This window comes from Podarcis muralis, chromosome 2, assembly GCF_964188315.1.
Source record: "Podarcis muralis chromosome 2, rPodMur119.hap1.1, whole genome shotgun sequence".
NCBI classification, from domain to species: domain Eukaryota; kingdom Metazoa; phylum Chordata; class Lepidosauria; order Squamata; family Lacertidae; genus Podarcis; species Podarcis muralis.
This window is the reverse complement of record NC_135656.1, coordinates 69,069,869-69,130,816: the sequence shown is the minus strand read 5'-3', so window position 1 is coordinate 69,130,816 and position 60,948 is coordinate 69,069,869. Positions and strand designations below refer to the sequence as shown.

Sequence of the window (60,948 nt, the reverse complement as noted above, 5' to 3'; positions counted from 1 at the left end):
AACTTTTGGCAAAGTTTGACAGGTTGTAGCTGCAGAAGATCAACCGATAAAACCTATGAAACATGTTTTGTGCCCCGATTCATAAGCTGCAACACATATAGAGAAGAGAATGGCATATACTGAGAGAGTGACCAGCTGGAGGTGCATAATCAGAAAAGTAAAGGTCATGTTTTCGTAACCAAGCCACACTAAATGATAAATGAATAGGGACAGTCATATACTTAGGTCACAAGCAGGCATGTGTAACCTGTGGCTCATGAGATGCTGCTGGACTCCCAGCTCCAAGCAGCTTGGGCAATGGTCAGAGACGAACAATATATGAGGAGCCACAAGGTTTCCATCCCTACTCTACAGCTTTTCCCTGCTGTGGGGCAGGGGGGAAGCAGGTAGCGCTTCGTGGTGCACTTTCCCCCCATTTTAAACAGAAAGAGGCCAAGGTTTATGCATTTGATAGGACCCCCTCCAAAAAACAAAAAAACAAAAAAACAACCCTTAGTCCCTTACTAAGCTGGGGATGATGTTCTCACCTAAGCAACAGAAGGATCTTAACTGAGAACAAGTACAAAAGAGGCTTTCCTCACACCACTGTACTTGTGAGAGCCAGTGTGGTGTAATGGTTAAGAGCAGTAGTCTCATAATCTGGTGAACCGGGTTCGCGTCTCCGCTCCTCCACATGCAGCTGCTGGGTGACCTTGGGCCAGTCGCACTTCTTTGAAGTCTCTCAGCCTCACTCACCACACAGAGCGTTTGTTGTGGGGGAGGAAGGGAAAAGAGAATGTTAACCGCTTTGAGACTCCTTAAAGGGAGTGAAAGGCGGGATATCAAATCCAAACTCCTCCTCTTCTTGTGTCAAGTAGATCTAAACAAGCCAGGCCAGTGAGGAACTCACTGATAAGCTGATCCTGGGTGCTTACCTTCTAAAGTAATTCATGCTCAAACTTTTCATCTTTGGTTATCATCTCCCCCTTTTCCCCTCCAATGCAAGGTACTGTCACCAAGTATTCCACTTCTGGAACATACTTTACTGACTTTACATCCTCCACCCATGCTTCAACAATAGAAATGTCAATGATACAAACAGGGCTTCTTCAAAGTAAGTGGGTGAAGCAGAGGCAGTAACAAGTGCTCTCTGTGTGAAAACTGCATAGAGCAAATTACTCAAGAATGGAAATAGATTAATGTATTACAAAATATTGCAGCAATCTAGGGAAGCAAGAGTTGGCCACAGTGGAAAAAAGCTTGAAGATAGCTCAGGTTCCCACTCTCCACTTCTTATTTTATTTTAAAGATGCTGCCTCTTCTAGGGCACCAGGTGCTTTGGGCTTCCAGAAGATATGATTCACACCCAGAAGCAGTATGGATGATCTTCTGTATCTTCCATAAAGTTATCATCATGACGCAGCAAAGCAGAAGAATGGTCAGAAGATGTCAAACCAGCAAACTAAAACCAGAAGAGACAGTGTTAAATGAGTAGTCTAATAAAATGAGATTTCGTAATAACAAACCTTTCCCCCCCCTTTAAAGTTATTTCCCCCACCCCATCTGTCATTGAATCGCACATGAACATCTAGAACTGTACAGTTTATGTTTCTTTTTCTAAAAAAACAACAACCACCAAGTTTATTTGTATTTTATCAGTAAAACAGAACAGTTGCACTTATTGGATAGGAAGAAGAAATGTAAATTCCATCTTAACTATAACTTCATATAAGTGTATCAGTCCATAAATGGTTGTCTAATCCATCCTTCCTTGAGAGTGCATGACATAAAGCCAAACCGTTTTTTTCTTAAAAGTGTCTTTTTTTCTTGTTACTCCTGCGTTCTCTCATTCTGTTAGTTAACTTGTCCATTAGGGCTAATTCCCACAGCTGTGCCAGTCACATTTCATACAAGTCCATGTTCAATGTCCTCCAGTTTTTAGCTGCTGTCATAAGCTGTATAGTAAGTTCTTTAAAAGGTAAGCCAACAGTTATAAGGCTATCAGGTGCTATAGCTATTTGTTGTTTGGTTGTGAAAGACCAGTTCCCAAAAGGAGGACACTAAGGAGCCTATCTATCATATGTGGAAAAAGGAGGCTGGCCACAGGTGCTGGCAGCAGGTAGCTGGGCAAGTTGCATTTATTAGTAGTGAAGAATACATGCACCACCAGTAAGTTAATTTGAGGGCCTTTTAGTGAACTCTAGCGGAGGAAGAGCAATTGGAGAACATGTCCAATATTTTATTCCAAGAGATCTTGTCTACAGAGTCACCAATAATATCTCATTCCCAAGGGGTTTTCAACAGTTGTGAAGATTTTGTACAGAACAGTGATAGAGAACTTGTAGTTTAAGGAAATTATGCTTTCCCCCAAAGCCTATGAATGATTTTTGTAATACAAGTCAAAATATTTTGTTCTTTTAACCAGTGCTTTTTTCCAAAAAAATGTTTAGGGGCACTTCATTTTCCTACTCATATTGAAATACTGCCCCTCATTGAGGCCAAACTTAGATTCACAAAATGATTAGGGATATGCTTACCCCTACATCCCCCCAGGGGGGAAAAAGCACTGTTTTTAACTATGGCAAAATAAAGCTATAAGGAGCACAACTGAATAATGTTCAATACCTGCCCATGCAAGACTTCTTTACAAAGTTTTTCCAGGGTCCCTTGGGCAACAAGCCAGTCATTTGAAAGAGCAGGCAGAGGACCCACCAGCTCCTGCCTTGCAAGCAAACAGAATTTCATTCACACTGAACCAGGCAGCAGATAGCATTAGATGTCTTTAGATCCCAGACCAGGCATAAGGAACCTGTGTACAATTCTCGAACCATGGTTGATAAGAAGTAACATTTAAAGACCTAGAAGTCCCACGTTGCCCTGGACACCAAGGATGAAATCTCTCTCCCCCCCCCCCCCCCATGATAACCATACTGAAAGAGAAGTGTATGGCTTCTCTTTTCATCACTGATGGTAAGGTAAAGGTACCCCTGCCCGTACGGGCCAGTCTTGACAGACTCTAGGGTTGTGCGCCCATCTCACTCTAGAGGCCGGGGGCCAGCGCTGTCCGGAGACACTTCCGGGTCACGTGGCCAGCGTGACAAGCTGCATCTGGCGAGCCAGTGCAGCACACGGAAACGCCGTTTACCTTCCCGCCAGTAAGCGGTCCCTATTTATCTACTTGCACCCGGGGGTGCTTTTGAACTGCTAGGTTGGCAGGCGCTGGGACCGAACGACGGGAGCACACCCCGCCGTGGGGATTCGAACCGCCGACCTTTCGATCGGCAAGTCCTAGGCACTGAGGCACTGAGGCTTTTACCCACAGAGCCACCCGCATCACTGATGGTAACTGAACTCAAATGACTAAATTCTTCTTCACCACATACACTTCTGGGGAGATCACCAACTGCCAAAATATAGGCAATGATTGAAATCCACTAAAATATAAAGTTGGCTACATCTTTCTCACTTCTATACCACAGCAGTGTTTCTCCCTCTTATCAATGCACATGTGACCACCACCACATAGGCATTCACACAACAGTGTACAAAAATACTCCCAGACTTTGATAAGCCCCAGAGCCATTTGCTCTCAGCAAGGAGCACAAGAGCTGTGTTGACAATTAACCCTGTCTCCATGGTGATAAGGAATACCAGGGAGAGAGCCTACATAGACTAGGCCCGCAATTCCTGAAGAGTGTGTTAAGATTGCTTTATAAATGGGTCACGGGGCTGCTGGCAGTGAATGCTCCACAATGAAAAGGTAGTTACTTTCTAATATGGAACCAAGGTTCAACAGGAGTATGTCAAAGAATGAATTCCATTAGCAAGTTCTCTAGAGCAAAAGATTTGGGCAGGGAAAACTGGACATATATGTCCATATTTCATCTCCAAAAGCTTCTTTCCCCAGATTATCCAGGAATAGCTAAGAGAAACTAGCAAATACTTCCCTGTCCAGTTCCTGCGAACTCAAGTCCAGGAGGGTCCCAGCCATGCAGTGCCCGTCGCCACAGTTTGATCTGCATGTCCCAGGAGCGGCGACTGTACTTCTTATATTTATTTGGAGTTCTTGGGTGAACACCTGGCTGCCGAGCAGCCCTAGAACAAAGCATGAACACTTGTTAGGTTCTACGGTTTAAGACCACATTAAGCCCCCACCCCAAAAAAGTGGTAACCTTTCCCAATGGTTCATCAGGAGCAGATGCCAAAGTGAATGTCCCAAATGCCAGTCCCTTGAAGTAGGGTTAGAGAACTGCTGCCAGCCACCGTTTGGAAAGGAAAGCTGTGGACTCCAAGCCCCTGCTATGTGAAGATAAAGACTTGGTAGATAAACAACTAGCTTTGCTCACTTGGGCACCTGCTGGATAAAGCACTGGTAACCAATGGTGTTTTTCCCATAGTCTATCTGCTTCTGCCTCCTTTGCAAGACAGCCACGTCTGTCTCCACGCCAGACCTGCTGAGAGAAGAGATGTAATGCTAAATGCAAATTCTTCATCAGTAATAAACAATATTAGAACACATGAGGTGAATGAGTTGATGTAGTTAAGAATGCCGTGTTTTCAGCATATCCAAATAAACATTTTTTGAGGAATCAAAGCAAATTTTGTTTTTTATTTAAATTGAAAAATTAGCAGCAGCAAATAAGCAAAAGCTAACTATATGGGATGCTACTGATTAGTAAGAAAAGATAAAGAAAAGTGCCTATGAGAAAGTGGTGCAGAGATTGACAGAGAGGTCCCAGATGACATTTTGAAATTATTTATCACAAGAGGTTCGTGGGTCTTGTTTCTCAATGGCAGCTCAATATAGGGAAAATTGGTTTTAAATGAGTGCACATCGTAGGGAAAGTGGAAGCTTTATAAAGTAGAATTATTACAAAGAATATGAGATAAGGTAGAAATTATTAGATGGTTAGGGGAACAGAGATGTATATAGGTTAATATGAAATCAATATGAACTAGAAAATAAAATAATAATGATAATAAAATAATTAAAATAATAATTTATTATTTATACCCCACTCATCTGGCTGGGTTTCCCCAGTCACTCTGGGCAGCTCCCAACAGAACATTAAAACACAATAAAATATCAAAGATTAAAAACTTCCCTAAACATCTGCTTTCAGATGTCTTCTAAAAGACAGAAAGAAATCAGGATATAAACATGTGAACAAAATAGAATGTGAACAACATGTAAACTATATCAATGGAAGTACGTACATATAGGCATAAGTTTGTAGTAAGTGTGTTTATGACATAAAAGCTGCCCCACCCCCCAATTAAATGCAATTAAAACATCCTCAAAAACATATAACTGCACTCCTACTAAAACTTACCTGGATTCTGTTGTCCTTTCTGGACTCGTGCCTACACCCACGCTCACCATTCCAACAGGAAAGACTTGGGATGAAGGCCTGTTCCAGGAAAATGAGAGGCGATATCCAATGGTAGTCATACTCAGAGTAGGCCGACTTACTTAAATCTATTGACTTAAGTGTGTCTCCTTCAAATATGACTTCACTGTTTATAATAATAATAATTTATTATTTATACCCCGCCCATCTGGCTGGGTTTCCCCAGCCACTCTGGGCGGCTTCCAACTGAATATTAAAAACAGTACAGCATCAAACATTAAAAACTTCCCTAAAGAGGGCTGCCTTCAGATGACTTCTAAAAGTAAAATAGTTGTTTATTGCTTTGACATCTGCTGGGAGGGCGTTCCACAGGGCAGGAGCCACTACCGAGAAGGCCCTCTGCCTGGTTCCCTGTAACCTTACTTCTCGCAATGAGGGAACCGCCAGAAGGCCCTCGGCGCTGGATCTCAGTGTCCGGGCTGAACGATGGGGGTGGAGACGCTCCTTCAGATATACTGGACCGAGGCCGTTTAGGGCTTTAAAGGTCAGCACCAACACTTTGAATTGTGCTCGGAAACGTACTGGGAGCCAATGCAGATCTCTCAGAACTGGTGTTATGTGGTCCCGGCGGCCACTCCCAGTCACCAGTCTAGCGGCCGCATTCTGGATTAATTGCAGTTTCCGGGTCACCTTCAAAGGTAGCCCCACGTAGAGCGCGTTGCAGTAGTCCAAGCGGGAGATAACTAGAGCATGCACCACTCTGGCAAGACAGTCTGCGGGCAGGTAGGGTCTTAGCCTGCGTACCAGGTGGAGCTGGTAAACAGCTGCCCTGGACACAGAATTAACCTGTGCCTCCATGGACAGCTGTGAGTCCAAAATGACTCCCAGGCTGCGCACCTGGTCCTTCAGGGGCACAGTTACCCCATTCAGGACCAGGGAATCCCCCACACCTGCCCGCCCCCTGTCCCCCAAAAACAGTACTTCTGTCTTGTCAGGATTCAGCCTCAATCTGTTAGCCGCCATCCATCCTCCAACCGCCTCCAGGCACTCACACAGGACCTTCACCGCCTTCACTGGTTCTGATTTAAAGGAGAGGTAGAGCTGGGTGTCATCTGCATACTGATGAACACCCAGCCCAAACCCCCTGATGATCTCTCCCAGCGGCTTCATATAGATATTAAAAAGCATGGGGGAGAGGACGGAACCCTGAGGCACCCCACAAGTGAGAGCCCAGGGGTCTGAACACTCATCCCCCACCACCACTTTCTGGACACGGCCCAGGAGAAAGGAGCGAAACCACCGTATAACAGTGCCCCCAGCTCCCAGCCCCTCTAGACGGTCCAGAAGGATGTTATGGTTGATGGTGTCAAAGGCCGCTGAGAGATCCAGCAGAACTAGGAAACAGCTCTCACCTTTGTCCCTAGCCCGCCGGAGATCATCAACCAGCGCGACCAAGGCAGTTTCAGTCCCATGGTGAGGCCTGAATCCCGATTGGGATTCTGTTTTGATTACAAAGCATGAAAAATAGGCTAGAGCCAGCTATGGCAAGATCCCACAACCCCCAATCTACCATGGTCACTACTGAAAGGTATTCCTGGGTTAAAACATGCCTCTGAAAATCAGTAGGATCTTTTATTCAGTAAAGTGTACCTTTAAGTATTGTAGTTACTGCCATCTGAAGTGACAAAAGCAGCCTAAAGGGCACACTTTTCCAACTAAGAGCTGCATAACAGGATGTCTCAATGTACAAATAGCAGTTATTTCTTGGAAAATGGAGCCGGCGCATCAGGATCCCTTTAATAAATGGTTTCTGCAAAAGGTTTCTGTCTCCAGGAACTAATGGTTGAAACTCAATAGCAAGGCAACCATACAACTTTCATAGCCAGTTGAAGATCATTCAAGCAGTCTATAATTAGAGAAGGTACAAGTTGCTGCCAGCTTCATACCCCAATACATGTACTATATACAAGGTAGTCTCCTTACTGTGTTTATTTCCAACTCAGCAGTCATGAATTGCCCCCAGAAGGAACCTGTTCATTATTGTAATAAGTAAACCCATGACCATGAATGACAAAAGAAAATAAAAATAATAAGGCATAACACAAAAATCTTGGACAGTTTTCAATGCCTTGGAAAACATTAACTATTTTATTCTTTGTTAAGTATCTTATGCTTCTCATAGTAATACTCATTAAAGGGAATGTGGTCTCCAATGGTCCCTCACATTCCTTGCCAGAGACCAACACTTATCTTTTGGAGCACCAGGCAAAATTTTAAAAAATCGAGGCATTTTAACTGATTTAATTTAAACAAATCTTAAATGCTTAAGCAAATGCAGTATCTGCTGCTTTTATCTTTGTTTCATTTGTATTTAAATGCTTTAATATGACCACTAGAGGCTGAAAAAGGTTTCTGGTTCATTCCCTTCAATATTACATTCATCCTGCTCTCAAGCTCCATTCTAAAGCACCAGACATTGGGTGAGATCAAACAATTAACCCTCTTCAAAGACATTTGTTACTGATTTGTATCACAAACTGGTGCCTTCATTACACCAGAATTCCCAATTGATTTCCTTTGTGAATCATAATCCACGTAACTAATGAATTGACTCTTATTATTTGGAAAAAGTTTCTTCATTGCTGCTAATAAGGTATATCTTACTTCATCCCATCCCCCACTGAATTGTTACCTACCTGTTTCTTTGAAACACAGGCGACATCCCAGCAGCAAGTGCCCCATGATTGAAAACCAATGACCCATAGTGCAGAGAACTGAGGGCAGATTAAAAGACAGTAATTTGTTATAAATATTCTACAGACGAGACTATTACCAATCCCAAAGACCACCTAGAGGGGAGCAACAGATCTTAGCCTATACAGATATTCTAGCTAACGAGAGTGGACTGAAAACTGTTTCCAGGCTCTTACGCTCTTATCAGTTCTCATCTCATTCATAACACGCAAACAGCAAAACCCCTGCAGCATGAAACCACATTTCCAGAGCAAAGCAAAACATAACTAAAAACCTCTTATGAAACGTGTTACCCCCATTTAGCCTTTCCATACGAGTTCAGAAAATAGGAGGATCAGAGCTGTTACAGTTAATCCCAACATAAAATAAAACTGAGCCCGGGAAATGGGGGGCGGGAGACAAATTGACATGGTCCTGAGCATAGTTTTTTTTAGTGACTGGTCAGCTAAATTTAGAACAATATTTTTAAAAAGGTTGCGCTGCAAGAAAACCATTCATTTATTCCGTGGCTCTGCAGCACTCTTCCTACCAGCTTTAGAAACCAATACTCGGGTGGAAAGAAACAGAACACAACGAAGCAGCCAACAGCAGCTTCCTTCTCGTTACATTTCAGGAGGAAGAAAACTGAGCTTCGCTTTCCACCCACTCCAGAAATCCAGGAACAAGCACCTGTCGCTCACGGGAGCCCACCCATCACCCACAGCACTCCCAAGGTGCATGACTCAAATGGAACAGCAGCGTGTCTGTCAGGTGCAGAGCAGAATCTTCCCGGGATTTAAATCTCCCTCCAGTAGCTCAGAAGGGCGGGGCTTGCAGCACACTCCTGGCCTATCGCGTGGTAGTGGGGGCGGGCCCTCCTTAAGCGATTGGCTGCACGAAAAGCACAAAGGAAGGCGGAAAGCCGCTGCGGAACAATAACAAGCGTGGTAAGCAAAGCCCCGCCTACCACCACTACGCTCTCCCAATAGGTGCTGCGGGGCGCCTTTGACGCCCGTGGCTATGTTGACCAATTGAAAAGCTGTTCAAGCCGTAGCTAGGGCTCCTCTTCCTCCGCGCTTCGGTGGTTGGTTGACGAAGAAGACGGCGTTTGGGATTGGCTGGCTGCTCGGGCGGCAGGTTTAAGTTCCCAGACTGCTGTCCGCTTTCGAGCCTGTCCCTTCAGCCTGGCGAGGGAAGGGCTGGGCCAGCGGCGCGGCTGCGTCGATGGGCAGCAGGTGAGTTTGGGGGAATGGGAGCGGTGCGGTGGGATGAGCTCTGCTCGGAGTGGCGGAGTCTCGAGGGGACGGAGAGATTCCCTTGGTGGGGAGCAGTCGAGGCTGTCTCTGCCTGCGGCTGCAGGTTTTGGCTGCCCTTGTATGTTTGCAGTATGGGGTCAAGGGAGTCTGGAGGAGAGGAGAGCCAGATTTAGGTGTGATAAGGCCCTAAGCTACTGAAGGTACGTAATGGGGCCCTTTATATGTCCAGCTGTCCTTTGTCAACAGCAAATTGTCGCTGTTTTTTGTGTTGAATATATGCTATTATGGTAATTTATGGACCTAATAGGTATCTGAAGCCATTTGCACATAACAAAAGTATGTATTTTATCAACGTAATTGTTGAACTGAAATACAATTAAGAAGTATATTAATAGTGAAATAATTATTAAGCTCTAACTTAAAATGATTTTTTATTCATAACAAACTTAATAATGCAAACACATTAGCATTTGGCAATAACAAAAGTTCCTTTAAAAACACAATTTACAAAGACTCATTATCTAGTCTCCAGAAACATGCTATAACATGAAATAATAATAGCAAACCAGTGGTATTTTAGGGAGCAGGCTAGCAGGCAGGGTCCATTACTTACATCATAGGAGCCTACACAACACAAAACACTGTTGCTGTATGTAGGTTCTATTTTATTTATCTTATATTTTTGAAATGTACACCCAGTTTTTACCCCTTTAAATCTTTTGGGGGCCCCCAAAACAGTGGAGCCCTAAGCTATAGCTTGTTTAGTTTATACGTAAATCTGGCACTGGAGGAAAGAGTCTTCAGACAACCTGAAGAAATGCAGCTTTGTGAGGGATTAAACTTCCATGGACAGATGGGTGCAGGAAACTAGCAGATATTCCTACATGCGTGGGGCCGGGGAAGGGTGAGGTCGCTGGGTGACAAACTGCAACAGGAACACACGGCTGCGTTGGTGATAATTTACCAACAGCAGGATGCTTTCCTCCGCAAACCCATAAGCTTGATTCAAGCCACGTATGACAGAATTGGCTTTAATCATAAATTGCCAGAATTTGACCTTTGCTTAGCTTTGGAAATGGAAGATGCGTACAGTGGTACCCAGGGTTACATACGCTTCAGGTTACAGACTCTGCTAACCCAGAAATACTACCTCAGGTTAAGAACTTTGCTTCAGGATAAGAACAGAAATCGTGTTCCAGCGGCAGCAGGAGGCCCCATTAGCTAAAGTGGTGCTTCAGGTTAAGAACAGTTTCAGGTTAAGAATGGACCTCCGGAACAAATGAAGTACTTAATCCGAGGTACCACTGTATATTGATGGGTTTATAATCTTTTAATTTTATAACCCCTTAATTTGCATGAGGGTTATGTTCCAGGGTTCACTCCCAAAGCCAAAATTGTGTATTGTCAAAACACATTGAGTGAAATGGCAAGTGGGATTGCCAAAGGCTTTTCCTGGATGCCCACCTGCATTCTACTCCTTCCTTATTTTTTTTTTTAATTGCCAAATGCATAAAGCTGAATGCACACAAGTTAAATGTGCATAAATTGCAGGCTTACTATGTATTTTATTTTAATCCTATCACTACCAGTTTTGAGTGGTTCTTTTGAACCTCACTGCTGTCAAGTTTGTTTTATGTATGTATGTATTATGTATTATACATAAAAAAAAGTTTGTTTTATGTATGTATTATGTATTATGTATTATGTACTGTTTATATTGCAGTTTTTGTGTTTATGCTGAAAGATAGTCTGGTTATAATAAAAAGCAGGATGTAAATAGTAATTGTTGTTCTCCACAGGCAGCTGCTCAGTGGATTCTGTGTCAAACCATGTCTGAGAACTTTCCCCCCATAGAAGCTGATGCTTCTCATTTGTGTCTTGGGTTCCGATCCAGATGCAGGATGATTATGTTCCAGGATGCTGAGTTCTCACTACCCTTTACTCCAGAGGCACCTCTTACCCCAATCTCTAGCCTAACTCAGGGTTTCAGGACCTTTAGCACATTAACCGGGTAAGTTTCTCTTTTCAGAATAGTGAAATGAGGTAGAAAATTTCCTTAATTTAGCAGCATAATGAGTGGATACAATATGGTTCACGTTAGGTAGTTCCAAATGTGTAATTAATTTTTCAGATGACTATCTCTGCGAAGTATGCATGCACATATAACTTACACACTATCGCTATCCAAACACAATGCAGTCACAGGAAATCATTCTTTAGGTGAGTGTTTGCACAATGAGTCAACAATTTCCATTAATTCCTATGGGAAAATGTGTTCCCCACCACAGAATTTTGAATCCTAAAGGACAAAAAACTCTGAAACCTTGCAAAAGGCAAACAAGGAAGGAAAAACGCTTTGTTTGTCCAGTCTCTTCTCCCACTATTGTCTCTGGTAAAATGGCCAGTGGGGACCAGCAAAACACAAGGCTCGTTTAAGGCTTTATTTGTTTACAGTACTACACACTGTTCTGTTTGGAAATCTGAATCTGCAGTATGTATAGTAAGGTTTGAGTATTAACATGAACATAAGTGAATTTTTGTATAGCGGGACCTGCATTTATTATTGTAAGACTGGGGTTTGAAAAGGAGAGGGCTAAATCAGTTGAACTGCTGGAAATTTAATAGCCTTGGCAAGTATGTCGTTTGTTAGGGAAATAACAGGTAAATAGGCTACAGCCCAAACAACTATGATTATTTGAAAGCTGTGGTAAAGGCATAAAAACAAATGTCAATTTTCATCTCTTGTACTTTGGGTGACTGTCTTTTTCATGGATACTGGTGAAATAATTACAGTGGTACCTCGGGTTAAGTACTTAATTCGTTCCAGAGGTCCGTTCTTAACCTGAAACTGTTCTTAACCTGAAGCACCACTTTAGCTAATGGGGCCTCCCGCTGCTGCTGCCGCACCGCCAGGGCACGATTTCTGTTCTCATCCTGAAGCAAAGTTCTTAACCTGAGGTAGTATTTCTGGGTTAGCAGAGTCTGTAACCTGAAGCGTATGTAACCCGAGGTACCACTGTATTGAGAACTGACAGCATAACCATATTGCATTTGACCTAGTTTGTATTTAGTGCTGAGCAGCATACATTGTGATTTTCTCCCCCTTCCATAATTAAATCTGGCTTGTGCTAATTAGTCACAATTTTTCTTTCATTATTTATAAAATATTACTTGCATTGAAACATGTTATTTTGCTCTGTACATGAAAAGTACAAATGGTGACGATGACACACACTGGCAATGTGGAGAAAATTCATGCAACAGAACAATGCACTTGTTCTGTTAGCGCAACAGAACACACACACACACCTTCTTATTTGTGTGTGCCCCACACCATCCCCAAATTTGCCTTGGAGGTTTGGGTGGGGGACCTGGACCAGAATTAGGGGGCATATGAGGAAAGGAAGAGGGGAAGTTCCATTGAGTCCTTGTGTTGACAGAATGAGTGCATCGAATACCACCCAAAATATTCATAGCAAAGCAATAGTACATAAAATCACAGGTGATAGCCACTTAAATAAAGTGGTTGCAATTAATCAAAACACAGCAGCTAATTCTAAAGCAGATCATGATAAAAATTAGATCAAAAAGCAGATCATAATAAAAACAACTTAAGTGCTCTCTAAATGGTGTCCCTATGGCAGTGTTGTAGTGCTGGAGCCAGACTGCAGCTGCAAACTTAACCCAGTTACCTGGAATTAAGCCTCAATGAGTTCAATAGGACTTACTTTTGAGTAGACATGGTTAAGCTCCTGTTGGAAGTTGGCAAATGTGGCTTAAGGTAGTCAGTGAGTCTTAAATGCATCTCGCTTAATCTAAATCCTAATCTGACTTCAGTCCTTAGTAATGATTTCTCTGGTGCAGCATTCTAAGGTGGTTGTCATCCCCTGATCATGTGTAGTAGAAGCTGATGAAATGGCAACTGAATGCAATTTGTCTACTAACTGTGATAACTGTCTTAGGAGAGAAGCACACAGACTAGAAAACACTCACAAACTTTATATTTCAATCAGAAATTCAGTCTTTTATGTCCTGTATTACAGTGGTGCCTCGCAAGACGAAATTAATTCGTTCCGCGAGTTTTGTCGTCTTGCAATGTTTTTCGTCTTGCGAAGCACGGTGTCGGGAAAGTTTTGGAAAAGCTTCAAAAATCACCAAAGTCTTCAAAAACCTCAAAAAAGGCTACCACACCGTATACTATGAGTTGCTCCTCGAAGTCAAGTCGCAACTGTATTAACGGTGTTAAGAAAAAGGAAACAAACTTGCAAGACGTTTCCGTCTTGCAAAGCAAGCCCATAGGGAAAATCGTCTTGCGAAGCAGCTCAAAAAACCCTTTCGTCTTGCGAGGTACCACTGTAATTTGTGTAAGATATGTGTGTTTCTCCCAAGCATTCCTGTGACTTTGTTCATGCAGGGATACACCAAGACGCTGCCTAGATCTGTCCAATCTCAGCAATGGGGAAGAGGAAACTGCCTTCAACTTCAGCCAGTCCCCAGGTACATTGGAAACTGGTAATAGTTGTTGCCAGCAGCACAATTCTCTGCATGCTGCTGCTTGTCTTTATTCCTGCAGCTCTGTTCAAATGGCTAATGTGTTAGGGCATTTATATTGGCTGCCCAATGACAACATTCTCTGAATGGCTCACTAAAGTAAAATAACCATAAGAAATGCAGCATAAAATTGTCAGTAAACCAAGCCCCCTCAGATAATTTGATTACATGTTAACATGCCAGGTAACTTGTGGAAACAAGTGCCCTGGACTCTCCCACTGCCATTTTATTAGAACCCTGGGAAAGCTCTCTTCTCATTGTGTGCTTTCAGTAAGCTTTTGTGATTTGTTTTCTGGTTAGTCTAGGACAGGGGTTCCAAACTGGCCTGTTGTCCACCAGTGGTTCACAAGCGTCATTCAGGCGGTCTGTGGCATGATTGCAATAAATATTAATATTGGTTTTTAGTTGTATTTTCATTGCTTCTTTTATTTCTTAGGTTGTATTTTATTGTATTCCAACTTTAATTATATGGAATGCTAATTGCAATACAATAAAATACAATATACTAAATAAAGTAAGCAATTTAAAAATGCAATTAAAAGTCACCATCTAGCACAGCTGTTACAATTGCTACAAAAGGAAGAAAAATCCATTAAGTGGTCTGGCAAGTTTGGGAACCAGTGGTTAAGCCATTTTTACAGGTAAGAACAACTTCTGGCTTTTATCTTGTCACTTACACTTCAAGCCTTGATCTTTTCTCGTCTTTGCTGATTTTTCTTTATTCTTTTACAGGTCAGAAGGGTTCAATGGGACTCCAGAATAAGCTGTAAGTTATGCCATCACATTCTTATAGCATATTAGTATTAGCTCCCCACCCCCACCATTCGTTTAAAATGTTGATCTGCTTTCAAAGCTGAGAATAATGGGGGATAAAGCTGAGAATGATAGAAGGAGAGAGGGAAGATGCTTTCCCAATTAGGTGGTTTCCTTTTTTGAGCCCTGAGTGCTAGAAATCTGTGAACCTGAGCAAAGCACAGACATATTTGGGTTCTTTGGCAGCAAGTATGTTTTATAAAAAGGTAAAGGACCCCTGACAGTAAAGTCCAGTCTCGAACGACTTTGGGGTTGCGGCACTCATCTCGCTTTACTGGTCGAGGGAGCTGATGTTTGTCCGCAGACAGTTTTCCCAGGTCATGTGGCCAGCATGACTAAGCTGCTTCTGGCGAAACCAGAGCAGCGCACGAAAATGCCGTTATCTTCCTGCCGGAGCGGTACCTATTTATCTACTTGCACTTTGATGTGCTTTCAAACTGCTAGGTTGGCAGGAGCAGGGACCGAACAACAGGAGCTCACCCCGTCGCGGGGATTCGAACCACCGACCTTCCGATTGGCAAGCCCTAGGCTCAGTGGTTTAGACCACAGTGCCACCCACGTCCCTAGTATGTTTTATAGCTTACCACTATTGTCTTTTTCTAGGGTTTGCCAAAGTATATTTAGAAAATTGTAGAGATGCTTGCGGAGGCTTTTGTTCTTTTTTGCTTTTCTACCAAACAGTCTGGCAGGCCCTAGATTCCTTTCTTCTCACTTTCCTTAAGACAACTTATTTGTTCATTGCTAAACAAGATGCATTGGAAGTGCCTTGTAAACTGGGAACAGCTTGCTACTAATTTGCATGGTTTAGTTGCATATCACATAACTTTCATGCCTGGTGGACACAGGTAGAGCATATGTGCCTGTTTCACCATCTGGGTCTACCAGGCAAATTGAGTTGCCAAAGCTCTTGATATTTGCAGTCCCAAACATTCATATCAATAGTTTGACCCAAACTGTAAAGAAATACAAGCCAGACCTTTTCAGCCTTAGATGGATTTATTCACAATACAGATGAACTACTGTAGCCGGATTCATTTACATGATTAAAATGTGGGTTTTTATCAGTAGAGGGAAAGGGTGCATTACCCTCTGAATGTCTGTCTCTCTCTGTTGGAAAATTCCAACCCAAGTGCAGGTGGAGAGTGGTTGGCTCATTGCTTAATTTTCATGCACCCACATCAGTAAGTCCCTGTCCCTGAGCTGAGGGTGCTGAATCTATAAGATGCTGGTCCAATTGATGATATTTTGCTCATCAGGATTCATAAGCAAAATGGCTGTACAAAGGACTTGCACTGCTTTTTCTTTTGTACACCCGTGTTCTAAAGATTTGGTCTTTGCTAGGTTAGTTTATTGTGAGAATAAAGAGAGCGTTGGGGTTTAGTTTTGTGTGTCATCTGGAAGTTGACCCCAGATGTTGGAAATATGAAAAGTGAGTGGGTAGCATGAACTTAACACCAAGTTTATAAAATATGGAACTGTGAATAAACCAGGTGGTGAACTCTAAAGTGATTTCCAGGAAGACCAGGAGACCTTGCCTCAAATCTTCAGACTGAAAAATTGGCTGAAATCTCTTCCTGCTGGACAAGTGTTACCATCCTAGTGGACTTCTAGGAAGTGTATGCAAGGCAGATTGGGATTGACAGATTGACCGCTCTTTTTCAATGAGAAGGCTTTCTGACTAGTTGTCTCTTTCTCCCAGCAGACTTTCAGGGAGGCAGTCTTCACAATTGCTCCAGGTGAGTATTTCCTGTCTGGTGAGGTGGGATTCATTCACCTCTTTGTAATATTCTGCTGCCAGAGAACTGTGAGTCAGAGGAATGGGGGCCCTAGTTCTAAGATTCACAACCAATATTAATTTACTGATAATGTGTTTCTCTGCATGGTCTTCCAGTCCCGGGTACTGTGTAGCACACCGGACACTCCAAGCTGCTTCCGACACATTAGCAGGGTGATCAGCAGTCCTTCCATGAACAAAGAGGATGTGAGTATTTATTTCTGCATCAAGCTGGGGTTTGCAGCCATATTAGTAAGCTGCAGGCCGGGATATCAGGCAGGCAGAAGTCTTTGCTTACCAGAAGGGTACAGATGTTAGGCCCTTCTTTTCACTTCATGGTGATAATACTTAGCTTAACTTCCCAGAAACTTCCCCAGGTTCTTGATTCCAGAGAGTTCTCAACTCTAAAAACCACCTTTTTTTCCTTATCTCCTTTCAGGAGGGTAGCCCTTTTAAGCACCCAGGGTGGAGATTGCCCAAATCCCTGCTGTTCTGGAAAAAACCACCAGATGCACAGCAGTCCTATTCTACTATGCTGGTAAGTTAATACTGCTTACTTGCTGTTCAAATAGAACTAGGTTTGGACCTTTTCAGCTATGTGTGGGTATAGATATTAAGTAGTAGTCAGACCTACTACTTATCAGTATGCCAACACCATAATTTGATTTATGTTTTCAGTTTCATCTACACTAACACATGGGAATCCATGCATTGCGGGTCTACATATTTTTTCTCCTCTACAAAAATCATTGTTCCTTGGGAGCATTAGTCTAACAGAGTACTCCACTTACCGGTAAATGCCCAGTTCAGGCCAGACTTTCAAGCTTCACAATGCAGGGAACTTCTCCATTGGACATGAATGGGGATGAAACATTTGGTTAGGGAGCTCAGAATTAATCTCCCAGCAGCAAGGCATGTAATGCATGCATTGCGGGCCTCCATATGTTGGTCATTTTTAGGTGCCAGCTATCATTGTGGGGTGCATCGTTTGTTCCTTCTTACAAGGGAGTTGTGGCTCACCAGTTTATGTGCAATTATATATATGGTTACATTTTGAATTGCCAAAACTATAACAAATAGCACGTGCACTTACAGGAATATTCAAGTATTGAGACAAAAAAGCGTACCAACAGAACAAGTGCTTTCATCTCAACAGTTAAGGACAATCAAATATTTCCTAGTACAGAAAACTAATATAAAAGCCAAATTACCCAACCACAGATATATAAAAGTTCTAGGGGAAAGATATATAGATACACACACATATATCATACCAGAGAAGCAACAGGTGCCAGATGTGAGCTTCTTCTCTTGACAGGAAGCAGGTGATCTAGAGGAGTATGAGATGAAAGATCTTGGCAGCCCAATTTCTGCAGGGACACCACCAGAAATGCCAGAGTCCTTGGGTGGCTTTCCAGAACTCTGCCCTGAACAGGAAGAGACTGAGGTGAGACGAATGTGATATGTTCACTCCATTATTGGCATTTGTGAAAAGCAAGAAATCTTAGAAGATGGAAAAGTATATCTTGCCAGTTACGATTCTCAGGGGTGCCAGAACACAGTGGTCTTGGATCTGTTCCTACTACAAAGCTGCCAATGTGGTTGGAGAGAGAGTTTGGAGCCTTTTGAGAAGTGTAGTTTGGTAATGGCTAAATCATGGACTTGTGTACTATTGCACTGAAACATCATGAAGCAGTAGAAGACTTGTAGGTACCGTATTTTTCGCCCCATAGGGCGCACCGGCCCATAGGGCACACCTAGTTTTTTGGGGGGGAAATAAAGGGAAAAAAATTCATTTGCGGAGAGCTACCTGAAGCCTGGGCGCGACTGCTCAGCGCGCCCGGGCTTCGGGACAGATGCAGCTCTGCGCAAGCCGTGGGAGGGCTCCCGCGGCTTGCGCAGAGCTACCCGAAGCCCGGGCGCGGCTGCTCAGCGTGCCCAGGCTTCGGGATGCAGGCAGCTCTGCGCAAGCCGTGGGAGGGCTCCCGCGGCTTGCGCAGAGCTACCCGAAGCCCGGGCGCGGCTGCTCAGCGTGCCCAGGCTTCGGGATGCAGGCAGCTCTGCGCAAGCCGTGGGAGCCCAGCGGGAACTCCCGCGGGCTCCCAAGGCTTGCAGATAGCTTCCTGAAGCCTGGAGAGCGAGAGGGGTCGTTGCGCACCGACCCCTCTCGCTCTCCAGGCTTCAGCGAAAGCCTGCATTCGCCCCATAGGACGCACACACATTTCCCCTTCATTTTTGGAGGGGAAAAAGTGCGTCCTATAGGGCGAAAAATACGGTATTTTGCTCAAAAGTAAATGTTTAAGTGTCCCAACACCTGTAATAGTAAAGTGTTCACAATGGGTCACTGAATTTTTTCACCCTGTTGCCATAGCTGTGCTGAGCAGCTTCTGTATTTCACCTCCTACCCTAAAGATGATCTAGTCTTGATTTCAGCATCGTGACTTCTGAAAACCTAGATCAGTGTTTCCCAACCGGTGTTCCGCAGCACACTAGTGTGCCGCGAGATGTTGCCTGGAGGGAGGCGGGCGAGTCGGGCGGCGAGAGGCGGGGCGGCGGCAGCGAGGAGAGGCCGCGCCTCCTGCTGCTGCCTGGCGCTCCTCCTCGCAGCCGGCAGCGCTGCCTGGGCGCCTCCGCGCGACTCTGCCTCGCTGGGTTTGGTCTCCCAGCAGAGACGGGTCACACGCGCCCCTCCCTCCCTCCCTCAGCCTGCGCGGAGGGAGAGCCAGAGAGAGGCATCGCTCCTGTGCGGCGGGAGAGGGAGCAGCCGGAGGGCTCCCCCAAACGAACGCATGGGACCGGAGGGGAAATCCTCTCCGAGGAGGATTGAGCGCAGCCGAGAGAAGCCTTTCGAGGAGCTGCCGTGTCCCCTGGAAACCCCCGTCCCAGCTCTGCCTGCCTGCCTGCCGTGGGGCTCGTATCGCCCTTTAAAGGGCGCGGGAAACTAGAAATGTGGGGACTTGGGGTTTTCCTCAGGCTGAATTCCGAGCCTTTTCACAATCTGGTGGCGGGAGAGAGGGGAATCAGCTGCGAGGGAGGAAATAAAAGGAGCTGCTCGCCTTTCCTATGGCCAGGCTACACAGCTGCTGTTTGCAGCCCAGTCTGAACGCCGCCTCGCCAACCCCGTCGATAGTTTCTTAGGCACCCCCCTCCCTCCAAACCTGCTTCGCCCTGGGACGTGCCTATAACTATAACTCGTGGTTCTGATGTCCCAACGCTCCCACGAGGCACATTTCATTCAGGCGGAGGAGGGGGCCGTTGGCTAACAGCCAACAGGCAGAAAGGACTGTCCAACAATGCGATTATCCACACACACGCATCTGATCCATGGATTAACATCAAAATCCTTGCATTAAAGCTCACTCCTAAGGAACCAGTGGGTCATTAGGCTTTCAGATGCACTTTGAACAAAGAGATGTTCAAAGGGAAAGCTGCTTTTAATAACGCTGCTTTTGCAGGTACTATTGGTCTGGGTCTCATCCAGCATCTTTTCAGTACACCCAGTTAGGATTCAGCAGTCCAGTTGTACACTCTTGGGTATTCAGCATTAGCTTAAGGCGTGCAATAATCACATGCCCACTTTTGCAGCATCTTCATAGCATCCCAAGTCACTCTTGGAATGCTCTCTTTATCATACCCTCCAAGTGTTTACTTGTGTAACACACCCTACCATATCTTGCAGAGAAGCACTTCAGAGAGGGCCAAATTGTCATCATTAGACCAGTGTTTCCCAACCAGTGTTCCGCGGCACACTAGCGCGGGGCTCTCGCCGCCTGGCTGCCTGCGTGGCGCTGACGTCACGGGGCTGTAACGTGCCCCACATAGGCACACGCGGGGCGGCGAGCGAGCTCCCTCCCACATCCCATCGCCGCTCGCTTCGGCCAGCCTACTGGGCTGTCGCAGGCGGAAGGCCTGCGCATGTGCGAGGTTTCCGTGCCTTCGGGATTCCCTTCACGCCTTCCTCCTCCCGGGTCCTTGAGAGCGCGGGAAGCGGCAGCGCGAGACCGGCGTTGAGCCTGGTAGGTATTGCGCTTGCCAAGGCAGTCATTTGGGAAATGAAAACTTGCAAAGCAAGCAACCAGTTCAATCTGAAGTACGTGTATGCTTAATATCCTGTATCTGAAACCTGTTCTGCCCCCTCCCCCACACTTGGTGCCATTTTCATCTACACATGCAGCAGAGTAAGTTGACCCAGAATAGTACCAATTCAGATGGCAGATGGGAGAATGACAGTGCTGAATGCTTTCCCATGTAGAACAGTCCCTGCAAACCTAGCATATTTGGAAGAGGGATGCTAGCCTAACCATTACCTTCTATGCTGTTACTATTTTTTTTTTTTTTTTTTACATAAGTAAAAAGTGACCTTTCCCCATCTGGCATGGTGGTGTGCCTCAAGATTTTTTTCATGAAACAAATGTGCCTTTGCCCAAAAAAGGTTGGGAAACACTGACCTAGATACAGTTCAGTTTATTTTCCATCCATTGTCATTTCCGCAAGAGTCATCCAACCGTCTGCAGTAAATGGTTAAGAGTAGGAAAATGATGAAATGCGAAAGTTCCTTGTGAGATCTCACAAGGATATTAGATCCAAGTGCAGTAGTTTTTATATGGAGGAAGGCTCAAAACATCACACAGTGGTTTCATACATTATGCTTAATGGGAGTTCTAGGAAAGGTTGTCAAAAATAGGTTCTGATTATTTGTCCCATTTTTGTTCTATCATACCAGAATTACACTCCTTGTCCACCCCTAAAACTCAAGGTTCCCTTATTCCATCTACTATTATTGGTCTTCTGTCCCCAAAGCTGAACCACCATATGCATTTATTCCTTCCTGTGGCAAGCTTGTATGTAAAGCTTTTGGGCATCTGTAGTACTAATAAGCCGTTTTTTTTTCTGTACAAAAACACTACGTCAGTTGAATTAAGGGGAGGGTCATGTTGTTTCTTCCAATGGGCGGAGGAAACCGTTTTAAGTTCTCCTGTCTTCATACTGTGAAATACTGCTTGGGTTCTGCATTCTTCTTTTATGTTTCTCTTAGAAGCCACTTTCTGGGCATCTCTCCAGCATGGCGATTTTGCTCTCTGGACCACTTCTTACTCAGGACATCAGTGTCAGTGAGGCAAGTAGCATATAGCAAACCTAGCCTTCCTTGGTTGCCCATGGCAAGTAAGATTCAGACTAGAGGGAACCCTGAAAATGTAATTAGAAACCGCATCAGGGTTTATTAAACAATTTCTTAACGTTTAATCTTCGGCTGAATAGGTAATTCAGGATGCAGCGCATAGGGAGCAGAGGTTTACCCCTCCTCTCCAAGCTGTGATGTTCCTTCAGATGAAGTTAGAGATGGCGAACCTCTAGCTTGCATGCTTAATCAGGCCTGCCAGGCCAAATTAGCCAGGTTGCACCTACCTGCCAACCACCTGATGTCATAATTGTCACGCGTGTGAAGGAAAGACTTAAGCATTTTGCAGAGTTCCCCAAAAGAGACCAGAGGCAATTGTACTTCATCCAGCAGAGCTTTACTGCTACTGAAGTAAATGAGCAGAATGGCCACAACTCCAATACATTCAGGATTGACACAGTTCATCAGAAATCCAGTTGCAGCAGACTTAACTTAATAATAACTTATGCCAAACTTTTCCATGTACAAGACTAGGTTTTTTTACTAAAAAATGTTAAAAGAGGGGTAGTCATACATGGGGGCAATTGTCCTCATTTTCTTAATTTTGAGTCCCCCAAAATAGGTGTGATTTGGCTAATTTGTCTTATACACAGGCGTGTTATACATGGGAAAATACGGTAATAAGACTAAACTCTATATACAGAACAGAACACCACACCAGAACAAAGAGATGGAAAGTAAGTGAAACCAGGCTCCTTCTGGCCTGACTATTATAGTGAGCATGACCTTGACAGAAAGTTAATAGAACCAGTTTAAACCAGCTGTACTCAGCTTCTCAGAAGGAATAACCCAAACAAGAACCTTCTCTCACACAGAGAAGAAACCTTCCAGAACCCTCTTGAACTAAGCAGAACAGGAAAGATCTCTACACATCAGATCAATACTTTCTGTACTAAGATAACTGACAATAATGACACCAGGTGTGCGCAGGTAAAAAGATAGGTGCTTTGAAGTCACCCCAAACAGCTGACCTTTGTGCTTTAGAATGTTGTATCGCCTGACATCAGGTGGATTCCTACTTGTCAAATTTGGGCCCAGGGTGGGAGTAGGGGAAATAAGAATCTGCTCTTTGAGCTCCCCATCCCTGATCTTTCTAGTAATTACCAAAAACTAAAATCCTGATGATGAGGCTGGTGCTGCTCACCACCAGCCTTTTCTGTAGGAACCCTGAAACTTTGTCGATGAAGCAAGGGCATTCCCCACTGCTCCCCAACTTTCATCACTGCCTATGTGCCACTCTGAGCAGGTCTCTATGAACAAGACCCGAGTCTTCCGATCCCCATCACTGCCAGAGAAACTGAACAGGCCTGTGCTGAAGAAGGCAGCAAAGAGCCAAGATGAAGACGAAGCACCCATCAAGGTGAAACAGAAGCACAGCCCAACCCAAGAGGAGCCAGATGGGGTAAGATCCTGCTTGGTTCAAGTATGAGTTCCTGGGTCTAAGTGGTGACAGCAGAATGGCAGTCCCATGTGCTGTATCAACAGGTAGCTATCGGGGCATAGCTGCTGTCATGAGAGCGTACCTGATGATGCAGGTAATAAGCCCATGTAGTCTAGCATTCTCCTCTTGCAGTGGTCCACCAGATGCCAGGGAGGTGGGGTGTCACACGCAGGACCTGGGTGTTGCAACACTTTCCCCACTTGGTTTCCCCAGCAACCAGTTATTTCTTTGTTCCTTGAGGCAGCATATAGCCATCATAACTTAGGGGCCCATCAGACTGCTGTTTAGTTGCGGACGTATGCAGCAAAATGTTTCTGATTCATAGTGCATTTGAAATGGATTTGTACTGAGCCATCCAAACATCATCCCGTTTTCTCAGTTGTTTTGCGATGCTTCCCCAACCTACCTGCGTCATTGCATCCACACTTCAACTGCCCGTTCCATTGTTCATGTTCCGGCTACCCGTAATTCCCAGCTGTGCAAATTAGTCATGCCATGATGCCACGCCACTACACTTTCATTTCAACACCTTTTCAGTTTTTATATTCGGGCTGTGATTGCTGTGCTAAATGTTTGCTCATTTCCATTAAAAAGAAAACACCCACAGGAATGCCAATTTGGGGAGTTAACAGGAGGGATAGGAGAGTGGCTACGTCACAAAGGAGCAGATGCATTTTGGCACATTGCCAGAGCACTTTTGTGTGATAGTACATTAACAGCAAGAGTAAAAAGATGAACCGTAACATTTGTACTGTAAAAAGTTAGGGGGTTTTAGCTGGAAACTTGAGGATGTGCACTGATTGCAGCCAATGCAGTATCAGCAGAACTTTTGCGTGCGCAAATGGTATTGAAAGTTTGATTGCATACAATTGCCCTGATAGCATCATGAGCAAAAACCATGATGCATGCACAGTAGAAAGGATGCCTAGAGGGGGCCCTAGAAGCCATTGATAGCCATGAATTTCTCCAAAACGCTTTTAAAGTCATCCAAATTGGAGGCCATCACTCTATCTTGTGGTAGCATATAATTTCTACTATCGCACTTGTGTGAACAGAGAGAAACTAGCAAGTAGGTAGCTGGGCAGGGATTCATTTGCTTACATGTTGCTGATGACTGCCTGCTTTGTTTATATAGGTAATGCATTTGAAGAAGGCAGCCTCCCTTTCTGACATGGAGATTGTCAGAGCACTGGATCAAGACCACAGCTTCAGGCAGCTGATTGGAGATTTCTCCTGTGTAGGTTTCTCCAACCTTTGTGGGGCAGGGAGGCTGGCTTTTGTCTTTCACTCTCCAACGATGCTGAATTTCTTACCTTGATTGTTGACCGATGCTGGGAGATGCAAGCTTTCTACATATTTAAACTGCCTGTTGGTAGTTTATTCTCTTTTGGGGGCAAAGCAGGGAAGGACAGAGTTACAAGTGGACTTGGGGGTGTATATTGATATACCACACAAACACACACACACGCCTGATTTTGTGACCTAGCTGTAAGACCACTTGCCTGTTTTGGGTGGGGTTCCAACTAATAATGCCTTTCTATAAGCAGCTCCGTACATGAGTCAGGAAGATCTTAACCAGATTGGTACATATATGTGTGAGAATTGTATTGGGGTAGTTCAAGGGTGGGGAACTTTTGTGGCTCTGGTGACCCCACTCTGTGCACCAACTTTGATAGATGGGGTGGGTGAATCTACCTGTAAGTCACATGGCATAATTGATGCCGCATGACTGACATATGGGTTGCCCTGCCCATGTGTCAAAATGCCTTTCAGTTCCTACAATCCCATCAAAACTTCAGCAGCTATCTTTAAAAGGATGGGAGGAACAGTTCTTCATGTTAAACTGTTCTGTACTAATTAATGAGAATTGAATGTTATAGTATAATATGGCCTAGATGCCACTGTGCCGTTCATTCCCTCAAGTCTTGTTTTACCGATTGTTGTAGCACAGAATCAGATAAGATTTTTTTCACAATCCGGAGACTCTAAGGACATGGTTCCCAACGCGGGGCACATGCTCCACAGGGGGGCAATTTGATAATGAGTTATTAACAGTTAATGGCCTTTTAGGCTTCCTCCACATGAATAGGAGTTCTCTTTTTGAATAATAAGAATTATATGTCATAGGGGGCATTTTTATTCTTATTGCAGGGAAGCTTTAGAATATGGGGACTGTCTGCTGAAAGTTCTGAATGGGTTATCCCATTTGTCTCTTGCTGCATCATCCTGATTCATTTTACAAACAGGAGTGCAACATCACTTCTCAGAAAAGGTGTTTGCATATTACCCCAAAAGCCTATTTGCAACCCCTCAGTGTTGCCAAAATAGCTGCCCTTCGTTACGTCTTTAACTAGTTGCTGGAACGTTACTTGCACCTAAGCTGAATATAGCTCTGGTGTTTAAGAGTTAAATAGCAGCACTGTACATTTCTCCAATGCAAAAGTGGAATAAAATGCCATTAATCATACTATCAAGAAACCAACTGGAAAATGAAAAGAACAAAAATAATCTCCCTTCATTCACAATCTGCTGTGTTTTGCTCTTTACAAGGTTGTATAGGGCTCCACTCCAGGCATCTTCCCTATGTCGTTATCCCTTTGTGGCATCAGCCATGTTAATCTGCCCCTGACAATTCCAATAAAATGTATACTTCCCCCCAATTTGTGTAATTCTGCCAACGGTATGAGTTTTCAGACTATAAAGGATTTTTCTTGTAGAACTCTCAACGCTGCCTTGTAATCTTGCAGAAAATGCAGCCTAGCAAATAAAGATCAGGTGGTTACGTTGCTTTTCAGAGCATAAGGACTGCTTTTGAACCAGGAATCATGATACATTCAGTGCTTCCAGCCCAAATGTCTGCATGTTTTCTAATAAGTAGGTCTGATTATGGAGTTCACTGGGGCTTGGTTCCAATTAAGTGCACTTAAGATCACAGCTTTGGTTTTAGAATTTATCTTGCTGGGTCTTAGGAGATCTGGGGGGCTCGGGAGCTATTGCAAAGCCTGAAGTGGAATGTGGCTGCATTGTCTCTAGGTGTATTCACTGCCAACAGTAGCAGGAAGGCATCAGGACCTGAAATACATCACTTCAGAGACTGTGAGCAATCACCTCTTCTGTTATCTGTGTGCGTCTGTGTCTTTGGCCCTTTGGTTTCCTCCACAGCAGCTGAATTTTGGCTCCTTGACCCACACTTGGTTCTATAAAATCCCAGAAGGTACTTGGGGGGGGGGATATAGCTGTCCGTCCCACCCCAATACAGATTTGTGTTTTGTGCACTAACTGAAGGACCCCAGCTATACCTCAGTCTACCTTTAGTGTTACCTGCTAGAGCTATCCTCCACCTTAGGATATAATAGGTAACCATGTAATGACAGGGAAGAAATAGTAGAGCTTGTGGTTTTGTTTACTTCATTTTTAGCCCACCTTCCCTCCCAGGAGCTCAAGGTGGTGGTAGAGATGATTCTTCCCCCATTTCTAGCTGCATTTTATCCTGACAACCGCCCTGTGATGTAGGTAAGGCTTGAGAGACAGCGACGAGTTGAACTTGGGTCTTGTTCTGCTATTCTTTTAGATGGCTGCTCTGCTCCAAGGCCAGTTCCAAAGCCTTATAGAGAAGTTCTGCATTATTGACTGTCGCTACCCCTATGAATATGATGGGGGACATATCAAGGTGAGAGAATCATGCGCTTAATTAAGGGTGGTGATTGGTTTCATGGGCTGCATGATGGGATGGTCGTAGCTCAGTGGCAAGGCATACGCAAAACGTCACGGTTAAATCCCCCACACCTCCAGGTGGGGCTTCTGCATATCAATGCCAGACAACCACGACCAGCTGATGTTGATGCCTTATACCTCATTCTGAGAATTTGTTTTCTGTTTCTAACTACAGGGGGCTCTGAATATCCCCAGGGAAGATGATCTATTTGAATCCTTCCTGAGGAAGCCTCTTCTCTCATCAATGCCTCAGAAGCGCCTCGTCCTTGTTTTCCACTGTGAATATTCCTCAGAGAGGGGCCCAAAGATGTGAGTGTGGGTCTCAGTGAGGCAGCTCTTGGGAGCAGGATAAACAGGTGGGGTTTTGGAGGTCCTTTGCTTGATAGGGTGGCTTTTGTCTTGCCTTTCTGCTTACTCTTCCTGCCTTGCTGTTACTGGAAGGTGTCGCTACCTGAGGGAAGAAGACAGAGCCATGAATGAGTATCCTGCGCTGCACTATCCTGAACTGTATGTCCTTCAGGGTGGCTATAAGGACTTCTTCGTAGAATACAAGGTAACAGCCAAGACTTTGACTTCATAATCCTACCATGCAGGAACATCTCATTCCAAGATTTGGGTTCTCCTAGCAAATGGAAAAAATGATGTCTTGTCAGTCCTCTTGTGCATGTTTTGAGGGACAAGAAAACAATAACTAAAAACAAATCCTAAAAAGATCAGTATAAAATGTCTCTATAATGCAGCACATTGAATGCCAACAGCTGAGATAGAAAGAAGCAATCAAGAATCAATTATTGTTCATTTAAAAAGCTCAGGCGAATGAAATACTTGTAACCAGGCACCTAAAATTAGGTAACATATGCACCAGACTAACAACCCGGGTGAGGGTGTTGCGCAGTTGTGGTGCCACCTCAGTGAAGGTCCTGTCTCCGCTCTTCTACCTCTGAAAGAGGAACACCAGAGGAAGATCACCTTAATAAGCTTAACAAATATGGGCACAGTCAGTCCTTTGGACTCCAAACATAGATCTCTATAGGTATAAACCAGCACTTTGAATTACAACTGAAAGCACATGTAGCTGCAGTATTTTGGACCAGTTGAAGTTCATTGTTTGTTCAATTTATATACTGCTCTTCATCTGAAGATCCCAGGGCGGTTCACAACAGGAAAATACAAAATGAGAATACAAAGCAGTCTTCAATGCATTTGTCGTAGCCTTGCTTGGAACTCAAAAATTATAGCTCCCATGTTTGTGTTGTGGGCAGACTGTCGGGGCTTTCTCTTACTAGATGCTGGTCAGCAGGTTGGTAAAAAAATATATCTCCCTATTATGATTATGCCAGGCCTCATCACTGAGGATGTAGGTAGGTAAACTGTTGTTGTTGAGTGATGTGCAGGAATCCTGGAATTCTGTGCTTAAAGAAGCTTAAGGAAATCTATATTGCACACATTTAAATTATGGGGCAGGAATGCACCAAATCTGAAGGAATGTTAAACTAGAACCTGGTTGACTCAACCTAAGCACCTTGGAGGAGGCCTGGGACATAGATGTAATATGTTTCTTGTGTAGAACTTGAAATCCTTTGATGTGACATAAGAAATTAGATGGGGAAGAAGAAGAAGAAGAGTTTGGATTTGATATCCCGCCTTTCACTCCCCTTCAGGAGTCTCAAAGCGGCTAACATTCTCCTTTCCCTTCCTCCCCCACAACAAACACTCTGTGAGGTGAGTGGGGCTGAGAGACTTCAAAGAAGTGTGACTGGCCCAAGGTCACCCAGCAGCTGCATGTGGAGGAGCGGAGACGCGAACCCGGTTCCCCAGATTACGAGTCTACCGCTCTTAACCACTACACCACACTGGAAAGGATGTGTTGCCTCTAGGGCAGTGTTTCCCAACCTTGGGCCTCCAGCTGTTTTTGGACTACAACTCCCATCATCCCTAGCTAGCAGGACCAGTGGTCAGGAATGATGGGAATTGTAGTTCAAAAACAGCTGGAGGCCCAAGGTTGGGAAACACTGCTCTAGGGAACAATGTTGAGCAGCTAATTGTACATAGAAGCAGGAGAATATGGAAGGGAAAGGAAACCATATAAGAATCTGCTTGAGTCCCATCCAGACCCTTTCTTGGTTTCTCATCCTTTAACTGAAAAAGTCCACAAGACTTCAGTTTTCCTCCTCCTATGTGCCAAAGAGCTGGAAATGCGCTGTATGGGGTTTCTTAAGTTGTAGCTTGATATGTTTGTGATGAATTCACTGGGTCTTTGGCTTTAAAAGAAAAGCTCCAGACCTTGCATTCTGCTGCATCTCCCTTCCCCTTAGGAGCTGTGTGAGCCCCAGAGCTACTGCCCCATGCGCCACCAGGACTTCAAGGCAGAGATGCTTAAGTTCCGCACCAGAAGCAAGACATGGGCAGGAGAGCGGAGGTGGAGGGGTCAAGTTGCGCGTCTCATGAAGCTGTGAGGACAAAGGCAGTCTTGGAGAAGGGATTCTGCTCTAAGAGGCCTCTTCCCTGACAAAGGGATAACCTGAGGTCTCTATAATTGACTGCGCCACACAGAGGCTCAGAAAGTGAGGAAGCCAGCACTTAGGAGTGCGTGTCAGTTGTTGCAATAAGGAGAGCTCAGAAATGTTAGGGAAGCGTCATTTGTGTTTCCACAATTTTTCATTTAGGAAAGGAGCTCAGTGGGAACTGGCACTTAAGCGTCTGGTTTTAATGGAAGAATAAACTGTACTGGAACATAATACCTGTTACTCCTTTGCATATGCATTTCTTCCTGTGCAGTGTAGTGGCCAATATATTACAATTTTGGGGAAATATAACTAATATCTCCTAGATTTATTTCTTATTTATTTATTGAATTTATATACCGCCCTATACCCAGAGGTCTCAGGGCAGTTTACATAAAAAGATCACAGTATATAAAATAAAAACAAAAGCAATAACCCAATAATACCCACCCCCCGAAAGAGCCACATTTTGAAAGGGTATGGATACATAACGTGTGAAGGTGTCGGTGTTGCTCTGTATAGCATATAAACATAAGAGGCACGCAAGTTGTTTGAGAGGGATGCAAAGAGTGGGTGGGTTTCTTTGTAACTTTTAAGTTTGAACCACATCTCTGTTGCAACTGATCCACACAAACCTGGGAGATGAAGCATGCGGGTTGTCTCCAGTGTTAGTCCTTCTCAAAGAAAGCCCATTTAAATTTGTGGACATGACTAAGCTAGGTCTATTAATTTCAGGGGGTCTAATCTGAGTACTTGGCTATAACCCTGTATTTTAACATACTGTATAGGCATGTTTGCTTAGAATATTATTTATTTACTGACATTGAGGGAAGAAGATAAGATAAATAAAGGTAAAGGACCCCTAGTCCAGTCAAAGGCAGCTATGCGGTTGCAGCGCTCATCTCGCTTTCAGGCCGAGGGAGCCGACATTGTCCACAGTCAGCTTTCCGGGTCATGTGGTGCAACGGAACACTGACGGAAGCCAGAGCACACGGAAACCCTGTTTACCTTCCCGCCACAGCGGTACCTATTTATCTACTTGCACTGGTGTGCTTTCAAACTGCTAGGTTGGCAGAAGCTGGGACAGAGCAACGGGAGCTTACCACGTCAGGGGGATTCGAACCGCCGACGTTCTGATTCGTAGGCCCAAGAAGCTCAGTGGTTTAGACCACAGTGCCACCCACGTCCCTCATAGAATTTGAAGGGACCGCAAGGGTCACCTAGTCCAACTCCCTGCAATGCAGGGATCTTTTTCCCAATGTGTAGCTCAAACCCACAACCCTTCGCTCGTTTGGTAGAGCATGAGACTCTTAATATATCTATGACAATTGCCAACATGAAGATAATGGGTTTAAGGCAGCTTTAAAGCATAAGTGTGTGGTGGGGGCTCCCTAAATGTCTGATGGAATTTTAAAGAGCAACCTCAAGAAGCAGTGGTGTCTCCTTGATTTGAAGGCTTCAGTTGAAAGGTTCCTACTGCAGATTTTTAAAATTGCCTGCTACAAAAGAGATGTGCCACCAGATGGTGCCACTGCAACGCTTAAGCCCAAATTTGAGCGAGGGGGAAAATCCTTTCTGTCAGCTCTGGGTGGCAACTTCTAGGCAGAATGAAATGATGACAGCAGGAAGCAAACTGGTAAAGGGTCGGGATGCACAGAACTGTAGCAGAAAAGCCAACAAATGGCCTTGTGACACCTTAAGAGGTGAGCAGGTTTATCAGAGCATAAGCTGTGGGTGGGCTAGGGTCCCACAGCATCTGATGGACTCTGGAAGAAGCTTATGCTACCATAAGTCTGTTTGTTTTGAAGGTGCCACAAGGCTCTTTATTGGTTTTGCTGCAACAGTTATTTCTGTTATTGGTGCAGAAAGGGATATTCTGACTCTGCTTTTGCTTGGTACCTTTAGTCCTGCAGTTGGCATTTAATGGGAACTATAATGTCCTAACCCATTCACCTGATATAAAACTAACTGAAACAAAATGAATAGCAAGCACAAAATTGAAGTCGCAAATCAGATGGCACTGCAGACATCAATTACCTTATGTGCTGTCTTCTAATTTGTGCTCGTATAAGCTTAACAAACATATGGATAAGCTCTTCAAAAAGCGCTCATATGCTCACATAATCACTGGTGCATTATTGTAGGGGCGAAAACCACCTCCAACATCTGGGAGCATCTCCCTGCAGGCATACAAATCACAAATGTTTTGGGTGCTCATTAAATTGATAGCGCGGAAAAACTCCTAATGCTTTGCTGGCCCCTATGCTCAGCACTTCGCAAAACACTGAGCTTGGGGCAACAGCCCCTGCACTGTGGATCCCACATGCCCATCAGCCAGCTGGCTGTTGGGATCCTTGGAAACCTGCACAAGGGAATTGGACGGGTGGGTGGGACAAGTGTGTGATGTCATAATTATGTCATGTGACTGATAGGTGGGTTGCCTGCCCACCAGAAACGTTCTCCACCAATTTGGTATATGCAAGGCTGGTCCTTGCCGTACATCAGGACAAAGGAACCTACTTCAGGCAGTACTGGCAACGGTGAAAGGCAGGAATTAATGTTGGCATGGGGTGGTAAGGCTTTTTGAAGCAATGCAGGGTGGAGGGGACTTTGCTTCAGGCAGCAAAATGCCTGGGGCTATCACTGTGATGTAGTCAGTCATACCAGCCACCCCATACATTCTGTTGCTTTTGCTGTGGCCACACAACTAAAGACGGGGCTGGCCCAAGACATGTTGGCATCTGAGACAAAACTCAGTGCTGTGCAGAATGGCATCGCCATTTGGTCCTCTGTTTCTTTCCTCCTGCTTGCTCTTCTCCCAAGGCAACATTTAATCCTGGTGCTCATGCACTACTTTGGCGCTAAGAAGTAACTGTCTGCTTTCTCTAATGCTCTTGCTTCCTGAAGCCCACCAGCAGTAACCCAACCCACGAACTGAAAGAATGCTTCCAAACGGAGTCCTCAGATAGTGTCCCGTCTCCCAAGGTTCTAGCCTGTATCTGTTTCCGAAGTCTTTTGGGGTAGTGGCTGTGAAGTCCCATCTGTTTTGGCTCAGTACATGTTGCATAGTGACTGGAACGTAGAATCATCTTCTTGGAGGCTGGTTCTGTGTGCCTGGGGGCTTAATAAAAATAACAAAACAAAAGTGCCCCTCTGTTGCTAGGGGCTGGAGCGGGGGCCTTCAGAAGTCATGCCAACAACCCGTCTGTGCACAGCAGTTTCACTGCTGAGGGTCAAAGTCCCGCTGGAAGGGAAAGCCCTCTACTCAGTCTCTGGCTAAAGTCATTACAGCATCTGGCTATGCTGTTAAAGAAAATGGGGAAACAGCTGCCTCTACGCTGCTGCCTTTCCAGGTGTCCATGCTAATTGTAAGCAAGGGGGTGTTCTCATCTGATCAAAAAAACAGCACTGTTGTCAGGTGATAATCTGGTTCAGGTGTGTGAATGAGAGAGAGAGAGATTAGCCCAACATCACTTGCTCTTGACTTTTCTCCTTTTCTGTGTTTGCATGGAACAGTGATCCTGTTTGCTAACAGCCACCAGATTACAATGGTACCATCGGGTAACAAACACTTCAGGTTACAGACTCCGCTAACCTGGAAGTAGTACCTCGGGTTAAGAACTTTATCTCAGGATGAGAACAGAAATTGCGCGCTGGTGGTGGGGTGGCAGCAGCGGGAGGCCCCATTTGCTAAAGTGGTACCTCAGGTTAAGAACAGTTTCAGGTTTCATTAATAAGAGTGTGGGGAAAATATAAAGATCTGTTAGAGCGGAAAACACTATGGTGGCTGTCACCCACTGAAGCATTTTCACTTAAATCGACCAAAAAAGTAACCCAGTTGACATATAGAGAGTTGTTAACAGAAGAAGAAGGTAAACTCAGACTAAAAGAGTATGATGAGCTGAAAGACTATTTACAAAGTTGGTTACACCACAGGCAATTAAATGAAATTTTTAAGGAAGACAATAAAAAGGGGTTTAGTTATACAATCTCCAGATTTCAAAAAGAAATAGTGGAAGAGAATGTTAATTGTTAAAAAAAGCATATAGTATTTTATTAGAGTGGGAAACCAAAGATGAAGATGTTAATTCAGTTATGAATAAATGGGCTCAGGATGTGGGACACAACATCCAATTTGAAAGTTGGGGAAAATTATGGAAAGTTGATATAAAATTCACAGCTTGCATACAATTAAGAGAGAATTACATGAAAATGATGTATAGATGATATATCACACCAGTGAAAATGGCAAAGATGTTTAGGAAAGGAAATAACAGGTGTTGGAGATGTAAGGAAAAGGAAGGAAAATTTTATCATATGTGGTGGGAATGCAAATGCATTAAAAAATATTGGTAAATGATATACAATGAATTGGAAAAAATGTTTAAAATGAATTTTGTCAAACACCCTGAAGCCTTTTTGTTAGGTATCTCAAACCAAGAGAAAAACTGACATTATTTATGTATGCTACAACAGTGGCAAGAATCTTGATTGTACAATATTGGAAGATGGAAGAAATATCATCAAAGGAACAATGACAAGAAAAGCTGGTGAACTATGCAGAATTGGCTAAGCTAACAGACAAACTATGAGAGAAGGACAAAAAGGACTTCAAAAGAGTCTGGGAACCATTTACAGTTTATTTGCAGAAACAACAGAATGGACTGGATTCACTGGCAGGATTTGAATAAACTTTCACAACTTCATTTGAGTAACAGATATTTTAGAGAAATGATAAGGGGTTTTATTGTTGTTTAGGAAAAGCAGGATACGATAAATAAAACTAAATAACTCAGCAGAGGGGGAGTTGAGGGAAGTCCAGAGGAGGGGAGGGAGAATAATTGTAAATAACATGATGAATGAGATTTGTATCATTAATTGTCATATATGAACGGTTTCAGGTTAAGAATGGACCTCCAGAATGAATTAAGTTCGTAACCAGAGATACCACTGTACTTCTAAATGTCCATAGGGAATAAATTTATGGCACTCTATAATCCTTCCAAAATTTCATTGGTTGTGCCAAGGATGGCTTTTTCTTCTAAGCTTTCTGCTCATTGTCAGTGGCAGCACAGTACGCTAGCCCTCTCAACAGCTGCTGGTCCTGAAGCCCTGGCCCTACTTTCTATCTCTCCCAGTGCACACTCACTCAGGATTGCCTTGGGCAAAGGAAGGCACTCTGTTGCCACTAAACTTACGGCACATCTGCAAACTTGGGCACATGATGAGGGAAGGCAAAACAAGGGAGAGAAGAGCATATTGAAACACAGGCGCTTCTCCGTTCTATACAAAAAGCATTCTACTTATTCAAACTTAACTCTGCTGAGTCTGCTCTAATTCTTTCTGAGTGTGCCAGTGTCAGTTGGCCAAAAAACCCTCAGAACTGAGCTAACGATGGCTCGAGTAAATGCCATGCTCTGCTCATTGCGAATGGCAAATGTCAACTAACTGAAACATATGCAGAATGTTTACACACTATGTCCCAACACTGAGGCTTACGGGAAACGGCTTGGCTGTGCCATTTTGAAACTGCCCTGCAACACATAGCTATTTCACAAAAGCAGCAGAACAGTCATCCTAGATAATATCTATCCTAAGGATTCTTTGGGATGGGTGCTGCTCATTCAAGCAGTTTTTTTGTTTGTTTTTGCAGTGCCCACATGCACCAGAATGCCATCTTGCAATTTCTAAACATTTAATCCAAATTAACCCTTTCCACTAAAATTTAGATAACTTTTTCTTTTTAAAAAGCCTGTTGCCAATGTTACTTTTGTGATATCAGGTCTCTGTCTGGAAGTACCCCAAGTCTTGCTCCTGACAGTCCTGAAGGCTAACTTGGAGCCCACTTTGCTTAGAGAAGCAGGGTCGTTCTTAAGTAAAACCTGCATTTTTAGCAGTAGTGTAATTCAGATAGGTGGGGGCAGTGCTTCAAGGAACTGTAGAGCTGGAAGGGACCACAAAGGTCACCTAGTTCAAAAGAGAAGAGGTGGGGGGTGCGGGGTGGCAGATCTACTCTTCCTGGTGCAGTGGTTAGAGTGCCAGACTAGTATCTGGAAGACCAGTGTTTAATCTCCACTTGGCTATGAAGCTCACTGGGTGGCCCTGGGCTAGTCACTGCCTCTCAGCCTTACCTACCTCACAGGGGTGTTAAGGGGGTTGAATGAAGAAGGGGAGAACCACGAACCAACTTGATCTCCTTGGATAAAAAGGTGGTATATAAATGCCCCTTGTCCACGTGTGATAATTATTTGAGCTTCACATTTTTTTTATATATGTGAGTGTTTCCACACGACAGTTTATTGGTGTGGCTCATGGATGCAAGTTTTCTGCACTGTCTGCAGGATCCCATCCTTATCAAAATGGCAGCCTGTATTTTCCTCCCATTAAATCTGGAGGATTACCTGATTACCTGCAGAAACAGTAAATCTCTATTAAATGCGGAGAGAAACGAGATGGCATTTTGACGACAATGTTGTGTAGATGCTACACAAAAGTTGCAAGCATCAAGCCTAGAATAAATTGCTGTGAGGAAGCACCCTCGTGCTAGTTTTATAAAATGCTTCCTGGGATTTCATGTGGACAATTCACCCTGGGATTCAAGCAAAATATTGTTCCTTTCGAATGCTAATTGCTTTTCCTCTCTGTTTGTTCTGGCTATCTACAGTCTAGATATCTCCTAGTTATCCAGGAGTCAATTACTAATCCCTCTAGACCTCTGTTGTTAACTGCATTTTTGTTCCAGGGAACTTAAAGTTTATATTTGCTGAGCTCAAATATATTGATAGTTGTTCCAAGATAGATGGGTCTGTTGTCTGTTGCCATCTGGAAGAGTTCACAGTGACTGAGATGACCCTTTACCATTTCAGAAGACTTGACTACTGTTTCTCTGGGTTTGTGACAAGAGAGGCTAAGGCAAGGGACTTATAAAAGGTTGTGGCTGCATACGCACAATGCAATATCCAGGCGCCAAGAGACTCCAGGGGTGCCAGTACTTAGGGTTCGGTTTCCTTGGATTAAGATCAATGGAGACTGTGGTGTCTTTAGGATATATGGTTTTATTTACACATTGTACCACCTAGCATAAGACGGAAGGGCTCACACAGCATTAACACACCCACAGATCTTGCTTCCTTATTAGGTTTCGGGGGGGGGGCGTTCCTCAAAACCACAGCTTTGAATTCAGCACCAAGAACAAGCTAGTCAAGCGTCTGTGAGTTCCGGTTTCAGAGCAGGCTAAGAACAAAAGCTGGCTCCCTGGTCTATGGAGGCCTTTTCCTCTCCCGAAAGAACATCATCACCCTGTTGTCTCCATGGCAACATGACCACTCATTAGTCATGCAAATAGCAGGTGCTTATAGACCTAGGTGGGGCTGTTATCTTAACAAAGTGGCTGATTTGACCAGGTCAGTGGTTCCCTTCTGCTACAAACTCCCATCTAATAGATCCTAAAACACAGCTTGGTTGGGACAAATGGGCATAATTCAAACCAATCCCCTAGTCCTACAACATTTTAAGCACATCCCTCCCTCAATCATCCTGTGAACTGTAGTTCACCCCTCACAGAGCTACAATTCCCAAAACCTTTAACAAGCTACAGCTCCCAGGATTTGGGGAGGAAATGTATGTACTTTAAATGTATGGTGTGTATACAGCCTATGTGTCAAAACTCTGGGAGAATAAGAGCTTTCTACAATAATCTTGTGGTATACATTGGGAGGTCCATAGGTTCAGTATTTCTAGTTTAAACACTGTAAGATAATGCTTGATGTTTTCATTTTGTTTTTAGATATGCTGTATGCTACCCAGAGTGGCTGGGGAAACCCAGCAAGATGAGTGAGGTGTAAATATTATTATTACTTGTCAGTAGTACCACCATCTGACACAGCTGGAGAAAAGTACTTGTTTTTAATTATTGTCTGTCTTATTTAATGCTAAGTGTTTCTTATTTACTTCCTTTTTTTTCTTTTGCCTTTGGATTTAAAGAAACAGCATCCACTCTCTTAGGAAGCAGTCTTGTTAAAGGATGTCCAGGCTCATATAACCAGTTACAGTGTCTAAAGAGAAAAGACAAGGGATTGTCCAGACTCCATAGCATCACAAAAGCCCTACGTTTTATCCAGAGTGGCCTTAGCATTAATAAAAACAAATGGTGGCAGCCTGACCAACAGATTGTGGCTTTGTACCAGTAATGGCTCTCTGCAGTTTTACAGTGGCGGCAGCAGTGATTTATTAGATTTTTATCCAGCACTTCTTCCCAAAAGGGTCCAGTGATACATTGTGGAAGCACTGTAATTTTGTTTGTGTAGTTGTGTCTCACTCATACTGTATCTTCCTAAGAGAAAGCAAGTTTAGGGAAAGGAGGGAACTGGTACTTAAGCATAATAGACAACAGCATATTAGTCCCAGAGATTTAGCACCATTGGGTTAAAATATCTTGGGATAATATATTTCCATCTGAAGATAAAAGCAAAGGGATTTCAAGCCCAAAATGCAGATGCTCCTTCTTAACATCTTGCACTAAATTCTAGACTGTGCTTTATGGGGTATATAATGAACAGATGTTAAGAAACAAGAGTGCTTGTGTTTGTGTCCTTTGAATGTTGACATTTGCTTGGGCTGGGGTGTTTGCTGGAGGTTAATAATACTGTGTGGCACAGATGCTAGTGCATACCTGACTGCAGTGTGTATGTGTTTGTGTTTCTGCCTGTCCCTGTCCCTATAATGAGAGAACCACATTGTCCTAAAATGTATTAGCTCAAGTGGAGAAGTGTTCAAACAGCTTCATGCTGCCGGCGGTGTTTTCATCCTAAGTCCAGACACCACATTCAAAGCTCGAGTGGCCAGTTATGCATGGCCAAAAGAGAGGCTTTACATCACCAAAAGACACAGTGGCAGAAGGTTCCAGGAATTCTATATTTTTTCCCCAAAGCCTTTTTCCTGTTTTTAGACCGACCTTAGATATAGATATTTCTTTACACTTTAACTTCTCATATTTAGGTGGGTGTGGTTTTGATGTGGGTATTTTGCGAGGCTAAACACCGACTGCACCTCTTCTCTTTTAGCCGCATCTCACCTGATACCAGAGCCATTCTGTTTTGCTCCAGGCATTTTTTACTTTTACAAATAATGGTTTTGAGGAGTTCTTTGCTCAAGAATCCCAAAGAGTCAACGTGGACAAGTGGTCCCACCATAGTAAATATTCCTGACCTTTAATATAAGGAAGTATCTGCCACTTACATTTTACATTCATCACTTTATGAAACACGATAGCAGGCCACATTTTCCATTGTGTAATGCAAATTGCAGTGTGTATATGTCAACAGAAAACTTACTATTTTTCACAGGAAACTGAAATATTTATAAAAAGGCAGGCGGTGGGAATGAGGCTTGCAGAATTCTGATGTGTCTCAATTTTTAAATTGAAAAAGGGAGCTTCATGTGGAGAGGCAACACTTCCCGCATACTAGAGTGAAGTCTAGCAAATTGAGGTTCTATGTTATGAACCTTCTACCTCCTCAGTTCTCCAGTAGGTATCCCTCCCAAACATTGCTCCATTTTTGTACATGTGCAAAGTTAGAAAAAAGCCTCATTTATACCACTTGCTAGAGCCAAAGTGATTAGAGAAGGAAACAGAAAAGGGGAGAGGAAGAAAGGCTGTGGCTAATCAGAATTTAAAGGTTTTGGAATACTGGTTGGAAAATGCTTTATGATGAAGAACGAAGAGGAGGATGTGTATTAAGCATGTGTATGAATGCTAAGCAAACACAAATAGCTATGTGGGAAGGTCGAGGGAAGTGGTGGGAATTATGAGGGAACCAATGGCAGGGAATAAACTCTTTTCTTTCCAAAAACATGATTCACCCACTGGTGAAACAGCATGACCAAACTTATAAAGAATGAAAAGTTAACAACTGTCTGGATGGCCCATTGCAGTTCCACAGCCAACAAACAATGGGATAATAAAGGCCTTATGGGCAAGAAGCTTTGCATCTTGAAGCATTCCAATATTATAAAAGAACTGCATGCAAAGCTTGGCCTTCTGTGAAGAAACAAACACCCCTGCAGTCATATGCAAGTTTTCCTATTTGATGGATTTTCAAAGTGTGTTCTTACAAACCTTAACAAATGATGAAGCGTCTCCTCTGCTTTCGGTAGTATGTTTTCTCTCTCTCACTCTGACACTGTAGTGCATGTTTCAAAGGTCATGAGAAGTATATACAGTACGTACTGGGAAGTCACCCAAATTCAGTTCCTGAATTTTCTTCAGAGGTGCTTTCTGCTAATCCAAAAAAGGCCTCATGCCAGGTGATGAATCAACTTTTTCACAAGCTGTTGGCCACATGCCGGTTAGAAAATATGAGAAGTTTCTGTTCTTGAAAGTCCACTGTAGACAAAGAAACATGTGAAGCAGGGTTAGGAAACTGCATATGCCCTGTCTAAAGCGATTTCTTCTCAAAGAGTTGTCTAATTATTTGAGTTGCCAAGATATAAATATTGAGCAGTAATAATAATAATAAATAGACTAGGAACAAGGAAAGAGTAGCTGACAAGAGCTCCAAATTTCTTTCAGCAGCTGTTATGTCACTTCATAAGACTTGTGAAACCTAGAAGTTGCTAAAGAACACTTAGTTTCATTTGGCTGCAACAGGAGCCAAGTTAACGCACGTTCCTCCAGGGCTTCATTTGTGCCAGGACTGAGCCCCAGGATCTGTTTTCAACAGCAGGGCTGAATTCTAGGAAATGTAAAGTTAAAAGAAAGGTGCCTGCCAGCTTATTTAAAATAGCCTTTTCCTTACAAGGATCTGCGGCCTATCCAATTCTAACACATTTCAGATTTGGAGGCAGGGATCACCTTGATAAGGCCGAAGGCTGAACTCCTCCTGATCAGAATCTGGCTGAATCTGCTGACACAAATAAGTGTTTGGGGAGGTAAACCTGTGCTCCATGGAAGATGGCAATGCATAAACATAAGAACCTTTATTTTATTTTTTTTAAATATTTTATTGAAATTTTTAAGTTACAATATAATAGACAAACCAAGTTATAACAAAACATAACATACTTTCTTATCTTCTTGTGACCTCCTCACATCTCCCGCCCCTACCTTCCATGTTAAAAAAATTTAGTCCAGCAAATTATCGCCTTACTTCCATCCTTACTGTCTAACTATCAATTAAATTTAACCAAATGTTTATCCAAAATAAAGATTGTTTTTTCTTACATTTTAACCTATCTTCCTACTTCGCTTCATCTATTTTAATGGTGCCAAATTGTTTATAATCAAGCATCCTGCTTAGCATTCATACAGTTTACAATGCTTTTGCAAGTACAGTAAATCTTAAATTTTTTCCAGTCTTCTTCTACCGTCTCCTCTCCCAGATCTCGGATTCTGCCGGTCATCTCGGCCAGTTGCATATAGTCCATCAGTTGCATCTGCCATTCTTCCAGTGTGGGTAGATCTTGTGTTTTCCAGTGCTTCGCGAGAAGTATCCTTGCTGTTGTTGTTGCATACATAAAGAATGTTCGGTCCTTCTTTACCACCCCTTGGCCCACCATACCCAGAAGAAAGGCCTCTGGTTTCTTAGAGAAGGTATACTTAAATACCTTTTTCAATTCATTGTATATCTTTTCCCAGAAAGCCTTCACTTTAGGGCAGGTCCACCAGAGGTGAAAGAATGTTCCTTCATTTTCTTTACATTTCCAACACTTATTATCAGACAAGTGGTATATTTTTGCAAGTTTGACTGGGGTCATGTACCATCTATATGTCATTTTCATTACATTTTCTTTTAAAGCGTTACAAGCAGTGAAATTCAACCCAGTAGTCCACAGCCTTTCCCAGTCCTCAAACATGATATTATGCCCAATGTCCTGTGCCCACTTTATCATGGCTGATTTTACCGTTTCATCTTGTGTGTTCCATTTTAACAGCAAGTTATACATTCTTGAAAGTACCTTAGTCTTAGGCTCTAACAATTCCGTTTCCAACTTCGATTTCTCCACCTGGAACCCTAACTTTTTGTCAAGTTTAAAAACTTCCTTAATCTGAGCGTAATGTAACCAATCTCGCACTTTATCTCTCATTTTCTCCATACTCTGCAATTTCCAGTTATCTCCATCTTTTTCTAGTATTTCCCAATACTTTGGCCAGTTGGCCTCCATATTGGATCTTTTCCGGGCCTTAGCTTCCAATGGTGAAAGCCACCTTGGTGTTTTATTTTCCAGTAAGTCTTTATATTTTGTCCAGACATTAAACACTGCTTTTCTGACAATATGATTCTTGAAAACCTTGTTAATCTTAACCTTGTCATACCATAAATATGCATGCCAACCAAAAGCATTGTTAAAACCTTCCAGATCCAGCACATCAGTGTCCTCGAGAAGTATAAACATAAGAACCTTTAAAACTACACTGCCATTGGAAGGAAATGGAGGCCTGTAAGCGCAACATGATATGGACAGAGGTTGAAATGGTGAGCAAATAGTTGCTACAAACAGAAATGGTTTTTTGTGGAATTTCTGATCTGATCAGTCTGATCTTAAAACGAGAAAGCATTAGTACAACCAGTGCCAATTCAGACAGTACACTAAGCAATAAGGGTCTCTATGTATCAAAGACAAAGAGCAATAAGACCCACAAATATACCATTAATGTACTCTAATGAGCAAAAAGATGAAAAGGGCAATGCACAATAATACAAACAAGATGATGAACAATAATAGTACCGAACAAGCAGTTACTGATCTGTTTTGACCATTAAGGGCCTGTCCATACCTTGGCTTAATGTGGATTGTGAACCCAGTTGTGTTTCCTTTAATTCTCCCTCATCCTTTCAGTGGATGAGGGTGCAGTGTCCTCCTCCCAGCTACTGTTGTCCCACTCTTTCTCCTCCCTAAATCCAGATTCCCTGTGCCCTGAAAATCCAAATCTACATCAATTGCATAGGGCAGGGGTTTTCAACCAGTGTGCCGTGGCACTCTGGAGTGCATTGAAGGATGTTCAAGGGTGCTGCAGGCAACACAGGCCTCTGTCCCTCTTTCCTTCCCTTCCTTCTCCGGTGTCCTCTCTTGTCTCTGCCTCCCAAAGGCTTTTGTGGCTGTTTGTTGCAGTATCCCTGGCTACAAGCTCCCCAGGTGCCTCTGTGGCTGGCCAGGGGGTGCTGACTGCCAGGAGCTGAGACAGACTGCTGCCCTGAGGACTCCCAAGGAGAGGGAAAATGAGAGGAGGCTGAGGGAATGCTCCACAAGGGAGGGTGTTCGAAAAAGGGTAAGAGGCTGCCAGCTCTGCAGGCAATGGATGACATAACTGGGCTCCTGAGCCCCACAGGGGTGCCGCAGGAAGAACGTAATTGGTCAAGGGAGCCATGGACTCAAAAAGGTTGAAAAGCTCTGGCATAGGGAACCTCTGGATTTAGAAGAAAGTGTGAGACTTTGGGAATCATAGTGGACAGGTTAATGAAGACGTTGACCCAGTCTGCAGCAGATGATCCAAAGCATGTTTACAAGCAAGTCCCACTAAATTCAATGCAATGTTCCCTCAGCTATGTGGAATTACAGTCTTAAGTTTACCTCTCCAATTGCTCTACTAGGTAAGTGAATGGCAGAGCCATGCTGTCCATGTTCTACTGAGAAACGGGAGCTCACTCTGTCATGGGGATTCAAACTGCCGACCTTCTGAACAGCAAGCCCTAGGCTATGTGGTTTAACCCACAGCGCCACCAGCATCCCATAAAATATAAAGGGAGAGTCCTACTATTTAGTGGGTGGTGGCAGCAGATGTCTTAAGGGACTGACTTTGGTGACATACCTGGGGGACAAGCCTTTGTTAAAGGACGGGAGGCAATGTCCCACACAGTATTTAAAGTTTCTGTTCAGACATTGTATGAAATAACACCTGCAGGATGCTGAAAATGGAAACTCAAAACTGGTTTTCAATGAAAGTATATAAAAATGCTTTAAAGATATAAGGTCACTTCTGAGGAGCCTGAGCCATGAAGGACCTTAAATATAAGTCTGAGCTGAAATTTTATTTGTGAATAAGAATAATGGATCAGTTGAAATATCAAGCTTATTGTAGTATTGTTGCAGTAGAACTGTGTATGGACTTCCCATGCCCTCATAGTCCTTTCTGTTGTCCAATCCTTCAGTTCTGGGAGATTCTTTTGGAGATACCTGGTTTTTCTCCATGATAAACAGGATTTCATTGTTAAGCCTAGCTATCTCACTGCTCATTCTTGACTTCAGAACACTAGTGCATATAGAAAATTGGTGTGGAATACAGTTGATAGTGAAAATCATTTTATCCCTACACCAGCCTCTCAAGGATGCCCAAACGTTTTGGAAATTCAAGTAAACCTGTTGTAAGGCAAACCACACTTGCAGCCACACTAGATGGACCAATAACGCTGTGTGCTAAATCTGCCCCCCTCCCTCCTCTCAGATTTAACTGAAGTGTTGAAGGAAGACTGGGTGAAATTTATATGCTTCCTTTATGTTTTAAAATGGCGTGCGGCATGAGCAATATTTGCAAACAGTTCAAACAGTGTTGGTTTTGAGCTCGTTTATTTATTTGCACCCCTCACGAGCGCGAGAGCAACACGGCGCGAGGAAATGTGCGCGCGCCAGAAGAACGCCTGAGCGGCGACAAAAGCGAAGGCGACACGCCCGTTTTCCCGGGCGGCGTTTTCAGACCTGGGGGGGGGGGGGAATAAACCCGTCCTCTCTGCTTTTCCGGACGAGGTTCCACAGCTCACAAAATTCAAAGGCAACAGGGTCCGCTCCGCCTCCTTGTGTGAGGGGAAGCGTCCTCCCAGCGCCAAAAACCAAATCCCAAGGCCACGACGGGGCTGACCCCGTCCCCTACTCCCAATCCATACCGCTACCCCACCCAGAGATAGCAAGCGCCCTAGCGCGAGGCGGACCATTCCTGCCGCGCTCCGCCAGGACGCTACTCCTGCGCCCCTCCCCTCGCGCGCCGGCGGCGAGTTCCCGCCTCCCGCTGTAGCTCCGCGCGCGCACCTGCCCCGCGCGAGCTGAGAAGGCGAGTCCCCGCGAAGGCGGGACGACGAGGGCAGGTTGGCAGCAGGTGGCCACGCGAGGCTGCCCAGTCCCCGCTGAACTAGCGGAGCATGTGAGCCCTTCCCTCGCAAGACCGGCTCGGAGTGGAGTGACCGCGCGCGCTGCGCCTGCTGCGCTTCCCTCCGCCATGGGCCTCCCTTTGCTGCTGGGGCTGCTGCTGCTCTCCCGAACCGGTAATGGGGCGTCGCGGGGGGCGGGCGCCGTTGAGAAAGGGGTCCGGTGCGGGGAAAAGGCGGTGTTGGATCTGCTGTATGTTTTCTACCCTACCCCACCCTACCCCACCTCCGTTCATGGGGGGCTTGCTTGGCGCCCCTCGTCGTCGTGCGGGGCTGGCTCTGGGGTTGCGGGCATAGAGAATTGGGCACTCTGGGGCGGGTCAAGGGAGAAGTTGTGTGTCCATCCGCGCCTTTTAGCTTTTGTTTTGCGCCCGCTGTCTCTAATAGGACCATCCTTTCTCTGTGTGTCCCAAGGCAAAGAGGGTCTGGAATCCTATGTCCGTCTTGCTGCGAGGCGAGCCCCCTGAGCGGACTTTGCTTCCATGTAAGCCCGCTCAGGATCGGGCTGCGCGTGTCTCTCGGCGGGGCGGTGTCTGGACAGTCGTCCAGGTTTCTGATCCAGCGCGCGCTCGGCGTCTCGGATTTGCAGGCGGCGACGGGGAGGACTGTCTGACCACCCTGTTTGCTAATCACGTTGGGTGTGTTCAGGCTAGGCAGATCCCCGATGGCGTTATTGATGGGTGCTGGGAGAGAAAGGAAAGAGGGATGTACGATCATATAATAGGCTACGGAGGAACAGCGCAGTCCCCATTCCGCCGCTTGCTAACGGAGGGGAGAAAGTGCCTGTTGCTTACGGGGTAGCTGATCTGCCGGAATAAAGATTTGATCGCAGATTTCCATTTCGAGTGCCAAGGCTGCTTTCTCTGTCGGAGAAACTTTCGGCAAGTGGCTGCCAAGCTGTTTGCTGGCCAGAGAAGGGCTGTGACCCTTTCCTCAGCCAGAGAATTAGAGCCGCTCCGCCGCGGGCTGTAGGAGCAGTTTGCAATGTGCAACTCGCCTGCTCGATGGGGTCGTGTTCTTATAAATTGGCCCGAAATTAGATCTGTGTATGTTCCGATTGTGGAATATGATCAGAAGGGTTTTTCACATGACGTTTATATATATTTTAAATATATGCATATGTATGGTCTGCATTTAATTTGCATATCCTACACTGGCTATATTGGTTTTTAAATTGCGTTTCACACTTGTCAGGGGCAACATCAGGGGACAGCTATCTCCGTCTAGCTCTGTGAGCTTCCCAGACAGATTTGTTTGATACAGAGTACTGTTAGGTGGATCCTTGGTCTAATATAACATAGAAAGGTCTAATCAAACATGGACAGCTCTTGGGTTGCTAATGCAGGAAGGAAAGATGAAGAGGACCATTTTAAAATGAAATGCACATTCCATCTGATGTGAATTTTAGCATGGCATTATCTGTCATGCTGCTGCGGGTGGAATCTTCCAAGGATGACCTAGAGCTCTCCAAAGCAGCTCATACCATGGGGCAGCAAGGCGCCGGGGGATATTGGACAGCCACTGAGCCCTAGGAAGCACAGGCACCTGAAGGTGCAGGCTTAGTTAGGCACTGGAGTGCAAGCCTGAGGAACAAGCACTACACCAGAGTAAAGTGATACTTGTGTGAAAAAAGCTATTCACGAGTAGACCAAATCCTCAGGCAACCCAGATGCCCTGCTGCTGTGCTCAGACTAAAAATCATTCAGTTCATGGCACAAAGTGCTGTAGCCGTAAATTTGCTCCATTGCCCTGGCTGTTCAATTCAAGACCTCCCCCACACCTCACATTTTGACTTCAGATTGCCTTTGACCTTGCTTCTTAGCCTGCCCCTGGGTTTGAACATGCAACTAATACCAAACTGAGTCCAGTACTGTCCATGGTTAACTGTCAGCTGCTCTGTCCTTGCGTCACCTGGAACAGGACATTGTAAACTAGGGAAATACTGGTAATGGGGTGGGGTTTTTTGTATCATGAATGAAAATATCACAGAAAGGGCTGTTGTGTTTACTGTATCTGTGATCTGAAAATATAAAACATACTTTTGTTAGAATAGCTCTAATCTGCTCACTTTCCTGCATTAACATCATTAACACATGCACAGATTGCATGGGAGTGAGTCAAAATGCTTTGTCAAACATGAAAACACTATTCTGCTTTCTACCCTGTATTAACATACAGTAATTCACAAGTGACTCATTCCAGACTAAACTAATATGAAGACTTCTTTTATTTTTGAAACTTGTATTCATCTTTAGTTTGCGTGGTAGAATTGAACTCTTACCTTTGGGATAAGGCAATATAGAGTTTTAAGGCTACAATCCTGTGCACATTTACTCAACAGAAAGGATACAATGAGCCCTTTCTGTGGTGGCTCCCTGCTTGTGAGATGCTCTCTCCAGGGAGGCCCACCTGGTGCTTTCTTGCATATCTTTAGAAGCCAGGCAAAAACATTCCTTTTCTCTCAGGCCTTTGGCTTATTAAACAACCTATGGCCTTTTAAACTGTGTGTGTTTATGGGTGTTTATTATTTTTGTTTTACTATGTTATGCATTTTTGTTTTTTATATTGTAAACCACCCTGTGATCCTCAGATGAAGGGCAATAAAGAAATTTAACAAGTAAATGAAAATATACTGCTTGGTAAACAGGAGTAGGGTCAGCCTTTATGGAACCACATGCATTGTTCACTTGCAGGGGAACCAAATTTCCTTCCTTGGATCCCCCACAGAATTGGTTCACAAACTTTAATCTAGAAACATAACACAATGACGATTATATTAATTTTAGATAGATATACCACTGGCTGGATGCGGGTGGCACTGTGGTCTAAAGCACTGAGCCTAGGGCTTGCCGATTGGAAGGTTGCCGGTTCGAATCCCCACGACGGAGATCCCCGTTGCTCAGTCCGAGCTCCTGCCAACCTAGCAGTTCAAAAATACGTCAAAGTGCAAGTAGATAAATACCGTATTTTTCGCTCTATAGGACACACTTTTCCCCCTCCAAAAATGAAGGGGAAATGTGTGTGCGTCCTATGGAGCGAATGCAGGCTCCTATAGTGCAAGTAGATAAATAGGTACTGCTCCAGCGGGAAGGTAAACGGCGTTTCCATCCGCTGCTCTGGTTTCACTAGAAGTTGCTTAGTCATCCTGGCCACATGACCTGGAAAACTGTCTGTGGACAAACGTCGGCTCCCTTGGCCAGTAAAGCAAGATGAGCGCCGCAACCCCAGAGTCGTTCGCGACTGGACTTAACTGTCAGGGGTCCTTTACCTTTACCTTATTACCACTGGCTACTTTTAATGACCTGGGAGATATGTGTGACCACCTGTACTGAGAGATGTTGAATCAGTATCCATCACAAGCGGTAAGAAACACAATAAGAGTCCTGATAGATCAGATTGAAAGTACATCTAGTCTAGCATCTCATTTCCCATATCTACAAGCCAGCTGTCTCTGGCAACTCCGCTAGTAGCACATGAACACAACAGCACTCTCCTGATGCTGTTCCCCTTTAGCTGGTATTCAGAGGGAATCTGATTCTGGAGGTAGTATATAGCCAGCATGGATAATATTCTTGATTGAGTAATAAAGAGTAATTTAGTAGTGAAATGTGATGTTTAGCACTACCCATCTGCTATATCACTGACTTTCTGTGTGTATTGAAACAGCATTTGGTGACGTTATATCTGTCAGCATTTACTTCTCTATTGAAATTATGCAGAACATCATAGCTAATGACCCTATATCCCTTGCTTCTCCCTTTTGCATCTCACAGGGCATTGGTAAACAGTATGGTAGTTAGCAGCATGTAGCATTTTAATCACCATGTAAAAATGGTGAAGGTTATTATTTTCTCTAGAGAAACTGCTCAGTTTCTTTTTTGTGGTTTAAACCCCTAGTTCATGCATGACCAAACTTGGCCCTCCAAATGTTTTGGGACTACAATTCCCACTGTTAGCTAGGGATGATGGGAGTTGTAGTCCCAAAACATCTGGAGGGCTAAGTTTGGCCATGCCTGCCCCAGTTCATCTGCTTACCTGCCTTTGAGCTGTTCCCCTGGGCTTAATTGATCCAGAAAGGGTGATCTGTGCTGGCGCTCATTACCTCCTTGCATCCTTGCTTCTGCAAGTGGCACCCTAAAATTCCAGGCAGCGACAGAGGATCTAGGCCGAGCATTGTCAGATCCAAGACATTACGCTTAATGCCAGACTGCAAAGGTTCATTAGAGCTGCTGTGGGCCTTGGGCACCAGATGACAGGTGAGGAGCCAACCCTGCAGTAGAACAACTGTCCCACTTCAGCTTCAGAGAGTGCTATAGCTGAAACTGGTTGTGCACCAGCAGCTGGTGTTGGAAGCTCCTTTGCAGTCCTTGTTGGGCACACTGGGCAAAGAGGACCTGTTGCCTGACCCCTTGTTGCTTGTTATTTCTCTTTTTTCCCTAGGCAGCCAGCTATCCATCCTGGCCCCACTTCCCTTCCTCTACTTCTGCATCTCCTCCCTGGTGCATGTCTCATTTGCAGCCAGCTTCTGTTTCTGTAGTGGGCTGTACTCCTGTTGGCTGTACTCCCATCCCCAAGGTTTAGGGGACTTCCTGCCCAGGTAGGACAAGGTTGGTGGTTGGTAGTGCTCCCCCACACCCAGGGGTAAGCCTATCACTGGCACAACACTTCCATCCACCTGGCTGCTCTTTGGATTGTGGGCTGTGATTGCCCTGATTAGACAGTTGCCTGGCCCTTCCTCCCTTCCCTGCACAAATGGTTGTGGTATCCCTGCAGATGGTTGTGTTCCTCCTGCCATACGAGGTGTGGTGGTGGGAGAGACATGGAAGATGGTTGCAGCAGCTATACTTTGTAAGACAGTTGCCCCCTTTCCCCTGCATATCTCTGTGGGGTGCTCTATAGTCAAATCCCTGCCATACATTTAAAATACATCTAAAGCACATGGCTCTCTAAAAAATCCTGGAAACTTTTATCTACCCATCACAGAGTCACAATTCTCACAATTCTATGTGGGAAGCCCATGTGCTTTAAGTGTATGCTGTGGAAGTGATCTGTCCGAATTTCATAAAGTCTGTTAAGTGTATAGTAAGAATGCTTGGGATTCAATAGATGTTAACCAAGCCATAATAAAAATTGAAAATCAATATGCGAAGAGAAACACTGAATGTAAATCAAAAGCACACTGGGGGAAATGAGAGATGGTGGACAGGAATAGGAGTGTTTTAGAATGGGGCCATATTTCTATGTTGGGGTGGGGAACCTTTTTCAGTTTGAGGGCCACATTCCCTCATGACACACCTGAGAGGGGTGGGGAAAGCCGGAGACAAAAGTGGATGGGGCTCTTATTTTTCTACCGAAAGCTCCATTCCCAGCCAGTGGCGTAGCGTGGGTTGTCAGCACCCGGGGCAAGGCAAGTAAATTGCTCCCCCTAACCCATGGATTTGCGCCCCCAAACCCTAACCCCCAGATTTGCGCCTGGTGCGGCCGGCACCCCCTGCACCCCCCACGCTACGCCACTGTTCCCAGCCACACACATGCCAGAGATTTCTAAAGGCCCTCATGCGCACGTATCTTTCCATTTTCCATCCAGTCAAGGAAGAAGCTTTATCACAATCCAAGGACACATTCCAGACAGACAAAGGCACTTGAGGAGAGCACCGAGCAAGGCTGGTGAGGGATAAGGCCAAGCTAGAGGAGTTCAGACCTCAAGGGAGCCCCAAGGGCCAGATAGATCTAGTGGGCCACATTTGGACCCTGGGCCTGAGTTCCCCCACCCCTGTTGTATGTGATAGAAATTTGAGGAGCGTTTCATTTCTGCAACTGTCATTTTTCAAGGACAAGAACATCTGCCCTTCAAGCATGGTTCAGTCTGCGCTGTTCTCCATTTGGCTCACATTCAAATATAGAAACCACTGCAGTAACTGGTTGGACCTGAAATGAGTCTATTTATTAGTGGTTATAGTAAGATGCCAAACGTGATACCAGGAAGTCTGTCTGTAGCTGTCATTTCTGTCACTTATGTAAGTATCAGGACGTGAGTCTGGAGCTGGTGCCAAATTGCTGAAGTGGACTGGAGGTTCAAACAGCACTGCTGTCAAAGACTGGGCCCATCTATTTCACCAAAATGTAGATTTCCACCAAAATTCAACACCAAAGTATAATCCTGCCCAACTGGACACTGCTGCTTTTTTTAAAAAAGGCTTTAGAAACTCTTGATTTTATGTCAGAAGAATAGATTAAAGTGTGGAGATCTTCCTTTCTTCTAAAAAGCAAGGAGTGGTGATCTTTACATGCTAGCAGTTATCAATTGCCAACAGCAAGAGGTAGATAAATTAGATTTGTAAAAAGAACTCTCATACACATCCGTTGGAATATCAAAATAAAAACCATACTATAGCAATGGGAGGAATTAAGTGTAGCACTATGGCGTTTGTTTTGTCAGAACAAGCTTTTCAGCTTGCCAGATGGAACAACACCCTTTCTCTTCCCGCTTTACACTGTTTTGAGACTTCTTCCAAATTGGGGACGAAACTAGGCTTTATTTCATCCGGGTCAAAGACCCAGTTTGGCACACCCCCACCCCTACATTTACACACACACACACACACACAGGGAGCCTCAGTGGGAGTCCTCTGGAGGCTTAACATAGGGCAAGAGAAAGACTACCCCCCTCCCCGTAGTTACAGCTCTGACTGAACTCACCCCCCCCCCCAAAAAAAAGCCAGTGAGGGAAGTCCTGTTGCACTAGCTGGAGTCCTTGTCTTTGTTTCCTCCAGTAGGACTTGTTACTTGAATCCCACACATCTCTCTCTCCCCCCCCCTTGATAATATGAACAACAGGATAGGCAAAGCATAGATGTGTGCTAATCCACATTAGTGATTGTGGCAGTATAAACATTCCAGATTGCTTAATTCAGCAAAAAGCAGGAGCTTATGCTTGTGCCCTTGAAGGGATGAGAAAGTGGCTGCAGTATGTGAATTTATGAAATGCTAACACACACTCTCTCTCCTTGAACAGGAGGCCTCCTTGTTCTCTCTCTTGATCAGCCGCACACCTGTATAACAGCAGAGACCCTTTGCTTGGCTGAGCCTGCCTGCAGCGCCGCTTATCAGACCTTGCAAAACTGTTCCCAGTCTTTATCCAAGAGCAGTTTCCTCCCTGACCAAGAAACCAGGAACAGATGCTTGGCGGCAGAAACATTTGTAAGAAACAGTTATTTTCAGGAATGCAAGTGTCACCGGCGCACACGAAAGTTGGAGCAGCTGTGCCTGCGCATCTACTGGACTGTTCATTTTGGTGAGATAGAAGCTTTGCTCACTCTTCATTTTGTATTATCACTGGTGGCGGGAGGATAAGAATTGTGTGCCCCACTCCAGAGCAATACCTGAATATCTGGGAGAAGACCCTTGGACCTGATTGCAAAAACAAAACAAAAATATTTGCACCAAGTCAAGACTAGCAATTGTCTGGCTGACCAGAAAGCATCTCCCCAGGGTCTCAGTCTTCCTACATCTAGCCTTGTTTCTTGAAATTCTTTTTAACCAGAGATGCTGGGGGTTGATTTTTGGATCTTCTGCTATGGCTCCTCCCAAAGAATAGAAAGCTATTAGAAACCCATTGCTTAATTTTTGCTACCTTGAAATTTTATTTTCCACGATGGTTTACAAAAAGAATAAAAACATATATATTTGAATGTTTACATTGACAATATTCTAAAATAGATGTCAAAATAAAAAAAGATCCCTCATAATTGTTTTTTAGACTGAGCAGGATATTAAGGTGTGGTTCTTCTCTTTCTGTTAATTAAAATCTTAAGCATTTCCTGCTTAGTTTTATGTGCCCCGGCCCCCGCATTAAGGAGCCAACTGGGAACATGTAGATAGACTTCTTTTCCACATGCAGCTGCCTGCAAGTGCTCTCCCACGCTGAAGGTGGAGGGCCTTCTCTGTTGTGGCCTCTCCTTTATGGCATAACAACATCATCAACAACAACAACAATTTATTATTTCTACCCTGCCCATCTGGTTGGGTTTCCCCAGCCAGTCTGGATGGCTTTCAACAGAACATTAAAAACAGAATAAAACTTCAAACATTAAAAACTTCCCTGAACAGGGCATGCTGTCCCTTGGGGCATTTTCCCTTTTTTGCCAATTATTTTTACTGGTTTTCCAAAGTTTTCCTTGCACCTACATTAATAAATGTTGGTACCAGGCAAATAGTTTTAAATTCACCCAGTTTTTTTATGAAATTATTTTTTAATGCTGTATCATTGTTTTTAATTTAGCTCTGAAAGAATTTTAATCTGTGCTAGATTGACATGTGTTTTAGCTTTGTATTGCTCTTGTGATTTTATGTAAATGGATATGTTTAGAGTTGCATTCTGCTGCCTTGGTTACCTTTTTTTAAGAGTTCATATTTTGTGATTTTCTGTTTTATTCATTACATGCATAACTTATAGTGTGACTCCTAAGTAAATAAATTTATTTTGCACAGATGACTTTCATTTAGAGGTGTCACCCTATGAAGATGCAGACAATGAAGACTCTTCAAAGACCAATTACAACAAACTGTCAACTAGGATTTCAGGTAGAACCTATACTAACATTTGGTTGTCTTTTCTTTTCCTCAGGACCTACATACTACAGCTGAGTTTTTTTAGGGAGAAAGGAAATGTTTTATAAGCAATTTAAAGGTAGCGTCAAGCAGACTAATGCTAGGATGCCAGGATAAACATATGGTCTAGAGGTGAGGGATATCAGCATAGACCAAAAATAAAACACAAACTCAAATCTGAAAGGCAGAAATAACTGTTATTATAATGTAACAGAAAGCAGAAAGTATAAGACTCTCAAAGATAAAGTAGTCCTGTGAGGTAAATTTTCCACAGAAAAAAAGTTTTAGTCTGAGAGGAATCTTCTGAGAGGTAACAGCAGTAGCAGCCAAAAGAAAGCTCACTGGGTATGTAGAAGGTATCACACCTTTTGATGTGTGTACACAGAGAATAGGAGTGCGCCACCCACCAAAACTCTGGCCTAGTATAAAATCTTCCCAAATGAGGTTCTGCATAAGGGTAGAACCCATCTATGTGATTGCTTCCCCCAGCCTTCAAGTCTACTCTGATGCTGCACAGAGTATCTGGGTAGATTACCCAGGGCAGCAACACCAGTGTGCATGGTGCTTTTCAGAGCACAGAAGGACAAGTGCCTACTCCAAGGAGTCTACAATCTAAAGCTTCACACAGGGCAAACTATGAAGGAAAATGAAGCAGGTGTAAATAAATGAATTTCTGAATTGCAAAGTGATATTGGAAATTGCTTCGACTACATTTTCTTCGTGTTTAATCCACATCTTCATGGAAATAATCTCTGGAACCCACTACATATTCTTGTCTTTCTGTCACTTTTGTTGGCTCCCATATAGCTATGGATAGGACAAATCCCTGCCTGCATGCCACAAACGTTTGCCACTTGAACCACAAGTGCATGCGTCTGCGCTCACTCTATGCCCAGACTTGCAGCACAGAGACCACCTGTGATCGGCGCAGATGCCACCGACACCTGAGACACTTCTTTGAGAGGATCAGCGCGGATTTCACCAAAAGCCTCCTCTTCTGCCCTTGTCAAGACGAGGTCTGTGGTGAGCGGCGCTGGAATACCATTGTCCCGGAGTGCTCTTTCCAGAGCAGCAGCAGCAGCAAGCCAAACTGCCTCGTCCTGTTGGACTCCTGCCTGAAGGACAATATCTGCAAGTAGGTCTGGCACCAAGGGCGTTGGGTTGGCTGCCATAGTAAACTATTAGTTGTATGAGGCACAAGTAACTGGATCCTAAGGCGGATTGTACACTTGATATAGCAAAAGAAGGAAGTAAAACAATATGTTTCCATAATGCCTAACAATTTAGATAGTCCCGGTCTACACACATTTTAATTTTAAAATGCAGTCTGTACATTTTTGAAACAGCAGATCCGGAGAAGCATCACCTAAATCAGGGATGGACAATTTCTACATACTTGAGAGCCACTTTATTCTCCAGACAGATGTCTGTGAGCCAGAGGTGGTCAGTTTCATAATAAAATTGGAGACCATCTAGTAAGAAGGACTTTGCTCTTAAGGAGAGCATATGCTCAATATGTATGTTTATAAAAGGTAAAGGATCCCTGGACAGTTAAGTCCAGTCAAAGGCAACTATGGGGTGTGGCGCTCATCTCGCTTCAGGCCGAGGGAGCCAGTGTTTGTCCACAGACAGCTTTCCAGGTCATGTGGCGAGCATGACTAAACCATTTACCTTCCTGCCACAGCGGTACCTATTTATCTACTTACAGTGGTGGGCTTTTGAATTGCTAGGTTGGCAGAAGTTGGGACAGAGCAACAGGAGCTCCCCCCATTGCGTGGATTCGAACCACTGACCTTCCAATCAGCAAACTCAAGAGGCTCAGTAGTTTAGACCACAGCGCCACCCGGTCCCCTTGTACATTTGTATATTACATTAAACATGTGAGAGTTGTAGGACTAACATGTCTGTTCTATAAAGTATTTTTGGTTAAACCGCCAGTTGCCAGAAAACACTGCTTCAGGGGCCATGTAAGCCATGAGCCATCAGTTGCCCATTCCTAATGTAGCTACAGTGGTACCTCAGGTTAAGAACTTAATTCGTTCTGGAGGTCTGTACTTAACCTGAAACTGTTCTTAACCTGAAGCACCACTTTAGCTAATGGGACCTCCCGCTGCTGCCACGCCGCCAGAGCACGATTTCTGTTCTCATCCTGAAGCAAAGTTCTTAACCTGAAGCACTATTTCTGGGTTAGCGGAGTCTGTAACCTGAAGCGTATGTAACCTGAGGTACCACTGTATTACTTTTAAGATGAAGATCTATGATGTTGCTTGGCTTTGCATTAAAAGTGGCTTTGGTTTATAAACTACAGTACAAATGAATAAAGCAATCTCTGTAGTGGTAAAGAAAGCCCTCGTTCTGATAGTTGTTATCTTCCACCAGATCCCGGCTGGCAGACTTCCAAGAGCAATGCAAGCCTTCAGGCACATCTTCAGATGGCTGCTCTCCGCACAACCATGCTGCATGCCTTGAGGCTTACATGGGGATGGTTGGTATGTGCTGGGCCCAGAGGAATTCACTGGGAGCTTGATGAGGGTTATACCATTAGACATACCTGGGGTGTGTGTGTGCAATGTAAGGTCCTGCCTTCCCGGTCTATGGAACAGAGAGTGAGAAAGGAGCGTAAGCTTCTCTGAGCTGTAGGAAACTGCCTCTTCTGAAGACTTGGTCCATCTTCCTTCCCCTTATAGCTGAATACTATTCCACTTTCACGTTCACTCTGAAGTTGGAGGAGGAACATTAACCATCAGTTTCTTATGTTAGGTGGTTATTGGTTATTAGCCATGGTAACGAAATGGAGTATCCATGTCTAGAAGCACTACACCTCTGATTTTGATATACTGATGCCAGAAACAGGATCACTATCCCCTTCATGCCCTGCCTATGAAGCATTTGGCTGACCACAGCAACAGTGTGGTTGTGCTTTAGTTAATTACAATTTTTAAAATTAGATATATTTTTATACCTTGCCCTTCCGCCAATCTGGAGCACAGAGCGACTTCACATCAGAAATCCTTAGAAGGAGGTTGAGATTGGCAGGATGTTGAATTGAGCAGATTGAGATAGCAGATTCCGGGGTTATGGAAAGCATGCCTAGACTGGTGGGTCTGTATCTTTTGACTCATTGGTATTCCATATGGGAAAATTCTGACTCTTTGTTTTTTTCGGTCTTGAAATAGGTACACCTATGACCCCCAATTATGCCAGCAATTCCAGTACTGACGTCACACTGTGGTGCTCCTGCAAGGACAGTGGCAATCAGAAGGAGGATTGTGAGCAAGTCCTCAGCTCCTTTGCCAGCAACAGATGCCTCAGTAAGTCATCCAAACATATGCCAGACACTTAGTCCATCTACCCCTTTTGTTATCCCCTTTTCATAATAGTACTAGAAGTCAACTTTTCCCTGATTAAATTGGCAGCAGATTCAGGACAGGCAAAACAAAGTACTTCTCTATCCAGAGAATTCACTGCCACTGGATTTTATGCATATATTAAATTTAAATCCGCCTTTTCATTGAAGCTGCTCAAGAAAATCGGTTTATAAAGGATCAGAAAAATTCATAAGAGAAAGATCTGTCAACTTATTCGTTGTTGAGAAACATCCATAATCTTAGAGGTTGTATGTCAGAAGTTGGCTACAAACAGAGACATCTTGTTCCAGGGTGGGAAACCTTTGGCCTTCCAGCTGTTGTTCCCATCATCCCTGAGGGCAAATTGGCTGGGTCTGATGGGAATTGGAGTCTAGCAATAGTTACCCCTTCCCATCTAGCTAATGGCCTCTTGCCTACATACAAATTTACCAGAGGCATCTAGTCAGCCTCTTTCGGAAACAAAGGTCATTTATTCTCATCCTTTAGGGTACTTCTAGGGTTCTTGTTGCTCGTTAAGCAAGGGATGGGAAACTTGTAGCCCTCCAAGTTGTTACTGGGCTACAGCCCCTATAACTCCTGACTATTGACTATGTTTTGACTGGGGCTCATAAGTGTTGGAATCCAACAGCGTCTGGAAGACCAGAGGCTCCCCACCCCTGTTAATTAATCACTCCGGCATTTACAAATTCATTTGTTCTAACTAGTCCAGTGGACTTTACATCAGCTCATTGATCCTGCTGCTTGAGCATAAAATCAGATATTGGCCCTAATTTTGTCCAAGTCCTTCTCTCTATCTATTATTGTCAACACATCTCTTAAAATGTTTGGTCTTGCTAAGATTTAAATATTTTATGACTGTAAAAGCTCACAGAGGACGTAAAACAGAACCAAAGCTTGCTTGTTAAACATTTAATGCCTCAGCTTCTTATCTGTTTGATTATATTTATGGAAAAGTTTTTCATGTGCCCCCCCCCCCCCCAGTTTAAGATTTGGGCATTTCTTTGACCAAACATGCTTCTCCCCTTTGCAGACATTGACTGGTCTGTGTTCCCTGTATGCTCCCCTACAGCATGAAAACAGCAGCCCAGCTAAATCATGATGCCTAAAGCACAGTGGCAAATTCCGGAGTAGACTTGCAGTGGGTTAATTGCCAAATGCTTCGGCAATCAAAAATCAATTTTAAAAAAATGTTGATTCACAAAAATCAGTCAAACTGTACACAAGGAGTGTGCAGTGTTTTCTTGCTCAAGAGCCATATCCCCTCGTAGGCAACTTTGGGGGAGGGGGGCACACATGCCAATAAGTGGGTGGGGCCAGAGGCAAAAATGAGTGGATTAATAAAAGTGGCTCCTAACTTGGTTCAGCTGGCTGTATTTGACACATGCAAAAAGTCAGAAAATTCCATACATGACTACACAAACACTTCTCTCTGTCATTCAGGCAAGCAAGAGGTGATGGTGCAGTTCAAGGACATATTTGAGTCAGGGAAAAGCACTCAAGAGCACAGAGCAGGGCTGTTGAGAGTGTGGCCTGAGAACGGGGCATGGCTTAGGGTGATTCATGGGGTTTGGAAGGGCCCCTGGAGGGCTACATCTGATGTTCTCTACCCCCACAGTAGATGCATGCATAGCCAAAGCTGAGCAGAAAAGGTCTGCTGGCCCCCTCTCAGGCCATTTCCAGGCACCAATGCATGGGTGTCTTACAATAATTTATCCTGTTAGTTACACCTGTTGCTCAAAGACTCCGGGACCTAGAATGTGTAACCTGACTGTATACACACATTCAGGTCTTCACACAATCTCCTGCGTGTTCTCTGCTTTACAGGAAGTGCAATCCAGTCTCAGATGATCTTAAACCAGAGGAATATGGAGGTTCAGGAGCAGCTGCAGTTCACACCTTCCCTAAATTTTCAGGGAGATGCCACCAGCACAGACGGCACAGTTTTCACTTCAGAAATGCGTTGGGTACGAACCGTTCCTTCTGTTTGACACAAAGCCAGCTTCTTCTGAATCCGTAGCAGGGATATAGGGAACCTGTGGCCCCACAGAAGTTGCTGGTCTCCAAGCTCCCATCAATCCAGTAGTGAGAGACGATGCAGCTGCAGTCCAGCAACATCTGGAGGACCACAGGTTTCCCATTCCTGATCTGTAGCGTAAGTGGAATCAGGTATGTTGTTATGCGCCTGTAAAGCAAATGGTTGGCATAACAAGGTTGCTTTAGTTAAAGGTAAAGGGACCCCTGACCATTAGGTCCAATCGTGACTGACTCTGGGGTTGCTCGCTCATCTTGCTCTATAGGCCAAGGGAGCTGGCATTTGTCCAGCTTCCGGGTCATGTGGCCAGCATGACTAAGCCGCTTCTGGCGAACCAGAGCAGCACACGGAAACGCGGTTTACCTCCCGCCGGAGTGGTACCTATTTATCTACTTGCACTTTGACGTGCTTTCGAACTGCTAGGTTGGCAGAAGTGTGTTCTATTGTGAGAGAAAGTTGAGCAAAGAAGCTGGCACCTTTGTTCCCAGGGATGTTCTCAGGTCTTCCAAGTAGAGCAGGGGACACCATGCAAGTGGAAATGGTGGTGGTGTGGAAAGGAGGGATTCAAATGAGATGATGTGACGGACAGCAGATGTATCCAGTCATGAGTTCTCTCTCTCTCTGCCTTTCTAGGAAGCTGAGAAAAGTAAGATGCAGCCAGAGGTCCTCATGCAAGACGGAAGATCGTTTCCTAACTCTGTCTACTCTGGAGCTCATCTTTCTTCACTCACTTTAACCTCCACGCTGCTCCTTCTGTTACTTGGTCCGCCATAATATCATACATCTGGCATTGCTCCTGACTTGTAATTCCATAAGAAGGGAAACTGGACATTGTTTCATGCCAAAGAGGAAGCACTGACCACTGCAAGCCTCTTCCCAGTGCTCACCCCTTCTGCCTAGAACTCTGCCACTTTCACTCGCTGTTCTATGCAATGTTGGCCTGCCTGTGAAAGGAGCAGGGGTGCTGGTTCTCTTTCCAGTGCCCACAAGGAAAAGAAAGCAGGCTGCTTGGAGATTCTAGGGACCTATTGCCTTCCAATATTTTTTATTTTAAGAGGAAGGCGTCCACTGCCTCTAGACTAGCAAATGAAATGCTATTTCTGGCTTCAGGCGTCTGCCCCCAAATCTGGATCCTCTACTCTTTGGTGGTGTTCAGGGCCATGTGTGTACGCATGTCCATTTCTTTAGACATACAAAACAAAACTTGACAGTGATGCTAAATTGTATCCTCTGCACTTAACCCTTTCTGCCCCTTTGTTGTGACTCATGAGGCATTTAACACCTCAGAGCTAGGCTGGGCTTCTGTATTCATCTCAGTAACATACAACTTTCCTGTCTGGTATTATATGAGCCTTCTAGGCTTTCATAGGAATTTGCATGCAGGCTTACTAAGATTTTACCCACCAGAGTTTCCTCGGAGCAATGAAGTCTATCCCCTGAGCTGCAGAGCAAATATTTTTTTCCATATGTGGCTACCAAGCATCCCTCCACATGCGTTTCTGTACATTCTGTAGCACCAGACATTTATCCATAATGTAATAATTCCAGATGTAAAGATTTCTGTGGTGTAAACTGCTGTTCTTTTGTGCTGCAGTGTTATGTTGTCCATTTCTAGGCACACATTAATAATTCACACCCCCATTGTGTCACCACTTCCTTGTTAGCTGGCTTAAATTTTTGGAAGAGGTAGCAAGCTAACTGCTACAACCTCCCTGTGTTGCTGTTTGGTGGCTGTGAAAGATGCAGTCAGTGTTGCATCTTGTTTCTCTCCTACTCCCCAAGAAAAATAGACAATGTTGTGGCTGCCAAAGTTTCCAAAGTTTGGGAGTGGGTAGGGAACAAGGGCACAATCCATCTTTCCGTGAATGTTCTACCACGTCAACCAGTGACGACAATGCCTCTGTGAATTTCATGTTTTTCTCATCCAGGAATGAGTTACTCATTTGTGCCCAGTGAAGGGGTCTCTGTACTGCCCACCAGCATAGGCTCTGTTTCTGTGTACATTTACTGGTAGACTTTGTCTCAAACATTGAGGTATCATTTGGAAAGGCCTGCCAATCCATTCTGCAGTAGTAATGGTGTTTATTATTATTCCAGCTCTTTACTGAAGGCAAAAAAGGATTTGCTTGTACAGTGGTACCTTTGGTTGCGAATGGGATCCGTTCCGGAGGCCCGTTCGCAACCTGAAAAGAACGCAACCCGCATCTGCGCACACGCGGTTTGCGATTTGCCGCTTCTGCACGAGCGCGTGACGTCATTTTGTGCGTCTGTGCATGCGTGCGCGGGGAAACCCGGAAGTAACCCTTTCCGGTACTTCCGGGTCGCCGCGGGACGCAACCTGAAAACGCGCAACCTGAAGCAAATGTAACATGAGGTATGACTAGCGTTTTTAAAATGTTTGTAGGTGGTTGTAGCTGTACAGATAACTTTGAAAGCATGTCTTCTGAAAAACAAGGCAAGGAATGTGAAAGGGTTACAATAAAAGTTTATTGGTTTTTTTTAAAAAAAG

At 44.3% G+C, this 60,948-nt stretch overlaps 3 protein-coding genes across 10 annotated transcripts in view; 2 read left to right on the top strand and 1 right to left on the bottom strand.

Annotated features, from left to right (window-relative positions):
• Positions 1-2,955: 2,955 nt before the first annotated feature.
• LOC114590867 (oocyte-specific histone RNA stem-loop-binding protein 2-like) lies at positions 2,956-8,961 on the bottom strand. 2 transcript variants are annotated; one of them, XM_077924702.1, is made up of 5 exons: positions 8,754-8,961; positions 8,027-8,104; positions 5,313-5,390; positions 4,326-4,430; positions 2,956-4,074 (listed from the first exon to the last, which is right to left on the bottom strand). In XM_077924702.1, exons 1-5 carry the CDS (start codon positions 8,801-8,803, stop codon positions 3,912-3,914), a joined length of 474 nt encoding a protein of 157 aa, XP_077780828.1. In that variant the 5' UTR covers positions 8,804-8,961; the 3' UTR covers positions 2,956-3,911. The 2 variants fall into 2 exon arrangements, with proteins under 2 accessions (XP_077780828.1, XP_077780827.1); XM_077924701.1 differs by having other exon boundaries at positions 4,326-4,433; positions 8,754-8,958.
• Positions 8,962-9,134: 173 nt separating this feature from the next.
• On the top strand, positions 9,135-34,001 carry CDC25C (cell division cycle 25C). Of its 6 annotated transcripts, none has more exons than XM_077924700.1 (16): positions 9,135-9,298; positions 11,119-11,330; positions 13,734-13,816; positions 14,603-14,636; positions 16,383-16,419; positions 16,575-16,664; positions 16,897-16,995; positions 17,776-17,904; positions 21,493-21,573; positions 22,883-23,038; positions 24,213-24,314; positions 26,111-26,173; positions 26,649-26,747; positions 26,967-27,100; positions 27,233-27,344; positions 29,107-29,607. In XM_077924700.1, exons 2-16 carry the CDS (start codon positions 11,149-11,151, stop codon positions 29,245-29,247), a joined length of 1,542 nt encoding a protein of 513 aa, XP_077780826.1. In that variant the 5' UTR covers positions 9,135-9,298; positions 11,119-11,148; the 3' UTR covers positions 29,248-29,607. The 6 variants fall into 6 exon arrangements, with proteins under 6 accessions (XP_077780826.1, XP_077780824.1, XP_077780822.1 ...); XM_077924698.1 differs by lacking the exon at positions 29,107-29,607 and adding an exon at positions 33,772-34,001 and having other exon boundaries at positions 9,162-9,298; XM_077924696.1 differs by having other exon boundaries at positions 9,162-9,298; positions 16,386-16,419.
• Positions 34,002-44,024: 10,023 nt separating this feature from the next.
• GFRA3 (GDNF family receptor alpha 3) overlaps positions 44,025-60,948 on the top strand; it is an 18,433-nt gene continuing 1,509 nt past the window's right edge. The window contains exons 1-8 of one of the 2 annotated variants that reach the window (XM_028718551.2): positions 44,025-44,546; positions 51,445-51,723; positions 52,920-53,012; positions 53,847-54,174; positions 55,419-55,528; positions 56,216-56,350; positions 58,232-58,371; positions 59,073-60,948. The exon at positions 59,073-60,948 is cut by the window's right edge and continues 1,509 nt beyond it. In XM_028718551.2, coding sequence (XP_028574384.2) covers positions 44,501-44,546; positions 51,445-51,723; positions 52,920-53,012; positions 53,847-54,174; positions 55,419-55,528; positions 56,216-56,350; positions 58,232-58,371; positions 59,073-59,213 — 1,272 coding nt within the window. In that variant the 5' untranslated portion in view covers positions 44,025-44,500 and the 3' untranslated portion in view covers positions 59,214-60,948. Of the gene's footprint in view, positions 44,547-49,951; positions 50,097-51,444; positions 51,724-52,919; positions 53,013-53,846; positions 54,175-55,418; positions 55,529-56,215; positions 56,351-58,231; positions 58,372-59,072 lie in introns of those variants that run through there. The other variant, XM_028718550.2, reaches the window with a different exon arrangement.

What these genes read in the sequence shown, in the direction of transcription:
- LOC114590867 (XM_077924701.1), bottom strand. Translation starts at nt 8,803, where the DNA reads ATGCACCTTGGGAGTGCTGTGGGTGATGGGTGGGCTCCCGTGAGCGAC. An exon ending in TGGGCTCCCGTGAGCGACAG is followed by an intron (nt 8,105 to 8,753) that starts GTGCTTGTTCCT and finishes ATCTGCCCTCAG; the next exon opens with TTCTCTGCACTATGGGTCAT. An exon ending in TTTATCCAGCAGGTGCCCAA is followed by an intron (nt 4,075 to 4,325) that starts GTGAGCAAAGCT and finishes GCTTTGTTCTAG; the next exon opens with GGCTGCTCGGCAGCCAGGTG.
- CDC25C (XM_077924700.1), top strand. Translation starts at nt 11,149, where the DNA reads ATGTCTGAGAACTTTCCCCCCATAGAAGCTGATGCTTCTCATTTGTGT. An exon ending in CTGAACAGGAAGAGACTGAG is followed by an intron (nt 17,905 to 21,492) that starts GTGAGACGAATG and finishes TGTTTCTCTTAG; the next exon opens with AAGCCACTTTCTGGGCATCT. An exon ending in ACTTCTTCGTAGAATACAAG is followed by an intron (nt 27,345 to 29,106) that starts GTAACAGCCAAG and finishes CCTTCCCCTTAG; the next exon opens with GAGCTGTGTGAGCCCCAGAG.